Source organism: Helianthus annuus, chromosome 5 (assembly GCF_002127325.2).
Source record: "Helianthus annuus cultivar XRQ/B chromosome 5, HanXRQr2.0-SUNRISE, whole genome shotgun sequence".
NCBI classification, from domain to species: Eukaryota; Viridiplantae; Streptophyta; class Magnoliopsida; order Asterales; family Asteraceae; genus Helianthus; species Helianthus annuus.
The window spans coordinates 77,717,496-77,789,584 of NC_035437.2; the positions used below are offsets into that span (position 1 = coordinate 77,717,496).

Below are 72,089 nucleotides of genomic sequence, written 5' to 3' on the forward strand. Positions count from 1 at the left end.
TTCGGTCGGATTGACATTTTGTTTGGTAAGGATGTGTTTGTGTATGATGGCTTTGAAGTTTTCGTTCTAGCATTTTGAAAACAGAGAAGTATCTCTACTTTTCAGGTCATCGATCGAACGGCAGTTCGATCGGATGGCGATCTGTTCGGCAAGGTATTTCTCAAAGAACAAGTTCACAGCAGGATTGTCACTCGATCGGATGGTCTACCGATCGGATGGTAATCCGGTAGAAACTAACTACACATTGAACATGTTGAAAATTGTTAAGTGTTGAACTTCAAGTGCAATTCGATCGGATTGCAGTTCGATCGGATGGCAATCCGATTAGACGGCAATCCGTCCCAACGAATCTGATCGTCTTGAGCTTGATTATTTTGAAAGTTTGCGGTTTGTTTGAGACAGTTTGACAATGTACTAAACAACAGAAACTCCACCGAGACCCAAGTCACCCGATCGAATAGGATTCACCCAAACTCGACCAGTTAACTGGTTCATGACGGTTGGTTTATGTTTAATCCGAAATCGGTTGTCCCTTTGGTAGAAACCAGATCTTGAACTAACACATCACTAAGAAAGAGTAGAAGGTCTGTACAAGCTCCGATTCTATCGGTTTTTGAGTGCATTGAGTGTAAAAGAGTTGAAAGAAAGTTAGAAAACCATCTTTCAATCCTTTCAACCATGAATATGTGTAGATCTATGAGAAAACATTATTTAATCATGTGGAAATCCTCCAGATCTGAGTTGTTCTTGGTGGCCAAAACTTGAAGTTCATAAGAACTCCATGTGACATCATACTAGAACACCTCAAATCCACTGATTTCACGGTTAAAAGTTAAGATTCAAAGGAAAAAATGATGAAGAAGTGTGTGTAGATCATAGAAGTACAAGATTTAGGTTGAAAACTTACAAGAATCGCGAGAAATCGAGAGAAAGAAGGTCTGAAGTGCGTTGGTCGAGTGAAAGAGCTGTCACATCACAAGTGATGTGACAGGTGGTTATTTATAGGTTGCTAAAAAGGGAAAGGAGGGCAAGGTTCGGATAGGATGCACCCCGATCAGATACCACTCCGACCGGATGGCAATCCGACCAGATGGCAATCCGACCACTCTCGAACGAGTGGCTCCGACGAGTTGCGTTTCGACGTTTCATTTCACGTGCTGAGCATTGCGATGCGTTTGAGCGAGTATGCGATGCGATAGTATAAGACAATAACTACGATTAGCTTAAGCAAAACTCGCTATATCTAACATAGAATCATCTTAAGTAAATTGCGTTTAGCATTCGTTATTAAATTGCGTTGCGATTGCGTTTCGATTAATCACCACAAACATAAAGTAACATGCACAAGTGTTGATGCATGGAATGTCTGTTGACTACGTCTGCATTAGGACTTAGGTTAAGATAGGTCAACATAGGAGCTAGAATGTCAAAGTTAGGTTTTAAGTTGATAGTTTCGCTTATTTGTACCTATGTTGAATTAGTTCCGCTTACGTGTCAACCAAAGGTTTCGCTTATATGGTAAAGTGGTAGTTTCGCTTATCTGTCATGTCGAATAAGCGAAACCCTAGGGACTATATAAGGCACTTATGAGCGAAACCTTGTTATTCATGCATGTACGTTGAAGCGAAACTGTTGAGAGCATTTGGTACTAAAACTCTGTCAATTTGTAATCAGAATGCAATAAAAGAGAAGGAATTGAAAAGGAAAAGCTGTGTTACTTTGCATATATTGATTCCGCCTTTATGCGTGAAGATGAACTATCTCAACTGACTGTTTAGGGTCGGAACACGGTCCAACAAGTGGTATCAGAGCTCAGGACGAGGAGTTCATACTACTACAGCTTGAATCTGCAGAAATTCTCTCATTTCTACTCACTTTCTCTCATACTTTTTCAGTTTGAACTGGTTCCTACGGTTGAAATGGCCTGAATTTTGACTATAACGTGTAAAACTCAGTAATAACAAACCCTAGAAAGTTTCAAGTTAAAATTTGAACTAAAACATGGTGAAAACTGGTTAGAACTAGGTTCCGCTTTTACGGACAATTGAAGGTTTCGCTTGTAATACATAGTTCCGCTTGAAATAACCAGTTAGTTCCGCTTATTTGTGCAGTTTCGCTCATAGGTTTCGCTTGAAGGAACATAGTAGTTTCGCTTGTAGTGACAATTAAGTGGTTTCGCTTTTCCGTCACTGATAGTTTCGCTTATCTGGACTTGTTGGTTTCGCTTATTGTGACACTTTGCTAGTTCCGCTTATACGAACCTGTGACTTTCGCTTATTTGAACATTATACACTTTCGCTTATTTGTTCAAGTGATAGTTTCGCAAGCTGGTTTCGCTTATCAGTCATACCCTGTTTCGCTTATTTGTCACATTTTTCAAAATCTCGAAAATTTTTCTAAGTGTTGGTTGATTTTGCAGGTACATTCACGATGGATGGTATTTTCTTGAACCCGTTCAGCGACATGTACGCGTTTGCTGGAAATTCCAGAAATGATGATACATCGTCAAGCAATGCGAACGAGAATCCGCCGAAAGAAAAGAAAAAGGAAGCTTGGGAATTGGAAAGTGCATTCGGTACTTTCAATAAACCCCCAAAGCTAATGGCTATCGAGGAGTACAATCGGTGGTCTAGAAAGTTTGAAGATTGGATGATGGCATTTGCATTTCCCAGTTGGAAGAGTTTGAAAACCGGTTATGATCAAGGAAACAAAAATGGTGAAACTATATCTTCAGCTGATGAGATTAAATCATTTGTAGCTGAGCAAAAATGTGTGGCTTTGTTATTTCAGTCTGTTCGTGAGGACATAATCTCTTTGATCGATTATACAAATGCAAAAGATCTTTGGCAAAAGCTAGAAAAGAAATGTCTAGGAAGTACTGAAATTGTGAAAAGTAAAAAGAAACTTCTTAGGAAAGAGTTTGATATGTTTGGTTGTCTTAAGAATGAGTCAGTTTGTAAAATGATAGAAAGGTTTGGTCATCTGAAGCTGGAATTAGCAAGACATGATATCAGATATTCTGATGAAGAACTTGTTGACAAACTGTTCGATTCATTACCAGACGAGATGGATTGGAGATATTATGCGCTGATGTTGAAGAACACTATTGCTCCTGAAAAGTTGAAACCAGATTTGGTGATTGAGAGACTTGAAAGTCACGAACTGGAACTGAAGAAGACGTACAAAGTCAATCACTCATCTTATCAACAGAATTTGGATCTATATTATCCGAAAAGCATGATGCCGAAAGCTACTTCTCCCAAGACTGCATTTTCTGCTGAGAATGTGTCGACAGCAAGCAAAGAGAGTCAAAGCAGTCAAAGCTGTGGAAATCACAGTGGTTATCATAGTGGATCTTCCTCATCGGCAAGTCATTCTGATGCTAAGTTTCAGTGCAACATTGCAATAGATTTGAAGAATGCACAGAATTTTGACGAGGAGTCGGCTAAGCAGCAGATGGTCTTCTTGGCGTCGGTGTTGGAATCATACGAAGGGTTAGTACCTGGAAAGATCGGTAACACAACCCTAACGAAAGAGGACTATGACCAAATAGATCCTGAAGAAATGGAGCTAATAGATATTCGTTGGGCTATGGCCAGTGTTGTTCGTAGAGCACAGCGTTTCATGGAAATAACTGGCAGAAAGACGATTGGTGGTCCATCTACCAAATTGGGGTTCGATAAGTCCAAAGTGACTTGCTTCAAGTGTAAGCAGAAGGGTCACTTCAAACGAGAATGCAGAAATGCTTATGCTGATGAGTCGGAGAATCCTTTCAGAGACGATTACTACAAGAAGGCAATATACCATCAGAATAAATCTAAGCCGCCTAGATTGAAGCAGGGTGAAGAAAACAGAGAGAAATCTAGAGCTCTTGCGGTGATTTATGATGATGAGGGGTATGATTGGAGCAAAGAGGTTCTACCAGAAGAAGATGCGGTTGGTTACGCGTTCATGGCAAAAAAGGAACCTATTCCGTGGAAAAGACAATCGTACTGAAGAGCAGAAGTATAAATACAGAAAAATGATTTCTGAAAACAAAATTATTAGACTTTCTGGTATCTATTTGGAAGCGAAGAGAGCGAAAAGATGGGATCCGGACAAGGAGTGTTATCTTGATGAGTATGGAAATATTGCGATCGATCACAAAACTCTTGATTTGGAAGCCTTAATCAAGGAGATGAAAGATGAGGATGAGTATTGGCAGAACAAATGGTGGGGAACTCCAACCGAGAAAATGAAAGAAGAAGAGAAAGAGAAAGAAGAGAAAGAGAAAAAGGAGAAAGAAGAGATTGAAAAATCAAAGAAGATTGATAATGGAGTTATCGATACAACGCAGGAGTTGACTGCAGAGAACCTGGGAAAAATGGCTGACAAAGTGCTGGCTGCTAAAGCACTTGAGGTAGACTCTAACTCCGTGTCTGAGTTAAAAGGCCTGGTCAGTCCAAACTCGTCAACAAATGCGTCAGGTAAAAAGATCGAAGGAAATGTTGATTGCAAAAATTGCAACAAAGAGTGCAAATTTTGTAACACTGTCACGTATCTCAACGGTGAGAAAGTGAAAAATCTGACAGCGAAGGTCAGAAGTGTTGAGAATCAGATTCTTGATCGTGACAAAACAGTGAAAGCTTCAACTGAACGAATAAGAGAATTAACTGGCCAAATTGAAAAAGATAAAATTGATCATGAAAAGGTTAAAAAAGAAAATGAAAAGTTAATTCTTGAAAACCGTCAGATTTCTGCAAAATTTGAAAAACTCAAAAGCACAGTGAAAGATAGTGATGATCGAAATGGTAAAACGTTTAAAGAAAACGAACATCTAAAAGCAGTGCTGAGAGTAAAAGAAGAATCAATCAACAAACAATTGGATGAAATCGCTAAATTGAAACTAAAATTTCAAGAGGCTGAAATTGAAAACGAGCGAATCCAGCTGAAGCTTAACAGCTATAGCTCCGCAAGCTTTGTTTTGCAACATATTGTTCCAAAACCCATCGGCAAAAACAAGGCTGGCGAAGACGTGTATTCTGACGGAACCGGGGTGGGTTTTCACAAAGTTCCACCGCCGATTTTGCATAATTACACGAAAAAGGAATCTGGGTTGGTTGAAATTGATGAAGGAAGTGAAGTGAAACTTCCTGAGAATATTGATGTCACGTTCACATCTTCCGATGACGATAGTGTCCAAAATGATGTGGTAAAAGGTGTTGTTGAAAATGTGCTAAAAACAGATAGTGATACTACTGAGGAAGATGGGTGTTTCTTGGACAAATACATTCCGAAACAAAAGTCCAAGAACAACTTAAGTGAAGAATCAAATCTTGTCATGTACAAGATGTTGTGTTCAGATAACTTGTTTTCGGATTCAGAGTTTCCGATAGAGAATGTTAACATGAACAAATTGACAAATGTTTTCAAGTTGGTCGAAGTCGAATTGTCAGCAATGAACAATCTGAGTCATAAGAAAAGTAAAATGAGGTTTGAGAAAGAACAAGTTTACAACAAGAAATCTGTTAATCCACCGCGTGTTTATAATAATAACCAAACAATTGGTCGGGGGGTTATCAGTGGGGTAAGTCTTATCAAAAAGGAAATGTTTCAAACAAGAGGTTTGTCGAGAAGAAAAGGTTTGTGAACAGTTCGAGTTCACTTGTTGATGAAGAGAAAGAATTTTTTTCAAAATCAAACAAAGAATTCTTTGAGAAAAGAGCTTCTCAGTCTCAGTCTGAATGCACAAGTCGAGTGGCTGATACTCGAACCTGTTTCAGATGTAATCAAGTTGGTCACATTGCACGAAAGTGTACCAACGTGAAGCCTAAGACTGAAACTATGAAGACTCCACAAAAGAAAGTTGACGTAAAGGGTAAAACACCAATCGTTGTTGAGAAAAAGAGTGTGAAAAATGAACCCGTAAAGAAGTTGGTAACTAAAAACGACAAATTTTACAAAAGGGTTGCATTATCTCAACAAGTTTGGAAGCCAAAAAGTGAGAAGAAAATTTCAACTTCTGAGGTGAAAAAGTCTGAAGAATCAATTACGATTGATTATGATGCAAATTTTCCACCACGCAAGGCTGAAAATTTCAAAATTCAAATTGCGAGAGTCAAGGTTACACCTAAGGCTGATGAGGCCTGGGTGGACTCCATGTTTGACTAAGCAGTTTGAATTGCCGGAGCTTCTAGGATCGCGAAGCATGAATCGGCATCTTTCTTGAAGTTGTTTAAGTCAAAGTTTGTTATGTGCAGGATCTTCCAAAACTAGTATCCAGATGGATCATGGATAGTGGAGCTTCAAGACATATGACAGGGAAGACTGCGTTGCTGTATGATGTGAGAAATATAAATGGTGGTTACCTAGGTTTTGCTGGTAATCAAGGAGGAAAGATTATAGGTGAAGGAACGTTATCCAACGGAATCGTAACGTTTGAGAGAGTTAACTACATCGCTGAGCTGGAGAATAATCTGCTGAGTATCTCCCAGATCTGTGACAGGATGTATACTACTCACTTCACTGACAAAGAATGTTTGATCTTGAAACCGGGATTTGTGATACCTGAGGAATGGATCACCATGAGGGCACCAAGAGTCAATGATCTGTACGTGTTGGACATGAGTGTAGCTACTACAACCACGGGTCAGGCTCATTGTTTTGTGTCCAGAGCAACTGAGAAAGAATCAAGATTGTGGCACCGGAAGATGGGGCATATACATCTTAGAAAAATGAATCATTTGGTGCATAACGATTTGGTCACAGGAGTTCATATCAAAGGTTTTCATCTGGAAGGGGAGTGCATTAGTTGTGTCAAAGGCAAACAGAAGAAGAAGTCACACCCTACAAAGCAAGTCAATTCAGTTTCAAGACCTTTGGAGAGACTTCACATGGATTTGTTTGGTCCAGTGAATGTCAAGAGCATTACAGGAGATTATTACTGTTTGGTCGTAACTGATGATTATTCTAGATTTCCGTGGGCTTCATTCTTGAAAACAAAAGACGAAACGTTTGACAATTTAATGGCGTTGTTTAAGAGAATTGAGAATCTGTACCAGAGGCCTATTAGTAGAATTAGAAGTGATAATGGTACTGAATTCAAAAACAGTAAGATGGAAGAATTTTGTGATGAATGAGGTATACTGCATGAGTTTAGTGCTCCGTACACCCCGCAACAGAATGGAGTCGTAGAACACAAGAATCGGACGTTAATCGAGACGGCTAGAACTATGCTCGCAGATTCAAAGTTACCGATAAATTTTTTGGCTGAAGCTGTTTCCGCCGCATACTATACGCTCAACAGAGTTCTTACTGTTAAGAAGTTCAACAAGACATGCTTTGAGCTAATCAATAACCGCAAACCGAATTTGAAGTATCTAGAACCGTTCGCGTCACCCTGTACAGTTATAGAGCTTAATGGAAAGTTTGGTTCGAAGTGCATTGAGGGAATATTTGTTGGTTATGCCAATCCATTGCGACGTGTCTTCGTTCCAAGTGAGAAGCGGATTATTGAAGCTGCAAATGTTGAATGTCAAGGTCACACTATGCCGCCACAGAATCCTGGTGATTCATGGCGTTTTCATTATGACAAACTTTGGGATTCGTTTGACATGAGAGAAGAATCAGAGGAAGATGAAGATTTCTTTGATGAGCTGGATATTTTGCGAGAGTATGAGTCGCAGCTCAGGTTCCCAGCGGAATATTCTAGAAGACCTCGGGAAACTTCAAATGATGATGAAGCAGGTCCTAGTCATGCTGGTGAACATGATGATGAAGTTGCTCCTGGTAATCAGTCGGAGGTGAATGATAATCAAGAAGCTGAAAACATGCCAGTTTTTTATCATGGTGATTCAGACTCTGAGGGGGAGCAGATCCAGTTTTCAAGTCAAACAAACCAAGTTGGTGAACAAGTTGCAGATCAGAATGTTACTAATCTGGAGGGAAATGTAGATGTTCCAAGCGAAGTGATGCCGCGAACTCTTTCTTATCATCCAGAGGAGTTGATCATAGGAGAACTGCATTCAGGCGTTCGTACAAGACGTCAAATAGACTAGGGCTTAACTTGTTTTTATTCTACAGTAGCACCTTTACAAACTGAATTTTCATTAAGTTGTTTTAAAATTGCAGATCGAACCGAGAACTTATAAAGAGGCGCTTACTGAAGACTCTTGGGTCATTGCAATGCAAGAAGAGTTGAGTCAGTTTGAAAAGTTGGGAGTGTGGAAGTTAGTGGATTTACCGGATGTCAAAAGAAAATCAATACGAAATGGGTATTCAAGTGTAAGAGAGACGACAGAGGAGTGGTTGTAAGGAACAAAGCTCGACTCGTTGTTCAGGGCTTTAGTCAACAGGAGGGGATTGATTTTACAAAAGTCTATGCTCCTGTAGCATGACTAGAGGCAATCAGAATTTTCCTAGCATTTGCGTCTTGGAAGAACTTCAAAGTTTATCAGTTGGATGTAAAATCGGCGTTTCTTTATGGGAAGGTTAAAGAGGAGGTTTATGTCGGTCAGCCGCCGGGCTTTACTGACCCAATCCACAAGAACAAGGTTTACCTATTGGACAAAGCGCTGTATGGTTTACACCAGGCCCCAAGAGCCTGGTATGAGACTTTGTCTCAACGCCTACTCGCTAACAAGTTCATACGTGGAAAAGTGGATGCCACTCTCTTCACTAAAGAGGTCGACGGTCATCTCCTGATAGTTCAGATTTATGTGGACGATATAATTTTTGGGTCAACGAATGAGAAATTGTGCAAAGATTTCGAACAGGTGATGAAGCAAAAATTCGAAATGTCATCAATGTGGGAGATGAAATTCTTTCTGGGTTTACAGGTTGAACAACTACCTGAGGGAATTTTCATTCACCAGACGAAGTACGTGCATGATATTCTAGAGAAATTTGGAATGTCAAGTTCTACTCCAGCTGCTACCCCACTTGCGACTAATCATGGGATTCACCCAGATCTCACCGGAGACAGGGCTGATGAAATGTTCTACCGTTCCATGATAGGTTCTTTGATGTATCTAACTGCTTCACGTCCTGATATCATGTACCCAACGTGCCTCGCAGCAAGATATCAATCTAACCAGAGAGCTTCGCACATGATCATTGTCAAGAGGATACTACGTTACTTGAAAGGAACACCCACATTGGGGTTGTGGTATCCTAGAAAAGGCGATTTTACGCTCGAAGGGTATTCCGATTCGGATTTCGGATGCTGCAAAGTCAATACAAAATCAACAACTGCAGGATGCCAATTCTTTGGACCTAGATTGGTTACCTGGCAGTGTAAGAAACAAATGTCTGTGGCGTTATCTACATGTGAAGTGGAGTATGTTTCTGCTAGCAGTTGCTGCTCTCAGATCCTGTGGATACAGCAACAGATGCGCGACTACGGTTTGCAGTTTCCTAACACACCTCTGTTTGTTGATAATGAGGCCGCAATAAATATAACTAAGAATCCAGTACATCACGCTAAAACTAAACATATAGAGATTCGTCATCACTTTATTCGCGATTGCTTCAAGAAAAAGTTGATACGAATTGAGAAAATCCACACTGACGAACAGAAAGCTGATTTACATACCAAAGCTTTTGATAAAATTTGGTTTAAATATTTGTTAAAACTGAACGGTATGAAGCTTCTGTCGGTGTCGGACGGCATAATTGGCGTTGATGAGAGTACTGTTGTGGATGAAGACGAGAAACAATCTGCAATGGTATGTCGATTTTTTACTTGTTTTGGTATTTAGGGGGAGTAGATAGATGTATATAGTTTATTTTCAGAAAATACAAAAACAGTAAAAAATACAAAAACATGATAAAATTTGAAAAAAGAGCTTGTGTATATAGGGAAAATGATAGTACATCGGCTAAACAATTACAGTATGCTAAAGATTTGTAAAGACTAAATGAGTTAAACAGTCTCACTAATGATGTGTCGATAGGTTTTCGCACATTTAGTAGATTTATTCGGGATATAAACCTAAAATTTCAAACTTGCGAAATTCGTGGGGAACACTACTTGGATATATAGGTAACCCCTGAAATCTCGTTTGAAAGGTCTTGTATTATGATATACTAGGTTTTTATACTCAATGATGTCTGGGGTATTATTCCGGGACTTCTGCTGAACGGAAGTTCTGACCTAGTCCTTGGATAATACTTTCACCAAAATGCTTGAAACATAGCATAAACCCTCAGCATGCAGATGAAACAATAAAATTGATAGTCACTGCTGTTGTAGCTAAAAGATCTCTCTACGTATACGGAAGTATCGACCTGAGATCCCTCGGCCCTCGCATACCTAATTTATGTACAGATATCATTGTAGTATACTCACATGTAAGACTGAATATTGGGATTCTGGATACGGGAGTATATTCAAGAGGTGGGACACATGAATTGAGCTAAGTTCATAAGTCATCTAAATCGTATCCTGAATAGATTGAAATATGTGTGAGAATTTAAGATGGATCAGTATATCGACAATCGAGGTGAATTGTTTAAGTCTGAGCATGTAATTAAGCTTAACGGTACTAGTAATTTGTCTAAAAAGCTGATATGATTCCCTGACACGCTCGCCAAAAATAAGTTTGTATATAGTTCAGTTTCTTTATTTTCTGCAATTTAAGTTTTTTGTATTTCATTTCTTAGTTTAGAACACTTTATAAAATTCAAAAAGATTTTATTTCTGCTTTATTTTTGACAAACCAAAGTGGAGAGTTGATGGTTGGATTCTCAGAAGATTGAAGCAGATGCAGGAAAGTTCTGAGCTGAAGAATGAGGAGAGCTTACTTTGTTGGAGTTTGAAGATGTTTTCAAAGTTAAAACAAGTTCATTAAGTTGATGCTTGTTACATTATTTTTAGAAAAAGTGAAAATGTTTTTACAAAATCAGTTTGATTTGTCAAATGATCAACCAAGGTCATTAAGTTGAACTTGGTAGATTAATTGAGTAATCAGGGTCATTAACTTGGACCTGAATACTTGAGTGGATTGCTAAAACTGATTAAGTTTGTGATTTATTGTTATCGAGATAGAATTGTAATGTTATTAGTTGAGTAACAGGTTTTGGACTTCATCATTCCCACGGAAACTAATTGTCAAAGCTTGAACCAGTTTAAGACCTCAAACTCTAGCATATTGAGAGGGGGAGTTTATGAAAGGGGGAGTCTGGATCAACAGCTAAAGGGAAGTCTGAAGATGGAGTCAGATTGTGATCTTAAACCTGTGAAGTTAGAGTGCTTATGATGAGAAGACAGAGAATTGGAGAAAAGACCAAGACTGAAGACTCGGGAGCTGAAGACTACGTCAACATCCAAGGGGGAGTCTGTTGATGCATGGAATGTCTGTTGACTACGTCTGCATTAGGTCTTAGGTCAAGATAGGTCAACATAGGAGCTAGAATGTCAAAGTTAGGTTTTAAGTTGATAGTTTCGCTTATTTGTACCTATGTTGAATTAGTTCCGCTTATGTGTCAAACAAAGGTTTCGCTTATATGGTAAAGTGGTAGTTTCGCTTATCTGTCATGTCGAATAAGCGAAACCCTAGGGACTATATAAGGCACTTATGAGCGAAACCTTGTTATTCATGCATGTACGTTGAAGCGAAACTGTTGAGAGCATTTGGTACTAAAACTCTGTCAATTTGTAATCAGAATGCAATAAAAGAGAAGGACTTGAAAAGGAAAAGCTGTGTTACTTCGCATATATTGATTCCGCCTTTATACGTGAAGATGAACTATCTCAACTGACTGTTTAGGGTCGGAACACGGTCCAACAACAAGTAACACATAAGTAACACACACACGTAAAACAATATTCAGAATCTACCAATCAAGGCGCGAATGCGATTGCGATGCGATTAGCAAAAAAACGATAAAACATGCGATAAACATCGATTAAATCTCGATTATCAATAGATACTCCACATAATACAACTAAAGCGATAAAAATAAAAGACTCTATTACAAGTCAAAGAAGTCAAATCAGTAATTAAGCAAGGAGTGACAGATCGCAATTGGCAATCTTTTCTTCCTTTGACTTCAATCTTGACTTTGACTTTGACTTTCGAAACACGGGGTGTTACAACATGCGGGGGCGATTAGCGTTATAAAGTGTTTGCGATGCGTGTTGTTGTGTTTTGATAGCGAACGTATGTAACACCCAAAAGTGCGTTAAAAGAAAATGGGTTCGAGTATACTCACAGTTCGTGTTTCGCTAGTAAACACAGACTTGGATTGAAGGGAGCACGTTGGAGTTAGCCTGATCATAGAACAGTAGCGTAAGAGATGAACAACGTGTAAGCAGAGTGTCGAATGGTAGGGTGTTCGAATGGTGATCCGAACGGATGAGTTCCCATTCAAGCAGATGGTCATCCGGACGGATGGTCATCCGAGCGGATGACCATTCGAACGGATGGCCATTCGAATGAGGTGTTTTTTTTTTTTTGTAAAATTGTTAAAGTTTGTAGTTTAATCAAATCGTTTTGAACAAGGATTAGTATAAGGGACAGGTCACCAGGTCGAATGGTCATTCGATCGGATAGCCTTTCGAGTGGGCGATCTGTTATTTGAAACTTGTGAAATTTTTGTAAGTTACAAATTTTGTGGTTTAATGGAGACGGCATGATGACGTGTCAAACAACAGAAAAAACACTCCAAGTCCAGCTTATTCGACCGAGTGGTCTCAGCCCACTCGATCAGACTCACTGTTTTTTATGGAATCTCATGTTTAACCCATTAATCGGTCTTCTCTCCGGTGGAACTCCGTTTTCAAGCCGGCTCTCAACTAGAAAATAAGTAGAGAGTCTGAATGAGTCCAGATTCCATCGGTTTTGAGTAGAAAAGTGAAGAAAAGTTGAAAACAGTTGAAAAGTGTTGAGATCTTGTTGAGATTCGTGTTAAAACGCGTGAAATCTTATAGATCTAGAACCATTCTAGATTAAATGGTGTTCCTTAACCGTTTGCCAGAGCAAAACGGTGGAAAGAACCTTCAAGAGGTCCAAATCAGGGATTTCAGAGAGAAACAAGTGTTTGTGTGTGATTTTGATGGAGAAGATGATGTAGAAGTGATTAGTGATGATGATTGTACAAGATTTGAGGAGAAACACTTACGAAATAGCCTTGAATCATGATGAAAAGTATCTGAGAGTGACTTGAGTGCGTGTGGTCGGATGGAGGTGTCAAGTTAGTGGAAGGAGATGTACGGCGGTATTTATAGATGGTGAGAGAAGGGTTAAGGCGGTGGAGAAGTGTGTTCGGTCGGATGGGTTGTCCGGTCGAATGGCCTTTCGGTCGGATGGTCATCCGAGCGAATGTCCATTCGATCGGTTGTCCATTCGATTAACCGAGTTGTGCGAGTTAGTTTTCCAACTTTTGTTTCGTGTGTTAAGTGTTGCCTTGCGTTTAAGCGAGTTGAGAGTAAGCGTTGAGCGTATAAGCGTTGCGTCGAGATAACCACATAACATTAAACAAATAATCACACAAATAGTCACACAAATAGTGCACCGACATAAGTAAATCCGCGTTTCGAGTTTGCGTAGCGTTCGGGTTGAGTTTGCGTTGCGATAGCGTTTAGTCTAATCAAGTAATGTAATATGCGATAAAATGTGTTAAGTATTAAGCGTTATAAACAACGTTAAAATGCGTTAACTGTGTTTTGAATAAGCGTTGTAATCATGCATTTTAAAATGCGTGTTGAAAACATAGTTTAAACCCTTTAGCGTTAATCGAAATCTCAAGAGTACAAGCAATTAAGCAAGAAATGACAGATACAAGTAATGACCCGGAGGTTGTTACAAAAAGAACAATGGTCTGCATAGGGATGAAATCCCTTTCTTGAACTTCAGAGCTTCTCCATGTTTGTCTCCCTGGGGATCCTTGATCCTGAAAGACATTGGGTCCTGGTTAGGTCTGAACTTGAGGCCTGGATCTGTGATCCATGGATCCTTGAACTCGGGATGAGGATCCTTGATGGTTGAAGTAGGATCCTTGAGGTTGAAACATTTGCATACATCCTTCTGCGCGGAGGAAGGATCATTGAGGCTGGGCCATCGCCACTGATCCATGCTGGTGGATGGAGGATTCTTGAGGAAGGGTCATCGCCACTGATCTCTGTTGTTGAATGGAGGATCCTTGAGTCTGTGTGATGGACACTCTAGACTGTTGTGCTGCAATTGCTGGAGTGACAAAGTCCAACATCCTAGGCACCAATGGAGAGTGATCCTCTGCTGGCCTCTTTTGCCTCTTGATATCACCAATCTCGCGAAGGATCCTCTGGTTGGTTTTGTCTTACTGCTCCATGTAGCTCTAATTAATATGCGAAAACAAAATAGAAATATCACTGTTAGTATTAGTAGAAGAAGAACTAGTAGAAACTTTGGATCCTTGGAAGACTGATGGTGTTTTCTTTTGAGCATTATCCAAATTCTTCTGGTATGGTAAGGAATAGGAGGTAATGATGCACTGGTTTGAGATGAGGTAACCGCCAGCACGACACTTGAAGTGGATTTTCCTTGAGAAGCCATGGAGTTGATGATAATGAACAGAAATAAACGCAAACATGTTTTTTAAAAAGTTGAAGCACCATTTGCCCCACGGTGGGCGCCAAATTGTTTTGGTCAAATATCAGTTTAAGGATAATATAACCAATTTTTTTATACTGAGGTGGAGTGTTAATGTGTATGAACAATTGAGTGATCAAAGTATAAATTAAAAATGACAATGAACACCGATATTTATACGAGGAAAAAGCTCTTGATCCTTGATAGATCTCTGGCACAAAAAACCTCGGGTGATGGAAACTACCGATCACCAAATGTATAACAAAAAAATAAGTAATGATTATTATACAACTTCGAAAGATAATGAGCTCAATACAATGGTAACTAGTGTGTAGTTTGCGAATAGAGAGCATATTCCCCGAAGTATCGGCATTGACCAAGTCCAATTCGTTATATTCCTGCGAAAACAAGTTTTAAACAAATGATACAATTGTTAGTAAATGTAAATAATAATAAGGATCCGTGATCCTCAGACTTCTTGCACCATCTGTTAAGGATCAGTGATCCAGGCCAAATCTAAGGATATGTGATCCATAGTATTAAAAATTAACCCCTAACAGTACCTAACATACGGAAGCCCATAGAGATGCTGCGCGACAATATTTGTTCCAAAGCGCAAGAAAAGGAAACATGAAGCATATACTCAGAATGTTCTAATTATATTAGAGACATATTGGAACGAGGTGATATCGTAATAAAAAAAGTTCACAGAAGTCTAAATATAGCCGACCCATTCACTAAGCAAATAGGGTGTGCAGAGAAGATATATTATTATATATATCAAATCCTATAGCATGTTTGCTACAGTGTTTTTGATTTGTCATTTTCCTTTGTTTTTCTTTTAATTTGTTATCTTTTTGTTTATTTTATTGTAATCCCATTTTTATCCTTTAAATAACTTAAGTTCAGCCAATGATCTCTAGATCAAGTGGTGAAGGACTTGCATTTCTCTTGAGAGATGCAAGTTCGACTCCCACTTGGTGCAGAGTGAGGCACTGGTGGGCAATGATAGGAGACCTAGAGAAACCTGGGTTGGATCCTTGAGCCAAACAGGTTTTACCGGTAATTTCACTGTCGTGCCTACGGGCGGGTGGGTTACTGGGTTTTTCCCGGAATTGGTGGTGGACTCGGGTTACTCTCGGAGTACTCCGTTTTTCCAGTGGGTGCCCCGAGAGTGCTCGAGATTGAGTTTGTTGGCCGTTCAAAAAAAAAACTTAAGTTCGTTTACTTTATAAAGTTCTGGTATTGTATAGGTAACGGAATGAACCGTGTCGATACCGACCGAAAAACGTCGATACCGGTATTCGGTTTTTATTGTTTTCGATGATGTAAAATACGTGTCGATATCCTTTTGGTCATATCACAAGTTCGGTACCGTTATCGGTATTCATTTTTATTGTTTTCGATTAATGTAAAACACGTGTCAATATCCTTTTGGTCATGTAATGACTTTATTTTTTATCTCTCTTTTGGTTGTTATAGCGAGTGCTGGTATTGTAACGAACCGAACAAATACCGACCGGATTCACACCATTCACATTATCATTGCGTCTACGTTTCCAATTAAATTTTGTTAAAAGTCGATTCGCCCCCGCCGCAGAGCGCGGATGCAACCAACTAGTTTGATATTATATACTATAAATTTGTAACATATATGTGCATTGAGGGTGGTATGTTATGCATAAATGGTTGTACCCATAGCCACATTTCCTTATATTTTGTTGTATGTTATGCATAATTAGTTGTACTCATAGGCCATAGCCACATTTCCTCATCTCATATTTTGTTTTGTTTTGCGTTGTTGTAACACATGAATTATGGTTTGTATAGTTGTATAATTTGCAACATATTGATGCAATGGTTGTTGTAATGTATGCATTATGATTTGTTAGTGGTAATGACATATATTATATATAGATTACGATGAACCAGTTAAATGGGAAAAAATAGACGTGGGTTTATCGTAACATGCGAGTCCTAGATCAACTTAGTTATTCTATTCAATGTTTTACGTTTCGGTTTAATTTCTTCGCATTAACACGCCGCAACTTCAGTGTTAGTGGTCGCTGACAGTAGTGTGGCATTAGTGTTCGCCCCGCCGCAACGCGGGGGTACTTAATACTAGTTATTATGAATTTGGTGTTTCAAATATTTAATAGTTTGATTTATGGTTAAATGCATAATACTAGTTAAAAGGGGCTTATTAACATCATCGTGAGTGTTAGTAAGTGCGATGTGATGTGTTATAGCGATAAAGTATGCGAAGTAGCGATGTATTCGATATAGCTACATTATGATTCGAATCTCTGGTGCTAGGCGTAACGAGTATAATGAGTAGTAACAACGCATAAACGTGCGGATTGTTATAGTAAACCCTGATTTTTTATCGATTTCAGTTTTGTATCTTTTATTAGATCCAAGTGGGATACTCTTCAAACATCTCATCTCGATAATGACTTGAAATCATACTAACTCTTGAAGTATTGAATTCCAAACTCCTTTTTGGTAGCATACACATTTAGCTTGCTATCATATAGACAAGTGATTATATCAGCATTTGCAATCTTCACGTTGTGATAATATGACTTTTTTTTATTTGAGAAATCAATTATTGAGTTGGATATTAAGAAGTTACCTCTTAAGACAAAAGATCAATACAAATAGTTTTAACATACAAAACATACGAACTGAAGGAAAAGACAAAAAAAAACACGGTGGCGTTTTCGTAATTATCAGTGACTATCAAATTACTCTACAAATAATCCTGTAGAGTAATTTTGATCTTTTGTAGAGTAATTTTGTAAAATGTTCTTGTAGAGTAATTTTGTTCTTGTAGGGTAATTATCAAAATTACTCCACAAGTGTATCAAAATTACTCTGCATCAAAATTACTTTACAAGTGAATCAAAATTAGCATGCAAGTTTATCAAACAACATACAATTCAAAATTACTCTACAAATGATCCTGTAGGGTAATTTTGATCTTGTAGAGTAATTTTGTAAAATGATCATGTAGAGTAATTTTGTTAGAATTTAGTTATGGGGTTTAGATTTATGGTTTAGTTTTTAGCTTTTAGTTTGTGGTGGGGGAGGTGGGGTTAGGTTTTTTTTGGTTAGGTATAGTTTTTTTTTTATCAAAATTACTCTACAAGAACATTTTACAAAATTACTCTACAGTATTATTTTGTAGAGTAATTTTGATAATTAAAAGCTGATAATTACAAAAATGTCACCGTGTGCTTTTTGCTTTTTCATACTATTCGTACGTCTAGTACGTTAACTTTATTTTTACAGAAACTTTTCCCTACCTCTTAATGGGGCCATGCCTTTTAAATAATGACTCAACACTAGGGGTGTTGTTTAGGTTGTTTTCTGGGGTTTTGAAAACTAAAAATGTTATCCGATAAGTGAGGTTCGGGTTGTTCGTTGTTGGGGTTTAAAATTAAATTAAATTAAATGGGTTAGTATAGGTTTGTTTTAGACCCTGGGCTATGGCTCAGTGGTCATGAAAATGAAGGAAAGACTTTTGACCGAATGGTCTTAAGTTTGATTCCTGATCCATCCGGGTTTTACCGGCTCTGCATTGTCGTGCCTTCGGGCGGGTGAAGGGTCGGGTTTTCCCCGTAACTGGTGACATGGTGGGCTAGGGCTTCGTGCGTGCAGATTGGACTGCCGCGGGCTACCTTTCGACCAATGGGTGCCGCGTACGGAGTACCCGACGATTCTTATGTTGGGCGTTCAAAGAAAGTATAGTTTTGTTTTATTTTGGCGGAGGTGAGGTGAGGTGAGGGAGGCGCATTCTTGTTATTGTTCATAAGTAAGGGGCTGGCTAATTGGCCCAGGTGATGGCGGGCAGCGGTGGTGCTCCTAAAATCCTATTAGCGAAGCCGGCCCTCGTGAGCGGAGCCAAGTACAACCGCGGCGGCGATGAGTCCTCCCGTTCTCGGCTTCCTTCCGTTGCCTTTCTCAATCTCTTATCCGACTCCTGGGATTTTCACACCGATCGCTTCCTTCCTGTAAGTTACCCTACCCCTCCATTTCTTATAATAATAATAATCTCTTTGTTTGTTTGTTTCATCTACTACTATTATTATTATTGGTTGCTGCTGCTGCAGTTCTTGACCGATAATACTGATTTTACTGTTGTCGGAGTCATTGGTCCGCCCGGGGTTGGCAAGTCTACTATTATGAACCAGATGTATGGCTTTGATGCAACCTCCCCTGGTATTAAACAATCTCTTACGTTACTTACTTGAGAAACAATCTAGCTAGCTAGCTGAGATATGTTAATAATATCAATTTGGTGTTGTATGAATGATAGGAGGGATGTTGCCTCCATTTGCAACAGAATCAGTAGAAACCCAATCACTGGCAAAGCATTCTACACTTGGCATTGAACCCAGGATTACTTCTGAAAGGATCATACTTGTTGATACTCAGCCTGTTTTCAGTCCTTCCGTTTTCGCAGATATCATTCGATCTGACGGTTCGTCCACAATATCAGTTTTGGCTGCTGAATCTTTACCTGCTGAGTTGGCACATGAACTCATGAGTATTCAGGTCAGGTGATTCCTTGTTAGTTTGTTCATACAGTTTCCCGCCCGCCCCATTCACTGACTACTTCATATGTTGTTAATCTTTCTAATCGGCTCTTTGTTTATTATAGCTTGGTGTTCTCTTGACCTCCATTTGTCACATTGTATTGGTGGTATCGGAAGGAGTTCATGATACCAGCATGTGGCGTCTAATGGCAACCGTATGAATGATTTCCCTTTTGTAAATATTTTCATAGCAGCTAGTATATATGAGTTTGGCCCCATTTAATTCCATAAAAAAAAAAAAAAAAAAGAAATTTGTCAAAATCTCATAAATACATCCAAAGCTGTTAAGTATTTAGCTATCGCATAGTCCGTTTGTGACAAGGTAGGTATGTAATGTGGTTTTTGATTTCCAGGTGGATTTATTAAAACATAGCCTGCCTGACCCGTCCTCCTTGTCCCTTTCACATCCACAAAGCTCTAATTTAGGATCTGATAAAGAGATTAAAGATAAAATACAAGAGGTTGGAGAAGAATACATGGCTTCCCCGGTTTTTGTTCACACAAAGTAAGTAGTATGTTGTTTTTTTCTACATACCTACCTACCTGAATTAACGAATGTGTAATGCAGGCTTCATGAACACAATAGTGCTCCCAGTTATCACGAGCAAGTAAAAAAGGCACTTAATCAGTATTTTTCCTCCACTTCATTCAACAAACATAAATCCGATGGTGGACCATTAGAGTTATTTTTTATCCCACAGAAATCTAATTCCGGAACACAATATGAGAGTTACTATTCTTCCATGTGGAAACTGCGGGATCAGGTAAATATCAATTAACTTTTGGTATGGCTGGGTGTGTCAAATATATCATCAAATTTGATTTTGAGAGTATGAATACGCTTGGGCATCCGTTTGACCCAATTACTTCAACTTGTATTTTTTATTCTATTCGGCAACCCAGGCCACATTAGACATAAGCCAAATGTGTGCATAGAGGGTGCACAAAGCACAGGCTGGACTTATTCTGGACCCTACCAAGGTTCAGGTTTTGTTACGTTTTTTTTTTTTTTTTTTTTTTTTTTTTTTTTTTTTTTTTTTAAACTAATATGTACATTTGGTTTTCAGATTTTAGTTTTAGGACATATCACAAAAGTTTTCCCAAAAAGGATTTTGTTTTAGCATAGTTTTTTAACAACCTTAGGTTAGTTTAATAATAGTATACCAGACATGGATAAGTAACGTACGATTAACTACTAAGAATGTATCAAAGTAGTCCTTAACAAAATTTATATTTGAAGTATAATCACATAACAATATTGTTTCAGGTTTTATCAATGAGTGGTCCATCTTTTTCAAGAACTGTATCAGAGAGAGACTGGCTTAAAAATTCAGGCAAAATATGGGAACTCGTTAAGAATTCATCAACTATTTCTGATTACTGCAGGACACTTCAAAATTCAGGCTTATTCAGAAGATAGATACATTACTTACTACTCGCTATTACTTTGTCTCTTTCATCACTTTTTTCTTAATTTGATTCTTGAAAACATCATCACCCTATCTATCTTCTGTTAATTCTTGCCAGTCTCAGTTCCTTAAGATGCGGAATCCGAATAGATTATAAAAAAAAATTACACGCATGGTCTATTTAGGTTATGTTTTTGGTCCTAGGTTTAGTCGCTCGTAGCGCTTTTGGTTTAGGAATTTTGGTGTTGAATAAAAAAATAATAACCCCCAACCAGTAACGGTCACAATGGGTAGAACAGTCAAACAGCTCATGATTCAAACATCGGTCAGCAAAAGTTTGCTAGAAGTTCGCTCGGTTTATAAATGAGTTGAGCACGAGCTAAAGATGGTGCTCTTGCTAACTCACCGGAACAATTTTAATTTGGTTGAAAAAGTTCGCTAGAAATTTGTGTAGGAGTTGAGCTTGAGCTGAAAATGACGCTCTTATTAACTCACCTTGATTATTTTAAATTTATTATGAATTTCGGTTTGATTTCTAGTGTTGGTGTGGAACTCCTGGATATTTAATAGAACACAAATTCAAAACCAACATCTTTCTTTCCCCTTATGAGAGACCTGTGGTATCTCGCAAACACCTTTGAGACCACTCTAGTTTTTCTTAACAATCAAAATCGCTTGAAATACATGGTTCACTTACATTAACGATTATTGTATTCAATACTAACACGTTTAAAATGCATGAACAAATAGTTATTCTAAATGCCCATAGAAGTATGATTGTTGTGAATCCTTGGGTTGATTTTCATAAAAATGAAACTAGGCAAAGTATTGTAGCCAAATTCAGATAGGAAATAAATGTTGGACGTGACCCGCTTCAAAACTACTCCATGTATCAGTGTCATAAGTAAGTTTTGAAATTGGTCTTTTTATCCTCGAACTTGATATGCATATCAAAACTTGATTATACAGACGCTATTCCTTGACTTGTGTTTAAATTAATAATTGTTGGTCCACAATGGATTAAAAACCTTGGAAAAGTTTTGCATTGTTAGTCGATTCGAATGGATCTTGGTGGAATCCCTTATTAGAACAGGGATTGTTCATAAGATATTTAAAACGGTTGCACGAAACCCAACACAGCATAAGTAGCACCAATCATGTTCGCCAGCCACATGTACCACCATCACCACCACTCACCTAAAAGGCTACATGAAACCCAGATGGGCAACAACCAACTTTTGATGGTCGATTGTTATGGTAATAGGTGAATGAGGATAGGTATTTGGAAATCGACAGCCTGCTCAGCATGAGAAGAGAGGTTGGTAAGTCGTTAGTGGTTTTTCTTTATAAGCATCGTGTGGTTTCTTCTTTTTAAACGAAAACAATTGTAGGCCAGCTATAATGACAACGTTTAACACAGGCATCGGAGGGGAGGGGCCAACAATGAGAAAATTTCATAAATGAAAATATATTTGATTTAACTTGTAAATAAAGAAGTTTTGAAAGACAATAAAGAAGTTGGGGTAGCTAAATAATCAAGCAAAGAAAGAGTAAGAAGTTGTAATTGATCGATCACTCCATCATCACATCTGATGAGGCAGAGGATGTTCCTTTCTTTTTACCTACAAATCATCATCAAATAAGAAAGTCAATAAATAATTTGTAACACAAACCAAAACCTGTCAATTTATCTTCAAACCTTTTTTGTCTTTCTTGTTTGATCGCTTTGTTCTAATCTTCAAACTCTTTTTCAGGTGGATTTTTGTAGTGGTTTGTTGAGATGATGTCCCTGATCCTGTAAATAGGTGTTTGCAATGGTAAGAGCTTGCAAACGACAAGTTTTTATCCAACGTTTTCTTGAGACGAAAAGTCACTAGATACATCATGGCTCAAACAAACAGGTCACCTAGGTTAACGACATTAACATCTGGTCTCCTATGTCATTTTACTTACTAGATTTCTCTAATCTATACTAGTCCCTAACAACATATACAATAAATAATACAATGGATGGGATTGTAAGTAGAGAGAGAGAGAGAATGATACCGTCTGCAACAGCCATCTCAATATCTTCCATGGTAATAAGCCCCTTTTCCATAGCCTCCTTCTGGTCCTGGCGAACAAGCAAGCAAACAAACTTATACATATTAATAATTAAGACTAGGCTGCTGCTGCATATACGCAACAAGTGAATAACAACAACATACCCGGCGCCATTTCTTCATGAGCTTGCGCTTACGCTTGCCGGAAAGAGTGGTGTTTTGGGGCTTGTGCTTGAGCTTTCCGGTAGCAGGATCACCGTGCACCGCTCTTTTACGCTCTGCGATGGCGGCTCTCCGCCTCTTCTGTACCACGTTGAAAACCGCCATTCTATTCTATTCAGTTCTTTCTCACCTCCCCTCCCCTTCGCCGATTAGGGTTTCAACTATTTGTCCATGAAAAACATTACATATTTTCCCCCTCATCTATTACTTAACAAACATACTTATCCCCATCTTTCTTTCTTTCATATTATCCATTTCTCTTTAATAATTACTTAAAACCAACATATGTATTATGCATTTAACCATAAATCAAACTATTAAATATTTGAAACACCAAATTCATAATAACTAGTATTAAGTACCCCCGCGTTGCGGCGGGGGCGAACACTAATGCCACACTACTGTCAGCGACCACTAACACTGAAGTTGCGGCGTGTTAATGCGAAGAAATTAAACCGAAACGTAAAACATTGAATAGAATAACTAAGTTGATCTAGGACTCGCATGTTACGATAAACCCACGTCTATTTTTTCCCATTTAACTGGTTCATCGTAATCTATATATAATATATGTCATTACCACTAACAAATCATAATGCATACATTACAACAACCATTGCATCAATATGTTGCAAATTATACAACTATACAAACCATAATTCATGTGTTACAACAACGCAAAACAAAACAAAATATGAGATGAGGAAATGTGGCTATGGCCCATGAGTACAACTAATTATGCATAACATACAACAAAATATAAGGAAATGTGGCTATGGGTACAACCATTTATGCATAACATACCACCCTCAATGCACATATATGTTACAAATTTATAGTATATAATATCAAACTAGTTGGTTGCATCCGCGCTCTACGGCGGGGGCGAATCGACTTTTAACAAAATTTAATTGGAAACGTAGACGCAATGATAACGTGAATGGTGTGAATCCGGTCGGTATTTATTCGGTTCGTTACAATACCAGCACTCGCTATAACAACCAAAAGAGAGATAAAAAATAAAGTCATTACATGACCAAAAGGATATTGACACGTGTTTTACATTAATCGAAAACAATAAAAATGAATACCGATAACGGTACCGAACTTGTGATATGACCAAAAGGATATCGACACGTATTTTACATCATCGAAAACAATAAAAACCGAATACCGGTATCGACGTTTTTCGGTCGGTATCGACACGGTTCATTCCGTTACCTATACAATACCAGAACTTTATAAAGTAAACGAACTTAAGTTTTTTTTTTTGAACGGCCAACAAACTCAATCTCGAGCACTCTCGGGGCACCCACTGGACAAACGGAGTACTCCGAGAGTAACCCGAGTCCACCACCAATTCCGGGAAAAACCCAGTAACCCACCCGCCCGTAGGCACGACAGTGAAATTACCGGTAAAACCTGTTTGGCTCAAGGATCCAACCCAGGTTTCTCTAGGTCTCCTATCATTGCCCACCAGTGCCTCACTCTGCACCAAGTGGGAGTCGAACTTGCATCTCTCAAGAGAAATGCAAGTCCTTCACCACTTGATCTAGAGATCATTGGCTGAACTTAAGTTATTTAAAGGATAAAAATGGGATTACAATAAAATAAACAAAAAGATAACAAATTGAAAGAAAAACAAAGGAAAATGACAAATCAAAAACACTGTAGCAAACATGCTATAGGATTTGATATATATAATAATATATCTTCTCTGCACACCCTATTTGCTTAGTGAATGGGTCGGCTATATTTAGACTTCTGTGAACTTTTTTTATTACGATATCACCTCGTTCCAATATGTCTCTAATATAATTAGAACATTCTGAGTATATGCTTCATGTTTCCTTTTCTTGCGCTTTGGAATAAATATTGTCGCGCAGCATCTCTATGGGCTTGCCAGTATAATGAGCGATGTATTTTTTGCATACTTTCTTGCGCAGTATTTTTGCATATTTCGCATACTTTATCGCTATAACACATCACATCGCACTTACTAACACTCACGATGATGTTGAGTGAGGACCTATTCTACCCTCCTCGATAGCCGTGATGTGTCGCAACGCAACACATATTCGAAACGCGCAACTCGATTATCGCAATGCAGACTTTGAAATGTGGATATTTATACAACCCTTTGTGACTAATTATAATAAATATATGAATGTGGGTATGAAAATGTGTAACCAAACTATCGCAACGCTTAAGCGAACAAGACGAAACATCAAAACGCATTTCGCTGGAGACCACCGATCGAATGACCATTCGATCGAATGGTCATCCGATCGGATTGCCATCCGATCCATGGCACTCCATCACCTCCTCTCCTCTTCACATATAAATAGCACCTGTCACATCATTGTTCAAGTGATGTGAAGCTCTCGTTCGACCAGCACGCTTTTAGCTCACTCTTCCTTCGATTTCTCGCGATTCTCGTAAGTTTTCAACTCAAATCTTGTAATTCTATGATCTACACACACTTCTTCATCATTTTCACCTTTGAATCTCAACTTTTGACCATGAAATCAGTGGATTTGAGGTGTTCCAGGATGATGTCATCATGGAGTTCTTATGAACTTCAAGATTTGGCTTCATTCCACCAAGAACAACTCAGATCCGAAGGATTTCCACAAGATTTAACACTGTTTTCGCATAGATCTAAACATTTGCAAAGTTAGAAGGACTGAAAGATTGTTTTCCAACTTTCTTTCAACTCTTTTACACTCAATGCACCCAAAACCGATAGAATCGAAGCTCATTCAGGTCTTCTACTCATTTCTTAGTGAAGCATCGGTCTGAGATCTGGTTTCTACCAAGGAGACGACCGGTTTCGGGTTGAACAGGAACAACCATCACGAGCAGTTAACTGACCGGGGTGTGATTCCCGTCCGATCGGGTAACCTGGGTCTGATGGAGTCCCCGTTGTTTAGCACATTATCATACCGTCTCGATCCAACCGCAAACTTTTCAAAAATAATCAAGTTCAAGACGATCAGGTTCGTTGGGACGGATTGCTGTCCGATCGGATTGCCATCCGATCGAACTGCAATCCGATCGGATTGCACTTGAGCATCCACACTTAATCAATTTTCAAACTTTTCAAGGATTTGCATGTCGAACGGATTGTCGTCCGATCGGATTGCCATCCGATTGAACGACAATCCGATCGGTTGACATTTGGATCTCCAACACTTAAACATTTTTCATGATTTTCAAGAATCATCAGTTCCAACGGATTGCTATTCGACCGGATTGCAATCCAATCGAGTGGCCTATCTACTGTGAACTCGTTCTCAAACTGAAATGTCTCGCCAATCGGATCGCTATCCGATCGAACGACTGTTCGATCGATCGACCTGAAAGGTAGAGATACTTCTCTGATTTTAAAATGCTACAACGAAAACTTCAAAGCCATCATAAACACATCCATCCCAAACGAATGTCAATCCGACCGAATGGCCATCCGATCGGATTACCATTCGACACTTGGTTCACTCGCCACCGCCTAACGCACCGTTCATCGCTTACGCTATCAATCTGTAACCAGGCTAATCTCAGACGCGCTCCCTTCAGTCCAACCAAGTTGTGTTTACTTGCTGAACACTGACTGTGAGTATACTTGAACCCCTTTTATTGCATTTTGGGTGTAACATACATTCCTATCAAATTGAATTTATCAAAACGAATTATTCAATCAAACTGTTTATCACTTGCGAATAACTGTTATGCATGTTTACACGTGATGCTAATTACATATGTGTTAGGACTTATACTCGCAAGGTCCCACCTTAACTAGTATAGTACTATAGCACCTGACGGGGTCTAGTTAGGATGAATAGCAATCGCAATCGCAGCTCGAGTGACTTAGCTGGTAGTATCTGTCTTATATGCATGTATGTTGAGGTATCTCGTTTATGTATTTGGTAATTCGCAATACTTTTTATCTATTTCTCGCTACTATCAAAACTTGTATACTCGCCAATACTTTTGTATTGACGTTATTTTAACGTATGTTGCAGGTTTAGTTGCAATCTACATCAAATCAAGCTAGGAAGTCTAGAAACTCACCTAAAATATAGGTTGTCGGATTTGTATTGTTCGAGAGGACAGGAAATCTGTGATAACTTATGTGATTGTATTGTTTGTTAGTATGGGATAACAAATGTAATAAATATTGTCGCTTTATAGTTGTTATGGATTCTCTTGAGCAATTTGATTCGCCTAGTGCCGCGCCCTGATGATTCCGCCATCGGTTGGGGTGTGACATTTACCTGGTGACACTTCGAATGATTCACGATGAGACGATTTTGGTTTGATCTTTGTGTCGACGTTTCGATAGTTGTCTTGTTCAGTGTTGACGTGTTGATTAAAAGGTACAAGTAGATGATGTCTTAGTGTACAAGTGATTAAAGCCCAACATACTTGGTCATTATCCTATAATGTTTAATAGCTACAGAATGTTAAGTGATTCAATATTGCCAATTTAATCCTCTCATGCTGGATTACACTTTAATCCCTTATAGTTAACAAAATTATAGATAATTAGTTAGTAGTTACACTTTATCCACTTATAAAAAATCTAATCCCCCCCTCCGATTTTTAAACGGTCATAACTCTTTGGTTCGTTGATATTTCTGTTTTAAATTACACAATATAAACAAACGAGTATTTTGTTTACTTTGATTTGAGTATAGCAACAGTTAAGGGGGAGTCTGTAAGTGCAGTTCCTGCCGGGTAACTGTGCTTTATCAGTTCTGTTCAACAAAGTCAAAGGTCCATGTCACACCCGCAAAATCCACCCGCGGAGTATCACCGCTTGGGAGCATGACTGACCAGGATCAAGCCACCAATCATATTGAACATGTAAATAAATAGTAAATGTCATTCATTAATATGAAAGGCGTTTTCAAAACCAAACAAAATCAAACATGTAGCGGAAGCAACAATGTAAAACCCAACATAGTATTAAGTTGAAATGTCATTAAAGTGTTTATCATAACATCCACAATCCGTGCCCACAACGACCGCGCCTCCCGTGCAAGCTCCATGAGTACCTATGGTCCTGCAAGGCATGTAACAGAAAGTCAACAACTAGTTGAGCGAGTTCACAGTAAGTATGTTTGCAATAGTAAGTTCGTTGCATCACCATGCGGTATTAACTAAGTCAATTGTATGTTCATTTAGTGGGGGCTTCCCATGTGTGTATGTACTAGACTAGAGGTAACCATAAGTGTTCTTCTTAACCCGAGAACAGTAGGACGTACGAGGTTTACGTAGGTTTTACGTAAGTGTCCTTCATATCCGGAGGACAGTGGTACGCGGGGGTTTACGTAGGTTTTACGTAAGTGTCCTTCATAACCCTAGGACAGTAGTATGTATGAGTTTACGTAGGTTTTACGTAAGTGTCCCTCGAACCCTGAGGACAGTAGTAAGCACAAGTATTACGTAGGTTTTACGTAAGGGTCCTTCGCAACCGAGGACGATGGTAGATAGTCTAGTAACAATATAATCCAAATAATTCATCAATCCTTTTCCTTCAATCCCATTCCCTACCCACCGGGAATCCCATGCCTTGGTAAGAGTGTGAACTCACCTTGGTTTGTTCGGTATGTTATTGTGCTTCTAGTGTTAATTAATGGTTAGGTCCGTTACACACGACCTGAGGTACATTACACATAAACTCGATGTAAGTGTTTACGTTCAATTAGGGTTTACAATTCCTTGATGTCCAAACAACTGTGTTCTGTTTGATAATTGTGTACAGAATGACATGACATAGATTGTTCATACATACAGTATCATCCAGTAATATACAGTAACATACAGTAACATGGTGTTCCTCATACAGGGTTTTGAACTTGGCATTATAAGTAAACTCAGACCTTTCAAGCATTAACAAAACTCGGATCATTCAAGCATTAACAGAATTTCGGATCATGCACTACTTATAAAATTCGGACCACATTTCATTTACCAAATTCGGACTATATATCATTCAGTCAAAACTCGGACCAAACACCCCCTTATAAAACTCGGACAGTATATATCATTCAATCAAAACTCGGACCCTCACATCCTTAACAAAAATTCGGACCAACATCCATTACAAAAATTCGGACCATGCCCCTTGATAAAACTCAGACCATTACAATCCTCACAAAATTCGGACCTTTACAATCTTCACAAAATTCGGACCATTTCAATCTTCACAAAATTCGGACCTAGCATAGCCAAAACTCGGACTCCAAATAAGGTTTAAAACTCCGACTCTCAAAATCACAACCATCGGACTTTGTGACTTCACAATGCCCGGACTGTTAACTCCAAACAACAACACACTAAATCGATGAAACTAAATTATAGTCTCTGATGCAACAGTTACAATAGATCAGTACGATCAAAACCCTATTCTTTCATATGAATCAACCAAAAGTTTAACTATTCTAGCATGTGGATTGATCCTAATCACAGGCAAATCATTAGACAATTACAAATCATCTTACAAACAATCTAAAAGATCAACTAATCACAGAATCATTGTTTGGAGAACTAGGGTTTGCATGAGATCAATTGAATAAGAATAACAACGTATGATGTAAACATTACCTTAGATTTAACGCGGGGTTTTCTCTGGAATGATTGAAAGATCAAAGATCAAAAGTTTAGGGATTGGTGAAACCCTAAATGATTAGAGAACTTGCACTGCCGTATGATTGGAATTGATGAGAATGATTAGGGTTAAGGGGTTTTGTTTTATCTTTCATTATTAACATTAAACACCCCTAAGCATCATCTTTTACATAAAATACACACACCACATATAATTTACAGTCAAGGCACAAAGTTCTCATGTAAGTCAAATAATGCATAAAGTAATGTATAGTTCCATGCAATGCTAAAGGTTGTGAGACTAACTTAATTATGTTAAGTTAAAGCGTTAACCTGAAGTTACATGTTGTCACATTATCCCCAACTTGAAAGAAATTTCGTCCCGAAATTTAGCATGCGGTTACTGAGGAAGCTAGTTAAGTTGTATCGTTTACTGGTTTCCCTGGGGTGTCAAATCATCCCCCTGTTGATTTGGAATTTCGTCCCGAAATTCTGTAGTAGCTTCAGCCTCAGTAGTGGTTGCATGGTTTCCGAATAACTGGGGATACTTGAGTTTCATTTGGTCTTCTCGTTCCCAGGTGAACTCTGGGCCACGACGAGAGTTCCAACGAACTCGTACAAGAGGTATTCTAGTGTTCTTGAGGACCTTAACATCCCGGTCCGTGATTTCAACAGGTTCCTCGACGAAATGCAACTGTTCGTCGATAGTGAGTTCCTTCAGAGGAACTATGAGGGTCTCATCTGACAGACACTTCTTCAGATTCGACACGTGGAAAACGTTGTGAACTGCACCGAGTTCAGCTGGTAGGTTTAGTTTGTAGGCCACTTTGCCTATTCTTTCAATCAATTTCGAACGGTCCAACATACCGCGGATTGAGCTTGCCTCGTTTACCAAAACGAACTACACCCTTCTAGGGTGAGACTTTGAGTAGCACTCGATCCCCAACTTGGAACTCGAGTGGTTTCCTACGCTTATCAGCGTAACTTTTCTGACGGTCACGAGCTGCCGCCATGCGTTGTCGTATCTGTGCAATCCGTTCAGTAGCATCAACTACCATTTCTGGACCTGTGATTTGACTATCCCCCACCTCTGCCCAACAGAGAGGTGACCGGCATTTACGTCCGTACAATGCCTCGAATGGAGCGGCTTGAATGCTGGTGTGGTAACTGTTATTGTATGAAAACTCCACTAAAGGAAGATGCTTTTCCCAGCTGTTGCCGAAATCAATAACGCATGCCCGAAGCATGTCTTCTAGGGTATGGATAGTGCGATCAGACTGCCCATCTGTCTGAGGGTGGTAAGCTGTGCTCATGTCTAATCGAGAGCCAAAAGATTTGTGCATTGCTTGCCATAGTTCTGAAGTAAATCGTGCATCACGATCTGAGATAATAGAGGTTGGCACTCCATGCCTCGAAACAACTTCTTTCAAGTATACGTCTGCCAATGTAGAGAACTTATCCGTTTCCTTAATAGCCAGGAAGTGTGCAGACTTTGTGAGTCGATCAACGATCACCCAAATGGTATCGTTTCCACGCTGGGATCTAGGTAGGCCAGTAACGAAATCCATGGAAATTTCCTCCCATTTCCACTGCGGTATCTTGGGTTGCTGAAGTAGGCCTGATGGTTTCTGGTATTCCGTCTTGACCCTCGCGCAGGTCAAACACTTGCCGACGTAAGTTGCTATGTGGGCCTTCATGCTAGGCCACCAGTACGTAGTTCTGATGTCGTGGTACTTTTTATCCGAACCTGGATGTACCGAGTAGCGAGACTTGTGTGCTTCATCCATCACAAGTTCTCGTAAACCGCCATATAGTGGGACCCAAATACGCCCCGTTACATAATAGGCGTCGTCTTCCCTTTGTTCTAATCGTTGCCTTGAGCCACACAAGGCTTCAGCCCTTACGTTTTCTGGTTTCAATGCTTCCACCTGAGCATCTCGTATCTGTGCAGGAAGACTAGACTGAATAGTAAGTTGTAATGCTCGCACGCGTCTAGGTACAGTATCCTTTCGACTGAGAGCGTCAGCCACAACATTGGCTTTGCCTGGATGGTACTTGATAGCACATTCGTAATCATTGAGTAACTCAACCCATCGACGTTGACGCATGTTCAATTCCTTCTGCTTGAAGATATGCTCGAGACTCCTGTGATCGGTGTAGATAGTGCACTTGGTACCGTACAGGTAGTGTCGCCATATCTTAAGTGCGAAAACAACAGCTCCCAGCTCTAAATCGTGCGTAGTATAGTTCCGTTCGTGGACCTTAAGTTACCGCGAAGCGTAGGCAATGACTTTATCCCTTTGCACTAATACACAACCAAGACCCTGAATCGACGCGTCGCAGTAGACCACAAAATCGTCCATGCCCTCTGGCAATGAGAGGATAGGTGCACTGCAAAGTCTATCCTTTAAGTGCTGAAAAGCGGTTTCCTGGGGATTACCCCAACGATAGGTGACACCCTTCTGTGTCAGTAGAGTAAGCGGCTGTGCGATCTTTGAGAAGTCTTTGATGAATCGTCTGTAATAACCCGCCAAACCCAAGAATTGGCGTATTTCCATTGGTGTACGCGGTGCAGGCCAGTTCCTGGTCGAGTCTACCTTGGATGGATCAACATGAATCCCATCCTTGTTTACCACATGGCCCAAAAAGTGAACTTCACGAAGCCAGAAGTCGCATTTTGAAAACTTGGCATACAGTTGTTCCTTTCGAAGGAGTTCCAAGATAAGTCGTAGATGCTGCTCATGTTCCTCCTGACTCTTGGAGTAGATCAGGATGTCGTCGATGAAAACAATCACAAACTTGTCTAAACAAGGCTTGCACACCCAGTTCATAAGATCCATGAAGACTGCCGGTGCCTTCGTTAGCCCGAATGGCATGACAAGAAACTCGTAGTGGCCGTAACGAGTTCTGAATGCTGTTTTGGAGACGTCCTCAACCCGGACTCTCAGCTGGTGGTAACCTGACCTCAGATCAATCTTGGAGTAGTAGTTCGACCCTTGCAACTGGTCGAATAAGTCGTCAATACGAGGAAGAGGATAGCGGTTCTTCACTGTCACCTTGTTCAGTTCGCGGTAATCTATGCACATCCTGAATGTACCGTCTTTCTTCTTCACAAACAATACTGGAGCTCCCCAAGGCGAAGAACTAGGACGAATAAAGCCCTTATCCAAGAGCTCTTGCAATTTCTTAGACAGTTCTTCCAGTTCAGTTGGAACTAATCGATATGGTGCACGAGCTATAGGTGCTGCTCCAGGGGCTAGTTCAATCTGGAATTCGACCTGGCGATGAGGCGGTAGACCAGGTAAGTCTTTAGGAAACACTTGAGGGAATTCACGTACAACTGGGATATCCCCTAACCTCTTCTCTTTGGTTGTTGCGTCTGTAACAAGTGCCAAAATGGTAGTGTGACCCTTTCGCAAACACTTCTGGGCCTTCAGGAAGGAGATGATGCCAACCACGACACCGCTCTTGTCGCCTTGAACTTCGAGAGGTTCTTTGCCAGAATGGGGAATACGAACTATCTTTTCCTTGCATAAGATCTCTGCTTGCTGTTGGGATAACCAATCCATACCAATAACGATGTCGAAACTACCCAGAACTATAGGGATAAGATCGATAGAGAAAGTCTGACCAGCGAGGATAAGATTACAACCCTGAACTATGTGTGTGGCCTCTAGACTCTTACCATTAGCTAATTCTACAACATGCTCTGATACCAATCTGTCACACCCCCAAAATCCACCCGCGGAGTATCACCGCTTGGGAGCCTGACTGACCAGGATCAAGCCACCAATCATATTGAACATGTAAATAAATAGTAAATGTCATTCATTAATATGAAAAGCGTTTTCAAAACCAAACAAAATCAAACATGTAGCGGAAGCAACAATGTAAAACCCAACATAGTATTAAGTTGAAATGTCATTAAAGTGTTTATCATAACATCCACAATCCGTGCCCACAACGACCGCGCCTCCCGTGCAAGCTCCATGAGTACCTATGGTCCTGCAAGGCATGTAACAGAAAGTCAACAACTAGTTGAGCGAGTTCACAGTAAGTATGTTTGCAATAGTAAGTTCGTTGCATCACCATGCGGTATTAACTAAGTCAATTGTATGTTCATTTAGTGGGGGCTTCCCATGTGTGTATGTACTAGACTAGAGGTAACCATAAGTGTTCTTCTTAACCCGAGAACAGTAGTACATACGAGGTTTACGTAGGTTTTACGTAAGTGTCCTTCTTATCCCGAGGACAGTGGTACGCGGGGGTTTACGTAGGTTTTACGTAAGTGTCCTTCATAACCCTAGGACAGTAGTATGTATGAGTTTACGTAGGTTTTACGTAAGTGTCCCTCGAACCCTGAGGACAGTAGTAAGCACAAGTATTACGTAGGTTTTACGTAAGGGTCCTTCGCAACCGAGGACGATGGTAGATAGTCTAGTAACAGTATAATCCAAATAATTCATCAATCCTTTTCCTTCAATCCCATTCCCTACCCACCGGGAATCCCATGCCTTGGTAAGAGTGGGAACTCACCTTGGTTTGCTCGGTATGTTATTGTGCTTCTAGTGTTAATTAATGGTTAGGTCCGTTACACACGACCTAAGGTACATTGCACATAAACTCGATGTAAGTGTTTACGTTCAATTAGGGTTTACAATTCCTTGATGTCCAAACAACTGTGTTCCGTGTGATAACTGTGTACAGAATGACATGACATAGATTGTTCATACATACAGTATCATCCAGTAACATACAGTAACATGGTGTTCCTCATACAGGGTTTTGAACTTGGCATTATAAGTAAACTCAGACCTTTCAAGCATTAACAAAACTCGGATCATTCAAGCATTAACAGAATTTTGGATCATGCACTACTTATAAAATTCGGACCACATTTCATTTACCAAATTCGGACTATATATCATTCAGTCAAAACTAGGACCAAACACCCCCTTATAAAACTCGGACAGTATATATCATTCAATCAAAACTCGGACCCTCACATCCTTAACAAAAATTCGGACCCTCACATCCTTAACAAAAAATCGGACCAACATCCATTAAAAAAATTCGGACCATGCCCCTTGATAAAACTCGGACCATTACAATCCTCACAAAATTCGGACCTTTACAATCTTCACAAAATTCGGACCATTTCAATCTTCACAAAATTCGGACCTAGCATAGCCAAAACTCGGACTCCAAATAAGGTTTAAAACTCTGACTCTCAAAATCACAGTCATCGGACTTTGTGACTTCACAATGCCTGGACTGTTAACTCCAAACAACAACACACTAAATCGACGAAACCAAATTATAGTCTCTGATGCAACAGTTACAATAGATCAATACGATCAAAACCCTATTCTTTCATACGAATCAACCAAAAGTTTAACTATTCTAGCATGTGGATTGATCCTAATCACAGGCAAATCATCAGACAATTACAAATCATCTTACAAACAATCTAAAAGATCAACTAATCACAGAATCGTTGTTTGGAGAACTAGGGTTTGCATGAGATCAACTGAATAAGAATACAACGTATGATGTAAACACTACCTTAGATTTGACGTTGGGTTTGCTCTGGAACGATTGAAAGATCAAAGATCAAGAGTTTAGAGATTGGTGAAACCCTAAATGATTAGAGAACTTGCACTGCCATATGATTGGAATTGGTGAGAATGATTAGGGTTAAGGGGTTTTGTTTTATCTTTCATTATTTACACTAAACACCCCTAAGCATCATCTTTTACATAAAATACACACACCACATATAATTTACAGTCAAGGCACAAAGTTCTCATGTAAGTCAAATAATGCATAAAGTAATGTATAGTTCCATGCAATGCTAAAGGTTGTGAGACTAACTTAATTGTGTTAAGTTAAAGCATTAACCTGAAGTTACGAGTTGTCACAGTCCAAGTCAAAATAGAGTTGTCCGAGTTTTTATGGTATTGGTGTCACACCCCGATAAATAAGAGTTGGCGTGACTGGACTGGTATCTTCATTGCACAGCGGAAGCACATAAAGCTAAGACTTCTAGAAAGTGAACGCCCACTAAGTACTCGAATCATCATGGTTCTTCTATTCCAACCGTGCCATAATTTTGAAAATGTAACCTGAGAAAGAACATGCGAAAAAACAACATAAAGTTTGTGAGTTCATAGTTTGTTTGGAAAAAGATTTGAAATAAATCTTTTTGAATAACGGGTTTTAAAATATGGTTGAGAAAAAGAAATAAAAATCATTTTCTTTGGCATGTTATATGAAAACTTTGTGTTTGTGAAACTTTATTTGTGTAAAGCGTTATGTTTGTAAAACTTTGTGTTTGAAAAGTTTTGTGTTTGTAAAACTTGTGTAACTGTCAATGTCTACGCATAACAATGACAAACATGCCCGCATGAGTCTGTATGTTGGACTATTCAGTCCTTAAGATGAAGGCCTTGGGATGAATGCAAGATTTTGGGTTGTATGTGGGATATACTATCCCGTTGTTCGTGTTCAGGACCAACCAGTCCTCCTGTTTATATGTAGGACACCCCGTCCCATTGTAACTAGGACCAACCCCGTCACTAGTTTCTGTAGCTCATGCATGTTTCGTAAATGCTTATGTTTTTGTAAAAACCGGTATGTGTTGCATAAGTTTTTCATAAACCATTTGAGTTTATTGAAAATCACAAACCATTTGTGTTAGTTAAAACTTGTGTTAGGTCCGGTTTCGTTCCGAATCGATTGCGTAACGACACGTTCGACGTGCGGAATCCGTGAACGTGTGTGACCGAACACACGAGATCGTACGAATGACGTGATTCTATTGATGATGTAACAAGTACAAGCTCCGTGAATCACGTTTTGCCACTTTCTCTCTCTAGTTTCTCTCTCTAAGCACCTAGCTTCTCCAAGCTCTAATGTGGCAAAAGTCCTCAACACTTAACCTAAGGCTCCTATTTATAGGCACAAGGTTATAAGGGATTTCCCCTTATTTACAAGTTTGCCACCTTGCCTATTTCTTACAAATTATAATATAAAGCCTATTTTACTACAGTTTCAGCTACGGTTCTGATTGACGCAGGCGATAGACATCACTGCACTAACAGACTCCCCCTTGGATATTGCCGCAGTCAATCTGTAGTCAAACTCGTAGCGACTAGTCTTTCTCTCTCTCTCTCTCTGAGTCTTCTTTGAAGGTTTGACGGTATTAGCAACCATAGACTCCCTCTTTCTCGAACAAAATCCCCGTGGATCTGTTTTTGAGCTTCCGTTGCTCCCCCTCTCGCTTAGACTCCTTTTTCTTCAGGCTCCCCCTTTCGTCAAGCTTCCGTGCTTTTGGGATCGACACCTGGATTTCCGATTACAAGCTCTTCCAAGAACGATACTTGGCTCTTTGAATCCACGCTTTCGTTTGCGTTGAGCTCGTCTTCAGACTCCCCCTTAGACTCAGCTGTCGGGATCGTAGTCTGGCTTTCGTCGGTTCACAAGTTCAGGATCAATTCCTGGCTTTGTTCTACATCTGCTCAGGACTTGAAACCTGGTTAACCTGCATATCCTCTACCTCAACATAAGTTTCACAAAATTTATAACCAATTAATTCCCGTAAACTTACCGGTAGATATCATTTTCAACAAACACATTAGTTATATCAAGTTCAAATAAATGACCTTGATTAACCAATATATACGATCTTTTAAAATATTTGTATATGACATTCAAAGTTTTCAACATATTCTCCCAAACCTGTTCATCATGATTAGCACTCGCATTTTGAATATCAGCTCTTCAACATCAGTTGTCGAAAATCTTTTTGATTTTTTAAAAAAAATTATGCTAAAACACTCCGAAAATCTTTTTGGATTTTTGTTTTTGAATGAAATGCAGTAAACAAATATATACAGATAATATTTTGTGAGTTTGTGTAAAAGGATCATATCAGTTCTTGAGACAAATCACTAGCACCATTAAGCTTTAATCATTTTAAGTTCTAAACGATTCACCTCGATTGACGATATAGTTATCCTCTTAAATTTTCACACAACTTTCAATCTATTCAGGATACGATTTAGATGTTTTAGGAACTTAGCTCAATTCATGTGTCCCACCTCTTGAATATACTCCCGTATCCAGAATCTCAGAATTAAGATCTACAGGTAATTGTACTAAAATGATGTCTATACATAATTTAGGGTATGCGAAGACTGAGGGATCTCAGGTCGATACTTCCGTATACGCAGAGAGATATCAGTTTTCGACTTTTGCAATTTGTTCCCTTTAGAGAATCTTTTCAGCTACAACAGATGATTATCAATTTTATTGTGTAATCAATCTGAGGGCTATAATGCTATGTTTCAAGCATTTTGGTGAAAGCATTATCCAAGGACTAGGTCAGAACTTCCGTTCAGCAGAAGTCCCTGAATAATACCCCAGACATCAACTAGTAGAAAAACCTAGTATATCAGAATATGAGACCTTTCAAACGAGATTTCAGGGGTTACCTATATATCCAAGTAGTGTTCCCCACAAATTTCACCAGTTTGAAATTTTAGGTTTATATCCCGAATATATCTACTAAATGTACGAAAACCTATCGTCACATCATCAGTAAGACCGTTTATCACATTTGACATTACATTTCTTTAGCGTGCTGTGATAGTCCACTGATGTACTATCATTTCCTCTTTTATCAACAAAACTCATTTTTCTTTTTCAATGTTTTTGGAATTTTCAAATTTTCTAATTTTTTTTTTTTTTTTTTTTTAAATTTTTCTCCCCCTAAAATCAAAATATGTTTCAATTTTGATTTTCAAGGAAAATTTGAAAACTGTACAAATAAAATGACAAACTGATATCGAATCACTTCAATTCGCCATTCATTTGGCATAAACAATCAGAACTCCCCCTCACAACAAACTATTTTCCCATTGTGATTTCAAAACACTTAAGTTTGTTTTAATCAAAATGGTTTTTCCGGAAAATTAGTTTTGTGTGACATTTCATAAACTCGGGGTTTCATCACATTGTTTTTCATATTATCACTTGTAGGAAAGATGAATCAAGTACAACTTAATGTCCCTGATTTATCTTTTGAAAGACGAGAAATCACCAGAGTGAAATTTCTCAAGAAATGTGCCGATTCATGTTCCACGCTTACCAACCTGGGAACTCCGGCAAGTCAGGGTTTTTCATTTAAACAGATTCACCCAAGCCTGACCAGCCTTGGGTGATTTTGACAATTTTACCTCAAAACTTGGCTCTTCTGGTTTTGACAAACCAGAATCATTGCCTGAATGTGGCTTGTCCGACTTTGATCTGTCAGATTCATCGCCACTAAATGTTACCTTCTTCTTTATCTCCTCTTTTGTCCTCAGATTTGCATCTGACGAACTCTGCTTGCTTGACTTTGCAGTCGAGTAAAGCGATTCATCAGTACTCTTATTCTTACCAACAGATGAACCCGGGGACAAAATCTTCTCGAGATACTCTCTCGCCTTCTTCCTCTTCTTACGCAGTCTGTCTTTCTGCCCCTGAGAAAGTTTTACTTTTGTTTCCTGAACTTTAGGTTGTTGAACCTTCTGTTCTTTGGGCTTGACTTTGACTGGTTTCTTTGCCTTACTCTGAGATTCATCCCTCGATCTTCCCATTGATCTCCTTGGGCAATCTCTGGCAATGTGTCCTCGAATTTGACAGTTAAAGCATCTTCGCGTTTCATAACTCCAATTCTGGCAGTTAACAGCAATGTTACCTCTAACTCCACAAGAGTAACACACTCTGTTATCATACCATATATCACCTTCACTCCAAATGCTCAGATCATAACACTGTCTGGCATTGTGGAAATCTGCACTCCTCCTCAATGTTGGATTTGGCTTTGAAGCACTGTGGTCAAACCTGCACCACTTATTACCAACATTTTGTGAGTTTTCATTTTTATATTTTTGTGATTTTTGAAAATGATTGGATGATTGATCTGATGAGCTTTTATTTTCCTTTTTAGGATTTTTCAGATTTTTATCTTTTTGTTTCTGTTCCACATTCTTCTTTACAGGTTTTTGCGTTGAGCATTCACCTTTCTCAGTAGAATGTAAAACAGTATTTTTAAACATTTCATTTAATTTCAAAAATGTTTTTCTTTTTTCTTCCTTTTCTTTTTCATCATCAGATTTGTCATCACAATCTTCAATTTTGACTTTGTCAAAATTTGTGACATTGTCACTTATTGGAACAGAATTGATCGGTTTTGGACAAGGAAAATTCAACTTGTCTGATGAAGTCACAAAACCTTTCAATTTCGTTTCAAGTTCATCAATCTTGATCCTGGAATTCTCAGCTTCATTTTCAAGCTGTGATATTCTCTCAAGATAAGACTTGATTGATTTTTCATTTTCAGTTTTAAGATTTTCAAGAACAGATTTTTCATTTTCCAAGACTCTTAACTGTTCTTGAAATCTTGTTTCATTCTCTTTTAAATTTTTGTTTTCCAGTTTAATCCAGAAATCTTCAGATTCTGAAGATTTGCTTTTGCTTTCAAAATCTTTTTCAAACTCAGCAATTTTCTTTTGAGCATCTACAGCTTCATGCTCAAGTCGAATGATTTTAGCAAGATGAGAGTTTATTTCGCTTTGTTTTTCCAAATTATTCTTGCCAAAAATATCTCTCTCATCTTGTAAAATCTTCATTTGACTTTTGAAATCATTTTCCAATTTTTTAAAATTGTTGTTTTCCAATAACAAACTCTCAAGACTCTTTAAGAGTTTGTCATTATCAGATCTCAATTTTTCACAGCTTGAACGTAAACTCTGAATATGTTCGTCATCAGCTTTCTTCTCGTTTTTCAGAGTATTGTTTTCCAATGTCAAGCTCTCTACATCCTTCAGAAGTTTGACACTGTCTGTTTCTGATTTTTCGCATTTCAAACCTTCTTCAATCATCTTTTCATATGTACCTGCACAAAAAAGTTTAACAAAATCAAGAGGATTCGAATCTTTATCAATATAACAACCCCTCTTAATATCGTATCTCATATTCCATTTTGCTGCAAGACACTCATCAATTCGTTCTTTTATTTCATCAATCACATTCAAATCTATATTTTCTAAGTTCTTTTCTAACTTCACTATCAACTCTTTCTTTTTCTTTTCAATTTCACAATTCTGTGTTCTAAGCTCTCTAATGAACTCTCTTGAACTAAATTTTGAGAACCTAGAATCCTTTTTCACCTTACATACAAATTCATCCCACTCTAAAGGTAATGCATCTTCAAACTTAGATTTCAGTTCAGCGTCTGATATCGTTACATAATACATTCCCAGACCATCAAGTAAATCATTATATCGCTTTTCCAGATCATTAAATTTCTCATATTTCCTACGCAAAAAATATTTAAATCTTTCAATCACGACCTCCTTTGACGTAAAATAACTACCACAATACCAATTGTTTGCTCTTTCAAGTTTAATGTTTTCTTGTTCATCAAACATTTTTGCCAAATTTTGAATAATTGTGATTTAAAAAAAAATGTTTTTCGCTCAAAGTTCACACAATTTCAACTTCTTGGAGTTTGCCCCTTGTAAAAACACTTCGAATTTCCTGCAAATCAAGAACCAAACAATCAGTTTTTTTTTTTTTTTTAAAAAATACAACTGAATTTGACGAGAGATCGATCGGTCAAACACAATGCTAGTTGATTCGGACGGGGTACTGTTAAATTGGTTGATCGATCGATTGGGCACTTTGTTATTCGATCGAATGAATTTACTAGCCGATCGAATGAACTGGTCGATTATATAGAGGTCAGACGGTTTCAGATTTATCCAATTGATATTGAGCCGTCCAACTTTTAACAAATCATCACGTGCATTCTGTTGTTATTATTAACAATTCATAATGTGATTTCAGAATTTGTTGACTTTATTGATTTTTTAAAAAATGATGTGTTATCAGTTGATTAGTTGACCGAACGGTCAGTGTATATATTTTCTGTTCGAGTGGTTAAACGTAACGGTGAGTTGAATAGGGTCAACAACTTTTAATGAATGTCAGATGATATTGCTATTCGATTGGATGTTAAAGGCGGTGAATGGATTCCTATTCGATCGAGGCAGCTAACCGATCGACTAGGTCAATAAGTCAACCTTTTTGCTGTTCGATTGGTTGACAAAGACGGTGAGTCCTAGCCGTTCGAGTAGGTCAACAAGTCAATAATGAATGTCAGATGAGGCTGCTGTTCGATTGGAGGATTGTAACAGTGACTCGAGTAGGATTTCTTAGCCGATCGGTTGGGGTCAAAAAGTCAAACCATTTAATGAATGTCAGTTAAAAAGCTGTTCGATTGAATGACTTTCTAGCCGATCGAACAGCTGTTCGATTGAATGAAATTCTAGCCGTTCGAGTAGCTGTTCGATGAAACGACTTTCTAGCCGATCGAGTAGCTGTTCGATCGAGTTACCTACTCGATTCACACAACCTTCTGTTCGAGTGGAAATTTCTTGTTCGAACGGTTAGCTCCTTGCTAGCCGTTCGAGTGGCCTAGCCGAACGAATATCCTAATCGAACGAGTGAGAACTGATGAACAATTTTGACGAACTTTTTCAGCAAAAACGAACACAAAATTGCAGATTTCTCTCAAACGGCTTGGAATTTTGACCTGAAAATTTGTAGGATTATAGATCAGATATATGCGCACAACATATCAAAATTTCAGCCAATTTGAACCGTAAAAACCCGTTCAAATTTGTAAAATTCATAGAAAAACGTGAAGAACAAGAAAGTTAAGAAGAATTTGACAAATCTGGATGTTTTTGGCTCTGAATTTGCTGAAAACTTGTACGAATCTGTGAGTTTGATCTTCGCAACCGAGCACCTGCTCTGATACCACTTGTTAGGTCCGGTTTCGTTCCGAATCGATTGCGTAACGACACGTTCGACGTGCGGAATCCGTGAACGTGTGTGACCGAACACACGAGATCGTACGAATGACGTGATTCTATTGATGATGTAACAAGTACAAGCTCCGTGAATCACGTTTTGCCACTTTCTCTCTCTAGTTTCTCTCTCTAAGCACCTAGCTTCTCCAAGCTCTAATGTGGCAAAAGTCCTCAACACTTAACCTAAGGCTCCTATTTATAGGCACAAGGTTATAAGGGATTTCCCCTTATTTACAAGTTTGCCACCTTGCCTATTTCTTACAAATTATAATATAAAGCCTATTTTACTACAGTTTCAGCTACGGTTCTGATTGACGCAGGCGATAGACATCACTGCACTAACAACTTGTTTGTAGAATGGTTTAGAAATATGTAATCTTTGTTCATCAAAAATCTTGTTTGTTTTTGCAAAACGTGCATGTCTAAAAATATATAATTTTTGTTCACCGAAAACCTGTTTGTTTTTGCAAAACGTGCATGTCTTTCCACCCTAAAAACATTTGGAACAATGTAAAACCCGTAAAAAGGTGCATTTATGAACTCACCTTGATTTCCTTATGCAAAGCTAGCTAAATGTGCATCCATAATGTCGTTTCCAAACGTGATTCGCTAGCGTGCAATCTAAGACATTCCTAAAATGGAATAACTTATAAGTTTCTACTAAACGATGTAGTTAAACTACGTGTCACCGAGCTCTACCAAATCGTTAAACGAATGATTCGACGGTAAGTTGTTAACTTAATGGAAACGAGAAGATACACTTGTTAAGTTTCGTTTAATGTCGGTAATAATTACTAAGTTTTGGAAGTACTTAGTTTTCAAGAGATTTAATATATATAAATATTTATATAAAAATATATAAATATATCGATTGTGTCACACCCCAACCGATGGCGGAAACATCTGGGTGCGAGCACTAGGCGTTCAAATTGCTCATGAGATTTCCATAACACTATTGTGACAATAGAGATTTATTGATTTCATGCATAAATTTGTCTAAATCAAAATCCAACATCAGACATCGATGGTGGTGGGTGAAGTGTGAGAGAGGTGGTGTGCCAAGGGATGAGTTGCAAGAGCTCCAAGCACTCCTATTTATAGGCTGAACAGAAGCTTGGGCACGGCCCCGTGTCCATCCTCCTATCTTTCTTCATTAAATGCAGTTTGTCTGCATTAGTTGACCACACCCCCGTGTCCGCTGAGCACGACCCCGTGTGCAGAAGCATATATGTACTATCAAGATTTGCCTGGATTTCGCGAATCTTATAGTTGACCATGGCCCCGTGTCCGCTGAGCACGGCCCCGTGGTGGGCGATGGAAGCTTCTACCACTTTGTCTTCTGTTGACACCTGGGCACGCCCCCGTGCTCATTGAGCACGGGGCGTGTTCAGCCCTCTGTTTCCTTGTTTTGCTTGAGAAGATGTTGTCGGGGGGTCGGGCATGCCACGTTTGTTCCTTTTCTTGTATTTGTGTTAGATTTAGTTGCCTTTTTGCTTCTTTTGTTCATTTGAGCTCATTTAATCCTGAAAATACAAAAGGAAGATAAAAGCACACTTTTTCCAACATTAGTACTAAAAAAGGGTTAGTTTTATGCCACAATTGATGTAATTTATATGTTGCATTTTGTGCACATCAAGTACCCCCACACTTGAATCTTTGCTTGTCCTTAAGCAAAACTCTTTATAATGTGGCTTTTTCACTCCCAAATGGAATGGGTAGAAGAGAAGGTTTAGGCTTGTCATAGAGTGTCAGGATTTCCAAGATTCTTTATTAAGTTTTATTTTTATTTATTTATAATCCTATTCGTCATGATTTATTAAAAACGTTTCATAAGATAAATTACTTATTAGGGCATGACATGCCTCTTTTAAAATTCTCTTTATATACAAGTTCACATACCTCACGGGGGATCACTCAACACTCGGCCGAAGGTGTATTTTTAGTGAATCACTCGAGAGCGGCATGGAACTTACTCCTACCATAAGCTTGCCAAGAAATCAATCATCCTCCTTTTTAACTATATACCTTTGTAAATATTAAGAGGACTTTTTGGGTGAAGGGTTAGGCTTGGGCTAAAGGTGGGTGGTTGGGTTAGTGGTTAGTAAAAGGGCGAAAAGCGTAAAAAGCGTCGGTTTTTGAAAGACTTTTTATTTTTGACAATTTATTTTATTTTGATGAACCATTTCTTTCAAACATAGTTATTTCTTTTTTGATAAACTTGTTTGTTTATTTGGTTTCATCATCATTTTTTGGTTGATGCACTGATGTCTGTTAACTTCGTCTTTGTTGAGTCTTGTAATGTACTAGATAGATCAGGGCATGGAAAACGAGAAATCATGATTATAGATAACTCCGCACGAAATTGTAATTCCGCATGGAATTATAATTTCGCATGGAATGGTAATTTCGCATGACATGTAATCTCGTGTGAGTTAATTCCACACGGAATTAGGTTTAGTGTGTGTCAGTTCATGCGGAATTAGCTGTCTATAAATAGTGGTGTGCTCGTGTCATTTCGTACGGAATTAGTGTTTGAGAGCCGAGGTGCTGCCGGATTGTTATCTGAATTGTAAAAGCTCAGGAAATCAATATAAGAGGAAAATTAAAGGAAAAACAAGCTGTTTGACATCATTTACATTGATTCCGCCTTTGTATTTGATTATGAACTACTCAAACTGACTGTATAGGGTCACACGACGATCCAACAAGTGGTATCAGAGCTCAGGACGAGGAGTTCATACCAATTCAGCTTGATTTCATCAGATTCTCTCACTTCTACACCTTCTTTTCTGATTTGAACAAAATTTAACGGTTGAAATGGCTTAAAACTCACATATATCAAGTAAAACACAGTTTTAAGTAATCCTTGAAAGATTTGGACTTAAAATCGATCAAAATTTGATAAAAGCTTTAATTTCGCTTGAAAATCTGTTCGAAAAAGATGACGTCATCGTAATACCGTTTGAAAAATTACTGTAATTCCGCACGGAATTATACTCTGGGACTTAATTTCGCTTGAAATTTCAAAAGGAATCTAATATCGCTTGAATCATTCACACGGAATTACTAATTCCGTATCAAAGCACCTAATTTCGTTTGAACTAGTGTAATTTCGTTTGAAAAGAAACTAATTCCGCACGGAATTAGATTCTAGTTGGTAATATCGTTTGAAAGTGTTAATTCCGTTCGAAATCAGTAATCTCGTGTGAAGGGTGATTTCGTTTGAAGCAATTTCGCTTCAAGTAATTTCGTTTGAAACTAAGTTTTTCAAAATTCCAAAAATTTTTCTAAGTGTTTGTTGATTTTTTAGGTACGTGAAAGATGGACGAGTTCATGAATCCTTTCAGTGACATGTTTGCCTTTGCTGGAAACACCGGAGATGATACTTTAAGCAACACCAATGAGAATACTCCGAATGCAAAGAAAACTTTGTCTGACGCTTTAAGTGTGGAGAGTGCATACGGCACATATAACAAACCTCCAAAGTTGATGGCGATTGAAGAGTACAATCGGTGGGCCAAGAAATTTGAAGAGTGGTTAAAGGCATTTGCATATCAAAGCTGGAAAAGTTTAAAGAATGGATACAATGATGGAGGACAACATGGTGAAAATCTGACACAAACTGAAGATATAGAAAATTTTGTTGCTGAACAAAAGTGCATCGCATTGCTGCATCAGTCTGTCAGAGAAGACATAATATCTTTGATAGAGTACAAAAATGCTACAGATCTTTGGGAAAAGTTAAAAGTGAAATGCGTGGGTAGTGCTAAAATAGTAAAAAACAAAAAGAAACTGCTAAGAAAAGAGTTTGATTTATTTGGTTGTTTAAAAATGAATCTGTTTCTAAGATGATTGAGAGGTTTGGGCATTTGAATTTGGAGATGGCAAGACATGGGATTGTATATTCCCGAGAAGAATTAGTTGACAAATTATTTGACTCGTTGCCAGATGAGATAGATTGGCAATACTTTGCTTTGATGTTGAAGAATACAATCGAGTCGGAGAAACTGACGTTTGATCTGTTGATTGAAAGATTGGAGAGTCATGAGCTAGAGATAAAGAAATCAAACAAAGTCAATCATTCTTCATATCAACAGAATGTGGAGCTGTATTATCCAAGAAGTATGATTCCCAAAAAAGTGTCTCCCAAGACAGCTTTTTCTGCTGAAAATTCTAACACATCAAGTAAAGAGAGTTCAAGCAGTGGATTTCATAGTGGTTCTTCGTCAACTTCAAGCCAATCAGCTTCAAAGAAATTATTTCAATGCAACATTGATGTGGATTTAAAGAACACTCAAAATTTCAGCGAAGAATCTGCAAAGCAGCAGATGGTGTTCTTAGCTGTGACAACTCAAAATCTAGAACCTTCGTTGTGTCTTGATGTAACATACTTGTACGTTATGTGACTAGTTAACTGATTAAACGTAATGATAAACGTGACCCTTTTATGCGATATGTGCCTTGTTTGTGTGTTTGTATGTATATATGTATGTATTAAAAGTGAGCCGAGAACCCAACCCGAAAACAAAGAACCCGACTCGAGACCATGAGGTCTCGAGTGAATAGTGACCGAGTGGGCCTTTGGGCCGTGACCTCTTAACCGGTTAGCAAAGCCCTTAGGTTGCACTTGTGGAGCATATATATACCATACTTGTTACCATGCTTGCCATTTTTGTTGAACAACACACACACTCTCCTATCTTCTCTCCTACAAAACCCTAAGCAACACAAACACATTCCAAGTAATCGGCTCACACTTGGCCCTTGGATTCAAGCTTGGAAATCAACATTTGGAGTTCACCCTTCATACCTCCTAACCGGTTAGTGAATCATGTTAAGTGTTGTGCTTAAATTGATGATTTTGACACTTTGTTTGCTTGCTAATTGTTATGATAAGTGTTGGTTGATAGAAAATTGTAATTGTTGACAAAAAGGATGATATTACATGTATGATAATAATGAACCGGTTAACATGCTTGATTTCGGATGGATGATGCTTGTGTTTAAAGGAGATTGAACCACTAGTTGTAAGGGGCATGAAATCGGTTTGTATTTATTATGTAATCGGGTTAATAAAGGATCCGAAGAATGGGGTGTTTGTACGAGAGAGGTTGGGTATTAAATGGAAACCGGATGTTAGGATGCATGCTAGTAAATTGTATCTTGATGGTTGTACATAATCTTGTTGAATAAGGGTTAATTATGTTATGAACATGATGAATATGTGTTTGAATGTTGAAGAACATGAAGAACAAACTTGAATGTGCTTTGAATGTTTGAAATTCTGCTTGTTTAATCTGATTTCATGAATTGTTAGACAACAAAACATGTTTTAGTGGATAGTACAATATTTGTGTTGCATGACATTCAAATTCTATTGGATAGTACAACTGTGCAGAATCAGCAACTGTTGGGGAGTCGAGACCCCTGGTTGCGACTCGAAATCTCCATGTTGCGACATCAGTTGCGAGTCGAGAACATCAGGTTACGACTCGCAACCATGGCATGCCAAGCCGAAACCGTGGTTGCGACACAGGTTGCGACTCGCAACCATCCCTGATCAACACGAACAGCATAACCCGCAACTGTGATTTCGAGTCCGGTTACGACTCGCAACCAAAAGCAGCACAACCCGAGACCGCGCAGTTGCGAGTCTTGTTGCGACTCGCAACCACACTTAATGGGCTTACGTATTTATGGGCCTACGATTAGTGGGCCGGACTTTTGGGCTTTCTGTGTTAACCATTGATGCATGATTTAGGCTTGAGTAGTTGGGCTGTATGTGTTACTGTTAACTGAATATGTTAAACTTTTACACCGTGATTGCTACTTGTATGTGCACAGCTTGGTTTGAATCTGATTATAAGCGGTATCTATGTTAGGACGTGATTGACTACTTACAATTTGATTGACTTTCTGTATTACTACCGAGCAAACCAAGGTGAGTTCACACCCTCTACAAAGCATGGGATTCCCTGGGTTGGGAACGGGGTTAAGGAACGTGGGTTCCTCGTCCTCCTTGGGTAGGACGGCTATGGCTCAGGAATGTGATTCCTCGTCCGGATGGACGGATAACTCGTACTAGACTAAAACTCTATCATGAAGTCCCTCCTTTTTGTATCGACTTAATCGCCGGGCCAATGGCGAGCGGGTCATTAGTTAGATAGCGCTATTTAGGTCTGACAAACCTCACACCGTGCCGCAGAGGACGGGCGTGAACTAATGGATCTGGGGCACGTCAATGATGATAGACATTGATGTTTTCAGGGCACATAAACATGACTACAGTCAGCAGTCGATATGGTAATGAGTCTAGTGTACGCATGGGGTAGCCCCCACGGCCGAAATGCCTGATAACTAACATGGGGTAGCCCCCACGGCTGGAGTGCCGGAGTAACTGGGAATGAACATGTCACGTTTTTAAACTATGGGGTAACCCCCACGGCAGGATGCCAGTAAAGGAAACTGTTTTCGGAATAACTAAAACAAACACCCAACCGTGAACTCACTCAACTAGTTGTTGACTCGTTACTACATGCTTTGCAGGACCATAGGTACTCAGCTGGAGCTTGCATGGAGGAGAGTCGTTGTGGGACACGGATTGCTGCGTGTCATATTTTATTTGAAAACATTTGAACTTATGTTATAACTTTAAACTTATGCTTCCGCTTACAACTTAAACTTGGTTTGTTGGATCACCAATCGTATTGGTTAAACTTTTATGATTATTATATGCTTGTTCAGTATGATTGGTGGCTGGATCCTGGTCAGTCACGCCTCCAAGCGGTAGTACTCCGCAGGTGGGATTTTGGGGGTGTGACAGATTGGTATCAGAGCCATTGGTTATAGTGAACTTGGTTTTAATAAAGGAGAAACGTTTTTGTTAAAACCAGACTATAACCGGTTTAGTGCTCAACGGTCCACAACGACACTTCGCTCCGCATGCAAGGCTCGACATACTAGGTAATATGATGTGTGTATATTGCCTACTTGTTAGTTACATAGTACATTGCCCATGGTATGCTTGATTTGTATAACTACTGTTGCCTGAACACGTGCGTGCTTACTCTGTCCTACTATCGTACCTTCGCGAACCTCTCTCACACGTATTACTCTTATTATGAAGAATCATGTCTGGACGCGTTAACATGACACAAGCCCAGTTGACGGCTTTGATCAACGAACGAGTTGCCGCAGCGCTTGCAGCTGCAAACGCAGGAGGTATATCCTGCAGTCCGAATTTGTTCTAGGATCATTTGGATCCTACTCTCGTGAACCAACCTTTGTGTTAAACTCTGTCTTTCTTTCACCTACCTTAGGTCAATATGCTCAGGCACCGGTGTGCACATTTAAGACCTTTATGGACTGTCGACCCACTACTTTTAGCGGAACTGAAGGAGCAGTAGGTCTCCTACACTGGTTTGAGAAACTAGAATCTGTGTTCGAGATGTGTGAATGCCCTGAAGCGCGCAGGGTGAAGTATGCTACTGGTACTCTCGAGGGTTTGGCCCTCACGTGGTGGAATGCTCAAGTGCAAATGCTGGGGTTGGTTGCTGCCAACGCCACCCCATGGGAAACTTTCAAGGAAATGGTTAAGGAGGAATACTGCAGTCGCAATGACATCCATAAGCTGGAAGATGAGTTCTACAACCTCAAGATGACGGGGTCAGAGATTGAGGCGTATACTAAGAGATCGCATGAGCTTGCCTTGTTGTGTCCTACTATGGTGGACCCTCCGTATAAGCGAATTGAACTTTATCTCAAGGGCTTGGTGCCAGAGATCCAAAGCCATGTGACTTCAGCAAACTTGACTACTATCCAGCAAGTTGTTCAGTTGGCTCACCGTCTTACTGACCAAGCGGTGGAGCAGAACAAGTTACCAAAGCGCATAGGTGCTGCAACTACTTCTGGTACCTCTAGTGGGGACAAACGGAAATGGGATGGAACTTCAAGCAAGGGTTCAACTTCTGTGCAATCTCAGTCTCAGCAAAGAAAGACTGACGACCACAAGAGCCCCAGTCAGCAATCGTCTGGTGGTCAAAGTCATGGTGGGTACAAGGGGAATCACCCCAAATGCAATCGCTGCAACTTACACCACAGTGGGCCATGCACCAGGGGCAACTGTCATCGGTGCAACAAGCCTGGTCATGTTGCAAAGGATTGCAGGAGCGCATACCCCGCCAATCAGAATCGTCAGCAACCCCAGCAGAACCAGCGGCAGCAACAGGGTTCAAACAAAGGGTGCTTTCAGTGTGGAGCTGAAGGCCACTTCAAGAAAGATTGTCCCCAACTGAACCAGAACAATCACAACAACAATCAGGGGAATGGTAACAATGGGAACAACAACAACAACAATGGTGCCAGGGGACGAGTGTTCGTGATTGGTCAAGGTGAAGCAAGGAATGATCCCAACGTGGTGACGGGTAAGTTCCTTCTCGACGACTTTTATGTTACAGTCTTATTTGATTCGGGTGCCGATACTAGCTATGTGTCACTAGAAGTTAGTAAAATGCTTAAGCATATTCCAACACCCCTGAACATCAAGCACACTGTAGAGCTAGCTAATGGTAAGAGTTTGGAGGCCTCGCACGTAGTCAAAGGTTGCCAACTTGTACTCGCTAACCAGACCTTCTCTATTGACCTTATTCCTATCGTCTTGGGTAGTTTCGACGTTGTCATTGGGATGGACTGGTTATCCCAACACCGAGCAGAGATTCTCTGCAACGAGAAGATCGTTCGTATTCCTGGTTTAGGTAGTGAACCTCTCATGATTCGTGGCGACAAGAGAAGTGCTGTTGAGAACATCATCTCTCTTCTTAAGGCCCAGAAGTGCTTACGAAAGGGCCACACTGCGATTTTGGCTTTAGTTACTGACACCACAGAGAAAGAGAAGAAGCTAGAAGATTTTCCAGTTGTACGAGACTATCCTGAGGTATTCCCTGAGGAATTACCTGGTCTTCCGCCCCATCGCCAAGTCGAGTTTCAGATTGAATTAGCTCCTGGAGCTGCGCCTATAGCTCGAGCACCTTATCGTTTAGCGCCATCAGAGTTGGAGGAACTCTCTACGCAACTACAAGAACTCTTGGATAAGGGTTTTATTCGTCCTAGCTCATCGCCTTGGGGAGCTCCAGTACTATTTGTGAAGAAGAAGGATGGTACCTTCAGAATGTGCATCGACTATCGAGAACTCAACAAGGTGACTGTAAAGAATTGTTATCCTCTACCACGCATTGACGACTTGTTCGACCAGTTGCAGGGGTCGAGCTACTACTCAAAGATCGATCTGAGATCAGGATATCACCAGCTGAGAGTTCGAGAAGAGGATGTCTCTAAGACCGCCTTTAGAACTCGGTATGGGCACTATGAGTTTTTGGTCATGCCGTTTGGGCTAACGAACGCACCCGCAGTCTTCATGGATTTGATGAACCGAGTATGCAAGCCTTATCTGGACAAGTTTGTTATAGTCTTCATCGACGACATCCTGATCTATTCTAAGAGTAAAGAGGAGCACGAACAGCATCTACGGCTTATTTTGGAACTCCTTCGAACAGAACAGCTTTATGCAAAGTTCACGAAATGCGACTTCTGGCTTCGTGAAGTCCATTTCCTAGGCCACGTGGTGAACAAGGATGGGATTCACGTTGATCCATCCAAAGTAGACTCTATTAAGAACTGGCCAGCACCTCGTACACCAAAGGAAATTCGCCAATTCTTGGGATTGGCAGGTTATTACAGAAGGTTCATTAAGGATTTCTCTAAGATCGCGCAGCCACTCACTTCGCTAACACAGAAAGGCGTTGCTTATCATTGGGGGAATGCATAAGAATCAGCCTTTCAACATCTAAAGGATAGACTTTGTAGTGCACCTATCCTCTCACTGCCAGAGGGCACAGACGATTTTGTGGTTTACTGTGATGCATCAATTCAAGGTCTTGGTTGTGTATTGATGCAACGAGATAAAGTCATAGCTTACGCCTCACGCCAACTCAAGGTTCATGAAAAGAACTACACTACACATGATTTGGAGCTGGGAGCTGTCATTTTCGCACTTAAACTATGGCGACATTACCTGTACGGAACCAAGTGCGCCATCTACACCGACCATAGGAGCCTGGAACACATATTCAAGCAGAAAGAGCTGAACATGCGACAACGACGATGGGTCGAGCTGCTGAATGACTACGAGTGCTCCATCAGGTATCACCCGGGCAAGGCCAATGTCGTGGCTGACGCCCTCAGTCGAAAGAACACTGCGCCTAAACGCGTGAGAGCTTTACAACTCACGATCCATTCTAGTCTACCTTCGCAAATACGAGCTGCTCAGATAGAAGCACTGAAACCAGAAAACGTTAGAGCCGAAGCCCTACGCGGGTCAAGACAACGCTTAGAACAGAAGGAAGACGGTGCTTACTACGTGACGGGACGTATTTGGGTCCCACTCTATGGCGACTTACGAGAACTTGTGATGGACGAAGTGCACAAATCTCGCTACTCGGTACACCCTGGTTCGGATAAGATGTATCACGATATTAAAACTACGTATTGGTGGCCTAGCATGAAGGCCCACATAGCAACCTACGTCAGCAAGTGTTTGACTTGTGCGCGAGTCAAGACGGAATATCAGAAACCCTCGGGTCTACTCCAACAACCAGAGATACCACAATGGAAATGGGAGCAAATTTCCATGGATTTCGTTACAGGCTTACCTAGATCACAGCGCGGAAACGATACTATCTGGGTGATCGTGGATCGACTCACAAAATCCGCACACTTTCTGGCAATTAAGGAGACGGATAAATTCTCCACTTTAGCGGAAATATACCTCAAGGAAGTTGTTTCGAGGCACGGGGTGCCCACCTCTATCATCTCTGATCGAGATGCACGTTTTACTTCGGAACTGTGGCAGGCAATGCACAAGTCCTTTGGCTCACGATTAGATATGAGCACAGCGTATCACCCACAGACGGACGGGCAGTCCGAGCGCACTATCCAGACATTAGAAGACATGCTTCGCGCTTGTGTAATCGACTTTGGCAACAGCTGGGAAAGGCATCTGCCACTGGTGGAATTCTCGTATAATAACAGCTACCACACCAGCATTAAAGCTGCTCCGTTTGAGGCATTGTACGGACGTAAATGCCGGTCACCTCTTTGTTGGGCAGAGGTGGGGGATAGTCAAATCACTGGTCCAGAACATGTGGTAGACACTACTGAGCGGATTGCTCAAATACGACAACGCATGGCGGCCGCTCGAGACCGTCAGAAGGCCTACGCCGATAAGGGCAGGAAACCACTTGAGCTCCAGGTTGGGGAGCGGGTATTACTCAAAGTTTCACCCTGGAAGGGTGTGGTTCGTTTCGGTAAACGAGGCAAACTTAACCCACGATACGTTGGACCTTTCGAGATCATTGAGAAAATAGGCAAGGTGGCCTACAGACTGAACCTACCTGCAGAACTCGGTGCAGTTCACAACGTTTTCCATGTGTCGAATCTGAAGAAGTGTCTGTCAGATGAGACCCACGTAGTTCCGCTGAAGGAACTCACGATCGACGAACAGTTGAAATTCGTCGAGGAACCAGTCGAAATCACGGACCGGGATGTTAAGGTCCTCAAAAGCACTAGAATACCTCTCGTTCGAGTTCGTTGGAACTCACGTCGCGGCCCAGAGTTCACCTGGGAGCGCGAAGATCGGATGAAACAAAAGTATCCCCAACTGTTTGAGAACAGTACAACCGCTACTGAGGCTGAAGCTACGGAATTTCGGGACGAAATTCCAGATCAACGGGGGGTGGATGTGACACCCCAGGATAACCGGGAAAACCTTGCAACTTAACTAGCTTCCTCAGTGGGTGCCATCAAATTTCGGGACGAAATTTCTTTCAACTTGGGGATGATGTGACAACTCGAAATCTAGAACCTTCGTTGTGTCTTGATGTAACATACTTGTACGTTATGTGACTAGTTAACTGATTAAACGTAATGATAAACGTGACCCTTTTATGCGATATGTGCCTTGTTTGTTTGTGTGTTTGTATGTATATATGTATGTATTAAAAGTGAGCCGAGAACCCAACCCGAAAACAAAGAACCCGACTCGAGACCATGAGGTCTCGAGTGAATAGTGACCGAGTGGGCCTTTGGGCCGTGACCTCTTAACCGGTTAGCAAAGCCCTTAGGTTGCACTTGTGGAGCATATATATATACCATACTTGTTACCATGCTTGCCATTTTTGTTGAACAACACACACACTCTCCTATCTTCTCTCCTACAAAACCCTAAGCAACACAAACACACTCCAAGTAATCGGCTCACACTTGGCCCTTGGATTCAAGCTTGGAAATCAACATTTGTAGTTCACCCTTCATACCTCCTAACCGGTTAGTGAATCATGTTAAGTGTTGTGCTTAAATTGATGATTTTGACACTTTGTTTGCTTGCTAATTGTTATGATAAGTGTTGGTTGATAGAAAATTGTAATTGTTGACAAAAAGGATGATATTACATGTATGATAATAATGAACCGGTTAACATGCTTGATTTCGGATGGATGATGCTTGTGTTTAAAGGAGATTGAACCACTAGTTGTAAGGGGCATGAAATCGGTTTGTATTTATTATGTAATCGGGTTAATAAAGGATCCGAAGAATGGGGTGTTTGTACGAGAGAGGTTGGGTATTAAATGGAAACCGGATGTTAGGATGCATGCTAGTAAATTGTATCTTGATGGTTGTACATAATCTTGTTGAATAAGGGTTAATTATGTTATGAACATGATGAATATGTGTTTGAATGTTGAAGAACATGAAGAACAAACTTGAATGTGCTTTGAATGTTTGAAATTCTGCTTGTTTAATCTGATTTCATGAATTGTTAGACAACAAAACATGTTTTAGTGGATAGTACAATATTTGTGTTGCATGACATTCAAATTCTATTGGATAGTACAACTGTGCAGAATCAGCAACTGTTGGGGAGTCGAGACCCCTGGTTGCGACTCGAAATCTCCATGTTGCGACATCAGTTGCGAGTCGAGAACATCAGGTTACGACTCGCAACCATGGCATGCCAAGCCGAAACCGTGGTTGCGACACAGGTTGCGACTCGCAACCATCCCTGATCAACACGAACAACATAACCCGCAACTGTGATTTTGAGTCCGGTTACGACTCGCAACCAAAAGCAGCACAACCCGAGACCGCGCAGTTGCGAGTCTTGTTGCGACTCGCAACCACACTTAATGGGCTTACGTATTTATGGGCCTACGATTAGTGGGCCGGACTTTTGGGCTTTCTGTGTTAACCATTGATGCATGATTTGGGCTTGAGTAGTTGGGCTGTATGTGTTACTGTTAACTGAATATGTTAAACTTTTACACCGTGATTGCTACTTGTATGTGCACAGCTTGGTTTGAATCTGATTATAAGCGGTATCTATGTTAGGACGTGATTGACTACTTGCAATTTGATTGACTTTCTGTATTACTACCGAGCAAACCAAGGTGAGTTCACACCCTCTACAAAGCATGGGATTCCCTGGGTTGGGAACGGGGTTAAGGAACGTGGGTTCCTCGTCCTCCTTGGGTAGGACGGCTATGGCTCAGGAATGTGATTCCTCGTCCGGATGGACGGATAACTCGTACTAGACTAAAACTCTATCACGAAGTCCCTCCTTTTTGTATCGACTTAATCGCCGGGCCAATGGCGAGCGGGTCATTAGTTAGATAGCGCTATTTAGGTCTGACAAACCTCACACTGTGCCGCAGAGGACGGGCGTGAACTAATGGATCTGGGGCACGTCAATGATGATAGACATTGATGTTTTCAGGGCACATAAACATGACTACAGTCAGCAGTCGATATGGTAATGAGTCTAGTGTACGCATGGGGTAGCCCCCACGGCCGAAATGCCTGATAACTAACATGGGGTAGCCCCCACGACTGGAGTGCCGGAGTAACTGGGAATGAACATGTCACGTTTTTAAACTATGGGGTAACCCCCACGGCAGGATGCCAGTAAAGGAAACTGTTTTCGGAATAACTAAAACAAACACCCAACCGTGAACTCACTCAACTAGTTGTTGACTCGTTACTACATGCTTTGCAGGACCATAGGTACTCAGCTGGAGCTTGCATGGAGGAGAGTCGTTGTGGGACACGGATTGCTGCGTGTCATATTTTATTTGAAAACATTTGAACTTATGTTATAACTTTAAACTTATGCTTCCGCTTACAACTTAAACTTGGTTTGTTGGATCACCAATTGTATTGGTTAAACTTTTATGATTATTATATGCTTGTTCAGTATGATTGGTGGCTGGATCCTGGTCAGTCACGCCTCCAAGCGGTAGTACTCCGCAGGTGGGATTTTGGGGGTGTGACATTAGCTTCTGTACTAGAGTCGTATGAGAGCCTTATGGCAGGCAAGATAGGCAACACCAACATAACAAAGGAAGACTACGATCAGATCGATCCGGAAGAGATGGAGTTGATCGATATAAGGTGGTGCATGGCCAGTGCAGTGAGAAGAGCGCAACGTTTCATGGAGATTACAGGAAGAAAGTCTATTGGTGGACCGTCTACCAAGTTAGGCTTTGACAAGTCAAAAGTCACATGTTTCAAGTGTAAACAGAAAGGTCATTTTAAAAGAGAGTGCCGAAATGCTTATGCTGATGATTCTGAAAATCCATTCAGAGAAGATTACTACAAAAGAGCGATTTATCATCAGAACAAATCAGAACCGCCCAGAGTGAAGCAGCTTGAGGATAACTCCAAAGAAAAATCCAGAGCTCTTGCTGTGATTCATGACGACGAAGGTTTTGACTGGAGCGAATTGCTACCAGAAGAGGATGCGGTAGGATATGCGTTTGTGGCAAAGTCTGTTCAGCCTGTTCCTTTTAAAGACAATAGAAATGAAAAAGAGAAGTATGTCAACAGAAAGATGAAAGCTCAACCAGGATGATCAGAATATCTTCTACATTCAATGAAGCTAAAAAGGCGAAGAGATGGGATGCAGATAGAGAATGTTATCTTGATCCCATAGGAAACATTGCTGTTGATCCAAAGACCATCAGTCTTGACACCATGATTCAACAAATTGCTGAAGTAGAAGAGGGTTGGCAAAGATTATGGTGGGGAGGAGGAGAAACTGATGAGAAAGAGAAAGTGAAAGAAAAAGAGCAGCAGCCAAAGAAGATTGATGATGGGATTATTGATACTTTACAAGAATTTACCGCTGAAAACTTGAAGAAGATGGTTGATAAAGTTCTTGCTGCAAAAGAACTTGAGGTAGATTCTGGTTCTGGAACTGAGTCCAAAGATAAGGTTAGTTCAAATGATACACACGAGTCAAGTAAGAAAATTAAATCTGAGAACGACTGTAAAAATTGCATGAAAGAGTGCAAAGTTTGTAGTACAATCACTTACCTTAGTGGTAAGAAAGTTGAAGATCTGACGGCTAGAGTCAGAAGTGTTGAAGATCAGATCTTAAACCGTGATAAATTGTTGAAAGCTTCGAATGACAGATTAAAAGAATTAACTGATAAAATTGAAAATGATAAAAATGATATAGAAAGAGTTAGGAAAGAAAATGAAAAGTTGATTCTTGAAAGTCGTCAGATTTCAGAAAAATTTGAGAAGCTAAAACGAACGGTTAAAGATTCTGATGAAAGAAATGGTAAGACAACCAAAGAAAATCTTCAACTATCAGGAGTTCTTAGGGTGAAAGAAGAGTTAATCAACCAGCAACTGGATGAAATTGCTAAATTGAAGCTTCAGTTTCAAGAAGCTGAAATTGAAAATGAACGCATTCAGTTGAAACTAAGAAGTTACAATTCTGCAAGCTTTGTTCTCCAACATATCGTCCCCAAACCTATTGGTAAGAACAAAGCAGGCGAAGATGTATATTCTGATGGAACCGAGGTGGGTTATCATCAAGTTCCACCACCAGTTCTAAACAATTTTTCAAAGAAACAATCAAGGTTGGTAAAGGATGAAGATGAAAATGAGGTGAAACTTCCAGACACAATTGATGTCACATTCACTTCATCGTCCGATGAGGATAGTGTCCAATCTGAGATTGTTAAAAGCATGGCTGAAAATGTTTTGAAAACTGATAGTGACACCACTGAGGATGATGAATGTTTCTTGGACAAATACATTCCGAAACCAAAAGCCAAAAACAACTTAAATGAAGAACCTACTCTTGTCATGTACAAGATGTCGGGATCAGATAAGTTGTATTCGGATTCTGAGTTTCCACTGGAGAATGTTAATGTTGCTAAATTGACAAACGTGTTCAAAATGATTAAAATTGATATGTCGGAAATTGAAGGGTTGAAACAAACAAAGAGACAAATGAATTTTGAAAAAGACAAATCTTACTATAAAAAACCTGTTGTTCCACCACGTTTTTATAACAACAATCAAAACAGATGGTCGGGTGGATATCAGGGTGGTAAGAATTTTCAAAGAAGAAATGCTCAAAACAAGAAGTTTGCTGAGAAAAAGGTGTTTGTGTAAAGTTCAAGTTCGAGTTCATTGTCTGATAAAGAGTCTAAAATTTTTTCAAATTCAAACAAAGAGTTCTTTGAGAAGAAGGCCTCACAGCCTCAGTCTGAAGGCACAAGCCGGGTAATTGACACCCGAACATGCTTCAAGTGTAATCAAGTTGGCCATATTGCACGAAAGTGTACCAACTTGAAGCCTAAGACTGAAGGTGTTGAGATTCAGAAAAGGAAAGTTGATGTGAAGGGAAAAGCTCCATTGATTGTTGAGAAAAGGTTTTTGAAAAATGACAATATCAAAGTCAAAACTGAACCTGTTAAAAATGTGGTAACTAAAAATGACAAATTTTACAAACGGGTTGCATCATCTCAACAAACATGGAAGCCGAAAGTTGTTGAAAAGGAAACAAGTTCTCCAAAACCAAAGGTTTCAGAGTCGGAACAACAATCATCTTCTACTACACCAGTAAAGATGAATGTTCCTTTGGATTACTATGTGAAACTTGAGAAAGAAATGCAAAATTCTGAGAAGAAAAATGTTCCAAAGAAAGACCAACCATCTGGTCAACCTCAGAAAGATGAGTTTTTCTTATACAAAGAGGTTGAGGTTGGGTCTGAAGAAAGTCTGAAGATTAATGATAAGAATTTTCCACCATTGATCAACAAAAGAACTGTTCTTGATGTTCAGTTACCTGAGTCGATAGAGGCTTGGGTAGCACCAAAATCTAACTAAATGTTTTTGACATGTGCAGGAGCTTCCAAGATCTGTTTCGTGATGGATTATGGATAATGGAGCTTCTCGGCACATGACGGGGAAGAAGACCCTGCTATATGATGTTAGAGGGTTCAATGGAGGTTATGTAGGTTATGCAGGAAATCAAGGAGTTAGGATTATCGGTGAAGGAACGTTATCCAATGGCATTGTAACGTTTGAAAGAGTTAACTACATCGCTGAGCTGGAGAATAATCTACTGAGTATTTCTCAAATCTGTGATAGGATGTATACAATGCACTTCACAGACAAAGAGTGTTTGGTCTTGAAACCAGGATTTGTTGTTCCCGAAGAGTGGGTTATCATGAGAGCAACTAGAGTCAATGATCTGTACGTATTGGACATGAGCGTAGCTACTACAACCACGGGTCAGGCTCATTGTTTTATGTCTAGAGCAACAAAGAAAGAATCAACGTTGTGGCACCGAAAGATGGGTCATATACATTTGCGAAAAATGAATCACCTGGTGCACAATGATTTAGTAACTGGTGTTCATTTGAAAAGTTTCCATCTGGAAGGGGAATGCATTAGTTGCGTCAAAGGCAAGCAGAAGAAGAAATCACATCCTCAAAAGAAAGTCAATTCAGTCTCAAGACCTTTAGAGAGACTTCATATGGACTTGTTCGGTCCAGTGAACGTCAAAAGTATAACTACTGTCTTGTAGTTACTGATGATTATTCCAGATTTTTGTGGGTTTCATTTCTGAAGACAAAAGATGAGACGTTTGAAAGTTTGATGGCATTGTTCAGAAAGATTGAAAACTTGTACCAAGCACGAATCAGAAGAATCAAAAGTGACAATGGTACTGAGTTTAAGAATAGCAAGATGGAAGAATACTGTGATGAGAGAGGTATATTACAAGAATTTAGTGCTCCTTACACTCCGCAGCAAAATGGAGTAGCAGAACGAAAGAACAGGACACTAATTGAAACGGCTAGGATGATGCTTGCTGATTCAAAGCTACCAATCAATTTTTGGGCAGAAGCAGTGTCAGCCGCTTGCTATACTCTCAACAGGGTTCTCACTATCAAGAAATTCAACAAAACATGTTTCGAGCTGATCAACAACCGCAAACCGAACCTAAAGTATTTAGAACTGTTTGGGTCTCCCTGCACATTCGTTGGTTATTCAAGTATTTAGAACATGTTTCTAGAGCCTTTTTGGTAAATTTGGTCCAAAGAGTATCGAAGGCATATTCGTTGGTTATTCAAGTCCATTAAGACGTGTCTTTGTTCCAAGCTTGAAGAAGATAATTGAAGCATCGAATGTTGAGTGTCAAGGTTACACTATGCCACCACAGAATCCAGGCGACTCATGGATTTTTAATTACGATACTTTGTGGGATTCGTTTGACATGGAAGAAGAAACAGAGGAAGAAACAGAGTTCTTTGATGAGTTGGATATTCTGAGAGAGTATGAGTCATCAGGAGAAAGATTTCCAGCTGAGTATTCTAGGCGACCACGGCAAACTTCAAATGATGATGAAGCCGGTCCAAGCAATGCTGGTGAACATGATGATATTCAACAATCTTTAGAACATGCTCCTGATAATCAGATGGCAGTCAATGAGAATTGAGAATCTGATAACATGCCAGTATTTGATCGTGGTGATTCAGATTCTGAGGGGGAGCAGATCCAGATTTCAAGTCAAACAATTCCAGTTGGTGAACACGATGTAAACCAGAATATTACGAATTTGGAAGGTGAGGTAGATGTTCCAGGCGAGACGATGCCAAGAACTCTTTCATACCATCCAGAGGAGTTGATTATTGGAGAATTGTAGTCAGGCGTCCGCACAAGACGATAAATTGACCAAGGCCTTACTTGTTTTTATTCTACAGTAGCACCTTTGCAAACTGAGTTTTCACTAAGTTGTTTTATTTCGCAGATCGAACCGCGAACTTACAAAGAGGCGCCTACTGAAGATTCTTGGGTCAATGCTATGCAAGAAGAGCCGAGTCAGTTCGAGAAGTTAGGAGTGTGGAAGTTAGTAGATTTGCCTGATGGTCACAGGAAAATTAACACAAAATTGGTGTTTAAATGCAAGAGAGATGACCGAGGGGTTGTTGTTCGAAACAAAGCTCGACTCATAGTCCAGGGCTTTAGTCAGCAGGAGGGTATAGATTTCACTAAAGTGTATGCTCCTGTGGCTCGACTAGAAGCGATTAGAATCTTTCTGGCATTTGCATCATGGAAGGGATTTAAAGTGTTTCAGTTAGATGTGAAATCGGCGTTTCTCTACGGGAAGGTAAAAGAGGAGGTATATAGGTCGGACAGCCACCGGGCTTCACCGATCCAATCCACAAAGACAAGGTTTACTTGCTGGATAAAGCGCTGTATGGTTTACACCAAGCCCCGAGAGCTTGGTACGAGACATTTTCTCAACACCTGCTAGCCAACAGCTTCATCCGAGGAAAAGTGGATGCCACTCTTTTCACCAAAGAGGTTGAAGGACACCTTCTGATAGTTCAGATATACGTGGACGACATCATATTTGGGTCAACAAATGAGAATCTGTGCAAAGATTTTGAATCAGTTATGAAGCAAAAGTTTGAAATGTCATCGATGGGGGAGATGAAATTCTTCTTGGGTCTTCAAGTTGATCAACTACCTGAGGGAATTTTCATACACCAGACAAAGTATGTTCATGATGTCTTAGAGAAATTTGGGATGTCAGGATCTACTCCAGCGTCAACCCCTTTAACGACTAATCATGGGATAAAACCAGATCTCACCGGAGACAGGGTAAATGAAACGATGTATCACTCCATGATCGGATCGTTGATGTACTTAACTGCTTCAAGACCCGATATCATGTATCCGACATGCCTCGCAGCACAGTTTCAGTCAAGCCCCAGAGCTTCGCATATGGTAACTGTGAAACGGATATTACGCTACCTAAAAGGAACTCCATCATTGGGGTTGTGGTATCCAAAAACAGGCGATTTCACGCTCGAAGGGTATTCTGATTCCGACTACGGAAGCTGCAAAGTTAACGTAAAATCAACAACAGCGGGTTGTCAGTTTTTCGGACCACGTTTGGTCACCTGGCAATGTAAGAGGCAAACCTCTGTGGCTCTATCCACATGTGAAGCGGAGTATGTATCTGCTAGCAGTTGCTGCTCTCAGATCTTGTGGATCCAGCAACAGATGTGTGATTATGGTTTGAAATTTCTTAACACCCCTATCTTTGTTGATAATGAGGCAGCAATAAGTATAACAAAAAATCCTGTTCATCACGCTAAAACGAAACATATAGATGATGATGTTGAGAAACAATCTGCAATGGTTTGTCGATTTTTACTTGTTTTGGTATTTAGGGGGAGTATTATATTTTCAGAAAATACAAAAACAGTAAAAGTTCAAAAATCCAAAAACATGAGAAAATTTCAAAATCCAAAAACAATAGAAAACTGAAAAAGAGCTTGTGTAAAAAGGGAAAATGATAGTACATTAGCTTGACAGTTACGGTACGCTAAAGATATGTAAAGTTTAAAGTGTTTAAACAGTCTCGCTGATGATATGTTGATAGGTTTTTATACATTTAGTAAATCTTGTTTGGGATATAAACCTAAAATCCAAACTTGCTTATTTTGTGGGGAACAAATCTTGAATATATAGGTAACCCCTGAAATCTTGTTTGAAAGGTCCCTCTTTCTGAGATACTAGGTCTTTATACTCAGTGATATCTGGGGTATTATCCCGGGACTTCTGATTTTGCGGAAGCAATGGCCTAGTCCCTGTATAATACTTTCCGCTTGCTTGAAATACAACATCACCCTCAGTACAAAAAATGATGAAACATTGAAAAATGCTAATCATGTGCTGTTGTAAAAAAGATTCTCTAAAAGGGAACACACCAAAAGTCGAACCATCATCTCTCTGCTGAACGGAAGTTCTGACCTGAGCTCTCACGGTTTCGCATCTAACCCTTTTACAGATATCATCTGTGGTATACTCACCTATAAGACTGAATATTGGGATCTGGATACGGGAGTATATTCAAGAGGTGGGACATACATATAAGTTTAAGTTTGTAATTACCTAAATCGTATCCTGAACAGATTGAAGTTTGTATGAAAATTTAAGAGGATCAGTGTCACACCCCCAAAATCCCACACGCGGAGTACCACCGCTTGGAGGCGTGACTGACCAGGATCTAGCCATCAATCATATCAAACATAGCATTTAATAATAAAAGTAATTAATGTAAATCATCATGACATGATTGATGTTTCAAAACCAAACATCATTTAAATAGCGGAAGCATAGTAATGTAATCTCGAAACAGTTTAAGTTCAGATATCGCTCACGATCCAAATCCCACAACGACCTGCTCCTCCCTGTGCAAGCTCCATAATGTACCTAAGGTCCTGCAAGGCATGCAGCAAATAATCAACAAACTAGTTGAGCGAGTTCACAGGAAATAAGTTTGTAATATTCATGCGTAAGTTCATCTAATAAGGCTTCCCAAGCAAGTGTATTCTATTGGTGAGGAATTCTCACGTTTATCCTTTATAACGGGCTTCCCATTATGGTACTTACTAGACTAACTTCCGACCATGTGTTCTTCTTTACCGAGAACAGGAAAACGTACAGGGTCACGTAGGCTTTACGTGACGTGCCCTTCCCCGAGGACATGGTACGCGTGGGGGCTACGCAGGCTTTACGCAGCGTGTCCTTCCGACCCGGAAGACAGTAGAAGGTATTGGGTTACGTAGGCTTTACGTAACGTGTCCTCCCGACCCGGGAGACAAATGGCAAATACTGGGTTACGTAGGCTTTACGTAACGTGTCCTGACTATCCTGAGGACGATGGTCTATAGTCTAGTGAATGCGTAAGTACGAGTATCTCTTTCAATATCAACATATCCAACCCAATTCCCAACCCGGGAATCCCATGCCTTGGCTGTGTGAACTCACCTTGGTTTGCTCGGCAGATACACAATTAAAAGACTCTTGAACTAAGGGTGGTCAACCACGTCCTAACAGGGTTACCACACAAGTCAGGTTCGGTTCAAGTATTGCACGTAAGAATCACATAGATTAACATGTTGCAAGCACGTATAGATCATGGCAATGTTCGACAGATAAACAATACATACAACCTGTACCGTTTAAACTAGTGGGCCAAAACTATCCGGCCCAATATGCATGAGTGACTTGTGCGAGTCCTTTGGGTTGTGCGATTTGGGATTGGGCTTGAGGCCCAATCGGTTAAGCAAGTATCATAACATGTGCGAGTGAAGTTAGTCCGACCCAATAGTTAACATATAACAGTTAAGAAATTCAATATACTTGTGCGATCCAGCTACTTACCCAGCCCAACAGTTCATCCGGCCCAAACTAAACAAGTAACCCTTCTAACACATACGGCCCAAATAACGAAACAATTACTTGTGCGATCTGTGTAAGCTTGTGCGATAGGTCTTGGGCTGTCCGGCCCAAAATACAGCCTTGTGCGACCAGGCTGCCCTTGTGCGACTGGGCTGCACTTGTGTGATTGGACCAGTTTGTACGAGTGGCTTGTGTGATCAGCCTAGTTGTGCGATTGGACTTCTTGTACACCAAGAAGTCTTGTGCGATCGGTTTAACTAATTCCACCATTCAAGCAATCGGTTACAATTAGATTATCAGTTACATATATTTTCCATACTTAGCAATTATCAACTAACACTATTCCAACCAAATCAGTTAACACTAAACAGATCAAACAGGGATTTTGAGCATCAATTCTTATGAACCCTAATAATCACACTTATGAACAATAACAACAATCATAACACTTAATCATATTATAATCCGATTTCATGAACATATGACCAGTTTAAATGTCGAATCTTAAACACCAATATGATAATCGAACCCCTACAATCAGTAGCATAATCGGTTGACAAGCATGCGATTTACCAACCTACTAACAACATTCAAATCATTACATGGTAGCCGGTTACTAGATCATGCATTCTAGAAACGTATGAGCATTATTGAACTTGAAATCAAAGTGCACAAGGGATCCGATTATCAAAACACTATCATTCAACATGAATAATCATAAGTCATCGATCACACATAACATCAATACAATAAGCATACCAAGTACTAACCGGATTAGGGGGAAGAACAAAGATTGATCTTGTGCCGTCGGTTCCTAGTCACACCGGGGGAGAAAAAGGAAAACTAGGGTTCTTGTGTGATAGTGTTTGTGTAACAAATGAAATCGTAAACCCCATAGGGGTGTTTACACGTTTGGAGGGAGTGGGCCGATTCTACCTTGGGCCGCCTTTAAGTCCAATATCAAGTGTACAAGAGGTGTAGCCCAAACGGCTTGTGCGGTCGGGTGTAGTGTTATGCGTTTAGAACATCTTGTGTGGTTTGGCTCATTTAACATACAAACACATATAGTAAACACAACACACGTAATAACATAATCACAAGATTCACATAACATTCATTAGTCAGGTATCACGTAGACACGTAACGTTACATTAAAGTAAGCCTAAAGTTCGAGTTGTCACATTATCCCCAACTAATTGGAAATTTCGTCCCGAAATTTGATATGCACTCACTGAGGAAGCTAGGTAAACTGTATTGTTCACTGATTTTCCTGGGGTGTCACATCCTCCCCACGTTGATCTGGAATTTCGTCCCGAAATTCCGAAGTAGTAGCTTCAGCCTCAGTAGTGGTTGCATTGGTTTCGAATAACTGGGGGTACTTTTCTGCCATCCTGTCTTCGCGTTCCCAGGTGTACTCTGGGCCACGTTTGGAGTTCCAACGAACTCGAACAAGAGGGATTCTCTTGTGTTTGAGGACCTTCACATCCCGGTCCGTGATTTCAACTGGCTCCTCGACGAACTGCAACCGCTCGTCGATAGTGAGTTCTTTGAAAGGAATGATGAGGTTTTCATCTGATAGGCACTTCTTTAAGTTCGATACATGAAAAACATTGTGAACTGCCCCGAGTTCAGCTGGTAGTTTTAGCTTGTAGGCTACCTTGCCGATCTTTTCTATGATTTCGAATGGTCCGACGTATCGCGGATTCAGTTTGCCCCGTTTGCCAAAACGTACTACACCCTTCCAAGGTGAAACTTTCAATAATACCCGGTCCCCGACCTGAAATTCCAAAGGCTTTCTACGCTTGTCCGCGTAGGCTTTCTGACTGTCGCGTGCTGCCGCCATGCGTTGTCTTATTTGTGCAATCTTTTCTGTGGCGTCCACTACAATCTCTGGACCCGTGATCTGACTATCCCCCACCTCTGCCCAACAGAGAGGTGACCGGCATTTACGCCCGTACAATGCCTCGAATGGAGCGGCTTGGATGCTGGTATGATAACTATTATTACACGAGAACTCCACCAAAGGGAGGTGCTTTTCCCAGCCGTTGCCGAAATCGATAACGCACGCCCGAAGCATGTCTTCAAGTGTTTGAATCGTTCGCTCAGACTGCCCATCCGTCTGAGGATGATAAGCTGTGCTCATGTCTAATCTTGAGCCAAAAGATTTGTGCATCGCTTGCCATAGCTCTGACGTAAATCGTGCGTCGCGATCCGAAATGATAGATATGGGCACCCCGTGCCTCGAAACAACTTCTTTAAGATAGACGTCTGCGAGAGTGGAGAACTTATCCGTTTCCTTTATAGGTAGGAAGTGTGCAGACTTGGTGAGTCGATCCACGATCACCCATATGGTATCATTCCCACGCTGAGATCTTGGTAGGCCAGTAACGAAATCCATGGAAATTTCTTCCCATTTCCATTGAGGTATCTTAGGCTGCTGCAGTAGGCCAGCTGGTTTCTGATATTCAACCTTGACCCTCGCACAGGTCAAGCATTTTCCAACGTACGTAGCAATGTGGGCCTTCATACTAGGCCACCAATAAGTAGTGCTGATGTCGTGGTACATTTTATCCGACCCTGGATGTACCGAATAGCGAGACTTGTGAGCTTCTTCCATTACAAGTTCGCGTAGACCGCCATAAAGTGGGACCCAAATACGCCCCATTACATAGTAGGCGCCGTCTGCCTTCTGTTCCATTCGTTGTCGTGAGCCGCGTAAGGCTTCAGCCTTGACATTTTCGGGCTTCAATGCTTCTACCTGAGCATTTCGTATCTGTGCAGGAAGACTGGACTGAATCGTAAGCTGTAGCGCTCGCACGCGCCGTGGTAGAGTGTCCTTTCGACTGAGGGCGTCCGCCACAACATTGGCCTTGCCTGGATGGTACTTGATAGCGCATTCGTAATCATTTAGTAACTCGACCCATCGTCGTTGACGCATATTCAAATCCTTCTGCTTAAGGATATGCTCGAGACTCCTGTGATCGGTGTAAATCGTGCACCTGGTACCGTACAGGTAGTGTCGCCATATCTTAAGCGCGAAAACAACAGCTCCCAGCTCTAAATCGTGCGTCGTGTAGTTGCGTTCATGAACCTTAAGTTGGCGAGAGGCGTAGGCAATAACTTTATCCCGCTGCATCAACACACATCCAAGTCCCCGAATGGATGCATCACGATATACTACGAAGTCATCTGTGCCCTCTGACAATGAGAGAATAGGTGCACTGCAAAGTCTATCCTTTAGGTGCTGAAAAGCGGTCTCCTGGGGCTCTCCCCAGCGATAGGTGGCACCCTTCTGTGTCAGTAGCGTAAGCGGCTGCGCAATCTTCGAGAAATCCTTGATAAACCGTCTGTAGTAACCTGCCAAACCCAAGAATTGACGTATTTCCATTGGCGTTCGTGGTGCAGGCCAGTTTCTGACCGAATCTATCTTGGATGGATCAACATGGATCCCATCCTTGTTCACTACATGGCCTAAGAAGTGGACTTCACGAAGCCAGAAGTCACATTTCGAAAACTTAGCGTACAGCGGTTCCTTCCGAAGGAGTTCCAAAATAAGATGAAGATGTTGCTCGTGTTCCTCCTGACTCTTGGAGTAAATCAGAATGTCGTCGATGAATACTATGACGAACTTGCCAAGATAGGGTTTGCATACCCTGCTCATAAGGTCCATAAATACGGCAGGCGCGTTCGTTAACCCGAACGGCATGACAAGAAACTCGTAGTGACCGTAACGAGTTCTGAAGGCTGTCTTGGAGACGTCCTCATCCCGGACTCTCAGCTGATGATACCCTGACCTCAAGTCTATCTTCGAATAGTAGCACGACCCTTTGCAACTTGTCGAATAAGTCGTCTAGGCGTGGGAGAGGATAACGGTTCTTCACCGTCACCTTGTTCAGTTCCCGGTAGTCGATGCGCATCCTGAAGGTACCGTCCTTCTACTTCACGAAAAGTACTGGAGCTCCCCAAGGTGAAGAGCTTGGACGAATGAAGCCCCTTTCCAAGAGCTCTTGTAGCTGCTTTGACAATTCTTCCAATTCAGTTGAAGCTAAGCGGTACGGTGTGTGAGCTATAGGTGCTGTCCAGAACTATAGGAATGAGGTCGGTAGGGAACGTCTGACCAGCGAGGATAAGATTACATCCCTGAACTAAGTATAGCTTCTAGACTTTTACCATTAACTAACACTACGACACGTTGGGTGTTCAAGGGAGTTGGTGTATGATTTATCATTCGACTAACTTCAAGGACATATAATTGGTATTCACACCCGAATCAAACAATATAGTAACATAAGAGTCGACAAGAAGTAGCTTACCCATTATTACGTTAAGATCGTCCCTTGCATCACCCTGACCCATCCCAGACACACGGTCGTGGGCGTCATTGTTTCCATTGTTTCTCCCGCTGCTAGCCCCATTGCCGTTCCTGCTTCCATGGTCGTGGTTCTGGTTCCAGTTCAATTGTGGATGGTGTCTCCCATAATGATCCTTTGTACTATACTGAAAACATTCTCTAAAACTTTGCTGCTGCCACTGAGCCTGTGGGGCTTGAGGCTGTTGTTCCTGACCTACAGGACGTGAGTTTCGACAATCCTTAGCTTCATGACCAATCTTAAGACATCTCTGACATCGTTCCTTGCGACACCGTCCACTGTGGTGTCTGTTACAATGGTTGCACCATGGGTGAATTCCTAGATATCTTCTCTGCCCATGATTACTAGTAAACTGCTGTCCGGGCCAATGGTAGTCATCCAAAATCAATCCTGTGCTCTGGTTTCCATCCCACTTGCGTTTGTTATCTCTAGAAGCACATGCAGTATCAGTCTCAGCACGCTTCGGTAGTTTGTTCTGTTCTACAGCCTGGTCTGTGAGACGATGAGCCAGCCGAGTGACTTGCTAGATAGTGCCAAGGTTAGCTGTGGTCATAAGACTCTGAATTTCGGGCACTAGACCCTTGAGATACAGTTCGATGCGCTTGGTGGGAGAGTCTACCATAGTAGGACAAAATGTGGCCAACTCGTTTGATCTCCTCGTATAAACTTCAATTTCAGACCCCACCATCTGTAGGTTGAGGAACTCTTCCTCTAGTTTGTGGATGTCTTCTCGACTACAAAACTCTTCCTTAATTAAGTCCTTAAACTCGTTCCAGGAAGTGGCGTTAGCAGCTGCCAGCCCTAACATTTGAACCTGTGCTTCCCACCAGGTTAATGCAACACCTTCGAGTGTGCTAGTAGCAAACTTCACTCTACGAGACTCAGGGCAATCATGCACCTCGAAGTCAGTTTCGAGCCTTTCGAACCAATGGAGGAGTCCAACCGCTCCCTCCGTGCCGCTGAAAGTACTTGGATGACAGTCCATGAAATTCTTGAAATTGCAGGCTGGTTGCTGTGCCAGTTGACCTATTGTGTATGAATAGGACAAGGTTTAATTACAGGGGCTAGTTTAGGAGTGTAGGATCTAAAGATCCTAGTGTGTGCTATAGCCACAGGATATACCTCCTGCTTGTGCGGCTGCAAGTGCCGCAGCAACTTGAGCTTGAACTAAAGCCTCTAGCTGGGCTTGTGTCATGCTAATTTGTCCAGACATGATGTTCATTGTAAAAGTAACGTAAATGAGAGTGGTTCGCGAGTAGGGCGATGACAGAAAAGTGTAAGTACGTAGGGTTTCTCATGCTATAGTATCATGTGTATCTAAACGTAATGCGAGCAAAGTTCTAAGCAATTCTAGCAAACAGGCAATAAACATAAACCTTATTACCTAGGATGTCGAGTCTTGCACGTGGAGCGAAGCGTCGTTGTGGATCGTTGTGAGCACTGTTCTGGTTATAGTCTGGTTTTAATAAAACGTTTTCCCATATTAAAACCAAGTTCTCTATAACCAATGGCTCTGATACCAATCTGTCACACCCCCAAAATCCCACACGCGGAGTACCACCGCTTGGAGGCGTGACTGACCAGGATCTAGCCATCAATCATATCAAACATAGCATTTAATAATAAAAGTAATTAATGTAAATCATCATGACATGATTGATGTTTCAAAACCAAACATCATTTAAATAGCGGAAGCATAGTAATGTAATCTCGAAACAGTTTAAGTTCAGATATCGTTCACGATCCAAATCCCACAACGACCTGCTCCTCCCTGTGCAAGCTCCATAATGTACCTAAGGTCCTGCAAGGCATGCAGCAAATAATCAACAAACTAGTTGAGCGAGTTCACAGGAAATAAGTTTGTAATATTCATGCGTAAGTTCATCTAATAAGGCTTCCCAAGCAAGTGTATTCTATTGGTGAGGAATTCTCACGTTTATCCTTTATAACGGGCTTCCCATTATGGTACTTACTAGACTAACTTCCGACCATGTGTTCTTCTTTACCGAGAACAGGAAAACGTACAGGGTCACGTAGGCTTTACGTGACGTGCCCTTCCCCGAGGACATGGTACGCGTGGGGGCTACGCAGGCTTTACGCAGCGTGTCCTTCCGACCCGGAAGACAGTAGAAGGTATTGGGTTATGTAGGCTTTACGTAACGTGTCCTCCCGACCCGGGAGACAAATGGCAAATACTGGGTTACGTAGGCTTTACGTAACGTGTCCTGACTATCCTGAGGACGATGGTCTATAGTCTAGTGAATGCGTAAGTACGAGTATCTCTTTCAATATCAACATATCCAACCCAATTCCCAACCCGGGAATCCCATGCCTTGGCTGTGTGAACTCACCTTGGTTTGCTCGGCAGATACACAATTAAAAGACTCTTGAACTAAGGGTGGTCAACCACGTCCTAACAGGGTTATCACACAAGTCAGGTTCGGTTCAAGTATTGCACGTAAGAATCACATAGATTAACATGTTGCAAGCACGTATAGATCATGGCAATGTTCGACAGATAAACAATACATACAACCTGTACCGTTTAAACTAGTGGGCCAAAACTATCCGGCCCAATATGCATGAGTGACTTGTGCGAGTCCTTTGGGTTGTGCGATTTGGGATTGGGCTTGAGGCCCAATCGGTTAAGCAAGTATCATAACATGTGCGAGTGAAGTTAGTCCGACCCAATAGTTAACATATAACAGTTAAGAAATTCAATATACTTGTGCGATCCAGCTACTTACCCA

The 72,089-nt window shown here is 40.4% G+C and overlaps 2 protein-coding genes across 2 annotated transcripts; one reads left to right on the forward strand and one right to left on the reverse strand.

Moving 5' to 3' along the window:
* The first annotated feature begins 18,322 nt into the window (after positions 1-18,322).
* LOC110940600 (protein SMG9) lies at positions 18,323-20,723 on the forward strand. Its single transcript, XM_022182151.2, has 7 exons — positions 18,323-18,565; positions 18,665-18,773; positions 18,871-19,109; positions 19,216-19,305; positions 19,504-19,655; positions 19,719-19,914; positions 20,418-20,723. The coding sequence occupies exons 1-7, from the start codon at positions 18,395-18,397 to the stop codon at positions 20,568-20,570; spliced, it is 1,110 nt and encodes a 369-aa protein (XP_022037843.1). The 5' UTR covers positions 18,323-18,394; the 3' UTR covers positions 20,571-20,723.
* A 1,280-nt stretch (positions 20,724-22,003) lies between these two features.
* LOC110940601 lies at positions 22,004-22,979 on the reverse strand. Its single transcript, XM_022182153.2, has 4 exons — positions 22,767-22,979; positions 22,606-22,672; positions 22,259-22,354; positions 22,004-22,181 (listed from the first exon to the last, which is right to left on the reverse strand). Exons 1-4 carry the CDS (start codon positions 22,926-22,928, stop codon positions 22,132-22,134), a joined length of 375 nt encoding a protein of 124 aa, XP_022037845.1. The 5' UTR covers positions 22,929-22,979; the 3' UTR covers positions 22,004-22,131.
* Between the last annotated feature and the right edge of the window lie 49,110 nt (positions 22,980-72,089).

Bases quoted from the DNA above. Each gene is read 5' to 3' on its own strand.
- LOC110940600 (XM_022182151.2), top strand. From the start codon at position 18,395: ATGGCGGGCAGCGGTGGTGCTCCTAAAATCCTATTAGCGAAGCCGGCC. The intron at 19,110-19,215 runs GTCAGGTGATTC...TGTTTATTATAG, and splicing joins ATGAACTCATGAGTATTCAG to CTTGGTGTTCTCTTGACCTC. The intron at 19,656-19,718 runs GTAAGTAGTATG...TGTGTAATGCAG, and splicing joins CCGGTTTTTGTTCACACAAA to GCTTCATGAACACAATAGTG.
- LOC110940601 (XM_022182153.2), bottom strand. From the start codon at position 22,928: ATGGCGGTTTTCAACGTGGTACAGAAGAGGCGGAGAGCCGCCATCGCA. The intron at 22,673-22,766 runs GTATGTTGTTGT...CTTGTTCGCCAG, and splicing joins TCATGAAGAAATGGCGCCGG to GACCAGAAGGAGGCTATGGA. The intron at 22,182-22,258 runs GTTTGAAGATAA...GATGATTTGTAG, and splicing joins AAACAAGAAAGACAAAAAAG to GTAAAAAGAAAGGAACATCC.